This window comes from Ursus arctos, unplaced genomic scaffold (genome assembly GCF_023065955.2).
Source record: "Ursus arctos isolate Adak ecotype North America unplaced genomic scaffold, UrsArc2.0 scaffold_11, whole genome shotgun sequence".
Lineage (NCBI taxonomy): Eukaryota > Metazoa > Chordata > Mammalia > Carnivora > Ursidae > Ursus > Ursus arctos.
In genome coordinates this window covers 2,915,058-2,987,146 of record NW_026622775.1, presented here as the reverse complement: position 1 = coordinate 2,987,146, position 72,089 = coordinate 2,915,058, and the positions used below count along the sequence as shown (strand labels likewise).

At 36.1% G+C, this 72,089-nt stretch overlaps 1 long non-coding RNA gene across 1 annotated transcript; it reads right to left on the bottom strand.

Moving 5' to 3' along the window:
- Positions 1-16,050: 16,050 nt before the first annotated feature.
- LOC123001073 (uncharacterized) lies at positions 16,051-49,713 on the bottom strand. Its single transcript, XR_007188006.2, has 5 exons — positions 44,235-49,713; positions 30,118-30,536; positions 27,644-27,717; positions 25,767-25,937; positions 16,051-21,276 (listed from the first exon to the last, which is right to left on the bottom strand). It is a non-coding gene; the product is annotated as an uncharacterized LOC123001073 (long non-coding RNA).
- Between the last annotated feature and the right edge of the window lie 22,376 nt (positions 49,714-72,089).

Below are 72,089 nucleotides of genomic sequence, written 5' to 3'. Positions count from 1 at the left end.
GATGACATCACTACCTGATGACCAGATTTTGAAACTCAGACACCAGATACTTTGTTCTTCACTTTTTATAGTATTTTCGGCTATGCCAGAGAAAATCCAAAGCATGCATTGAAATTAACACCAAAGAGTAATCTTTAAATGTACATATTTCCTTAGGTTTTACAAATATTTTTCAGATAAATGTAATTGAAGATAAAAGTCATCAACTTGCTTTAGGGAAGAAAAATGGATTTGAATGGATATGCTCATTTATACTAATCAGCATGCAATATTCTAATATTAATATGAAACATAGGTAAACTTGACACGTACTTTGGATTTGAAACAATTTTCATTTCTCTATTTATTATTGCTCATTTTTTTCAACCTACAGGGTAATAATTTTTACATGTACTCTTTAATTCTAGTTCTTTCTTTTGAATACATATATATTGTATGATACAGTCATGTAATTTTCCAAATTGAACAATAATGCTAACTTTCCACAATGAAGACTATCAAAATGATTAGCACAAAGCCAAAAAATTTCTGAGCCTATTGTATCTCTTATATTCTTTATCTTTAATGCAAATGGTTAGTGATGACCTATTAGCGATATTCCAGTTGTACTCTAGTCTTTTAAATATCACTTGATGGCTTGAAAAAAATCATCTAATGCCTTGTGTGAAATAAGAAAAAAGAAAACTCAAAATATTTGAATGCTTGCTGCTGAACATGCTAAATGAGCTAAATAATGGGAAACACATTTACAATATACTTTAATAGTAAGCCTATCCAATTTGTGATTTAAGAGGTCAAACTATTGGTTATTTTTGCATTCTTCATAATTGAAAGAGAAGCAGACTGGGAAATATGCACTCACAGGCCTTATAAAACTGCCGCAGTTATTTTGACTAATAGACATTTATGGCCAATGTTCTGCTGGTAGAAAAACACCCTTGTAGGGTTGTAAACTGGTAGGAGAGCTTATAGAACCTTGAAGTGTCCGTAGCCACAAATGTGCAGGCAAGGCCATGCAAGGGATGAAGCAATCTTCCATGCTAGTGAATTTACAGAAATGTGGATAACCCACTAAAAAGTAAAGGCTGAACGGGGTATGTGTTTCCAATCTTGGTCACCCATGTCAACAGCTGAAATTCAGTCAGTAATGTTCTATCCCCTGACTCTCCCTTTATTCCACATCGTTCTTGCTTGATTGCTAGAACTCCCCTTTCTCCCACTTGCATCCTGTGCTCCAGTTTGGGAAAAGCCTGTGATTCATAAATGCAAAAACTACCATTATTTTTGCTATACTAAATGATTTCTTCAAATAGCATGAGCCAATAAAAGAAATTTCTGTTTTGGTAACATTCCCAGAGAAAATTGCATACCAGAAATTACAACTGAAAATAAATAGATTCTTAGGTACAGACACATTCATGTTTGCCCAAAGGCTTTCATTTGAAGAGTGAGAAAGAGACAAAAAGCAGAACATTAACTTTTCAACAATTGACAAAAAGTCGTAATTTCCATCCATACTATTCCCATTCTTAGTCTTTCTGTGGGAAATATGATTTGTTAAAACCATATGAACATTTTCAACTAATGCAAATGTTATAATTGCTTCCATTGCTTCCTTTATTAGGATTTTTTCTACATAACATATTATATACTCTTATTTATGAATAAAGCACTCTTTTCCAACATTTTTTACATAAAGAAACGCAATAAAATAATTTTCATGCCTGCCCATACTTTAGGCTATAGGAATAACTGCAAAGAATGCCTCACAAAAAAAAAATCTTTTGTATTTCTCTCTTCCAGAATTTGCCAGTTTTATTTTGATAAAGTATCTATGTGATTGTGAAACAATGCTGTTGATATATAAATCTTTGTTCATAATTTATTGGAGAATATAAGGACCAAATGTTTAAAAAAGAAATAGAATGAGGATGAATAGGGATGAAAGACATCATGCATAGAATTTTGAAGTCTATACAGATCATACAAACAGCTATATACAGTTAAACTTGGCATGATATATTGTCCTCATGAATAACAGTAGTTAAAATTTGATAAGCAGTTATGACATGCTCACCTTTACAAGTATTCACGTTTTAGTGTTTTAGTGTTACCCAATGGATAGGTACTACTGTTACTCCCTGTTGTAGATGTGGAAACTGAAGCACTGAGAGGTTAAGTAGGGTTTCCAAGGTCATAAAGGGTGAAGGGGTCGGTGGTGGATCTCCAGATCGATCCCTCCCTCCCTTCTAGCACTGCTTCTAAAGATACACTTCCACCAAAATCCTTAGACACATACTATGAATAGAGTTTTCAATATGTGTTTATATTTTGAAGTTTTTGGGCATAAAACACATTATCAATGAATTTGAAGAACGTCCCATTAACACATTTAGTCACAAGATACTTATGAGTAAAATTTCTTTGCTATACTTTTTTTTTTTTTTTTTTGAGAGAGTTGAGTATGGGGGGGAGGGCCAGAGAGAGGAGGAGAGAGAATCTTATTAAGCAGGCTTCACTCCACGCCCAGCACGGAGCCCAATTCTGAGATCATGACCTGGGTCAAAATCAAGACTCAGATGCTTAACTGACTGAGCCACACTGGTGCCCCTCCTTGCTATATACTTCTACGCAGATAGATTTCAAAGGTATTTTTTATCCACTAAATTTTTACTCTCTCCTCTCAATTCTGCTAACATTGTACTTTAATGGAAAAAAAAAAAAGCTTTTTCAACAAGTTGGAGTTTTGGATACATATCCAGAGCTTTATCAAAATTGTCTCATTTCTTTCGCTCTTAAGGGAGTTTATCAATAAGATAAATGCCCATGTGTTTATTGGCCCCAATGGCCTGGGCTCTATAAAAATACTATAGATTATTGGCAATGATAGCCTTGTATTAACAATGAATAGAACTAATTTATTAATGAAAATTTAAATGAGTCAATACCTATAAATTCACACAAAAAGCATATCTGAGGGGTGCCAGTAAGAGGCGTGTGAGTTCTGAGGTTGTGAGTTCAAGCCCCACATTGGGTGTAGAAATTACTAAATAAATAAATAAATAAATAAATAAACAAACTTAAAAAAAATTTCAAATACTCTGGTATTCAATATAATTCAGCAATAAAAAGACAAATAACCCAATTTAAAAATAGGCAAAGCATTTGAATAGACATATTTCCCTAAAGAATATTTTTGAATTATCAATAAGCATATAAAAAGATGCCCAATATCATTAGCAACCAGGGAAATGAAACTCAAAACCACAATTAGAAGCCACTTCACACCTGTTAGGACGACTAGTATTAAGGAGATGGATGGCAGTGAGTTTCTTTCCTTTTCTTCTCTCTCTTTCTCTCTTTTTTTTTTTTTTTTTTTTGAGGATGTGGAACAATTAGAATCCTCATACATTGCTGATGGAAATGTAAAATACTGCAGCCACTGCAGAAAACATGGGAATTCCTCAAAAAGTTAAACATAGAATTATCACCTTTCCCAGCAATTCTAAGTTTATACCCAGAAGTAATGAAAGCATATTTCTACACAAAATATACATCAATGTTTATAGCAATCTAACACTACATATAATGACCTAAAAACAGAAACATCTAAAATGTCCATCAATTGATGAATGGACAAGAAAAACATGGCATATTCATAAAAATGGAATATTGTTTAGCCATAAAAGGAACTGAAGTAGTTATACAAACTATACAACATGATGAACCCTGAAAACATCATGCCCAGTGAAAGGGCTCAGACACGAAAGGCCACACCTATCGTATGATTCCATTTATGTGACATGTACTGGGTAGGCAATCCATAAGGACAGAAAGTAGATTAGTGATTTTCAGGGGCTATTGTCAAGGAGGAGGGGGGGTGTCAGCTAATGGGTACAGAACTGCTGCTTGTAGTGAGGAAAATATTCTGGAATTTGATAGTGGTGATGGTTGCACACATTATGAATATACTGAAAAACATTTAGCTGAACACTTTAAAAAGGTGAATTTTGTGGAGTGTGAATTACAGCTCGATACATTAAAAAAAAATAAAGTTGTATTATGTTGAAAAAAATTAACCGTTTAGTGAAGAATGACCCACATTCTAAAATGTAACTAACTTGGTGCTATGTTTTCTTAATTATTAGGAATTCAAAATGCTCTACATCATCCATTATTTTTTAAAAGATTTTATTTATTTGAGCGAGAGTGAGCGAGCATGCATGCGCCTGAGCAGGGGGAGGGGCAGAGAGAGAAACAGACTCCCCGCTGAGTGCAGAGCCCAACCAACCTACCGAGGGCTTGATTCCACCCGAGATCATGACCTGAGCAGAAATCAAGAGTCTAACACTTAACCAACTGAGCCACCCCAGTGCCCCAATAGTTCTGTGTCACTCATTATTTTATCAATTTCCTCAGTCTTGATCATTCATAGTTAATGTATTATTCAATATAATGATTATATTTTAAAGTATTTATATTTTTCTGACTTAGCCAATCATAACAGCAAGTATAGGCCACTTGATTTCTATACTAAATCATCAAATATCACTCCTGAGCCAGGATTAGTAATCAGACTGCTGAAACCTGAACAGCTCAGTGGAATTGTGAAATAACATTTGAGCAACTGATGCTTTTTGGCTAATTTTCCCTCTTCCAGGAATTTTGCCCTTCCTAGCAATATTATAATAATTGTTTGTATTTTTGAACACTCCTTTTGTGCCAAGCACTGTTCCAAATACTGCATGCATTAACCTATTTAATCTTCACAATGACTCAATGAAATAGGAATTTTTGCTACTCTCTTTTAACAGATGAAAATGATATACTAATAGGTTAGGTCACTGCCCACCGTTGCTTACTTAATAAATGACGGAGCTGACACTTAAACATAAGCATGTTCTCCCATGTTCTTAACCACTGAACCAGGTTTGCTCTCTGGCATTATATTTACATTTTGTTCTTAAGATATTGATCCTAAAAACTAGTGTTGTGGTTATTTTGAATGAATATTTTAGGATAATTAAAGGACATATTTTAAAAATTACTGTTATTATTTCAAAGTTATTATTTTTGGAAAATAATCCTTTATTATTAAAAAAAATAAACCATGGGGGGTGAGTAATCAAAGGGACAAAGAAGCCAAATCAAAAAAGCTCCCAAAGTCAGAGTGAGGACAATTTGAGCTATAAAGTAAATAGAGTAATATTGGATTATAACTTAAAGCATAAAATACATATCCGGGAGTCCATACCGTTATAAAAATGATTAAATAAAGAAATAAAAGGGGGGAGAAGAGGCAAATCTCCCATGCAGAATTCCAAATACTTTTAGGTACTTTTTGTCCCGCAAGCGGTTGAAGCATAACCCTCCCTACGTGTGGCCTGTGCATAATAATTTCCTAACAAAAGTATGGTATGAAAAGGGTGGGGGAAGAGTAACTTTTCAGTAAAGGAACCTAATAAACACTGCCTCAGTCAGGTGACCAAGGTTAACCTCATCAGTGATAAGTCATGTTGGGGCACGTACCCCAGTATAACATGGTGGGGAATGTCACTTCACCTACGTGTTTTTCCTCCGCCAAACTTATAACCCCCGTCTAACTGACCTTGAGGAAAAGTTCAGGGAAACTCTAATTGAGAGACATTCTACAAAATACTGGATCTGAACTCGAAAGCATCAAGTTCATCAAAAACAAGGAAAATTGATGAAACTACCACAGACTAGAGGAGGCTAAGGAGACATGACAACTAAATGTAAAGATCCTGTAATAGAAAAAGACATTAGGGAAGAGCTAGTGAAATTCTAAGAACCTGCAAAATTTAATTGGGTTACTTAGTTGTAATGAATATATCCTAAAAATGCAAAATATTAACAAAGGGGGAAAGTGGGTGCAAGGTATATAGGAACTTCACACTACTATCTTTGTAACTTTTCTGTAAATCTGAAACTATTTTTTAAAATATATTTACTTATTTTACTCATTTGAAAATTGTATAGCTTAAAATGTAGCAATGATTTGTACCAACTCTGGAAAACACTGTAGCTTATCTTGGCCCAGATCCATTTCCTATCAATTTCTCTCCTATATGCTTGTAGCTGTTCACCTAGACGCCTTAGTACTCATGGGTGGCCATGTGTTAACACGTGTTAACATTCTATTCAAGGAGATTACAAGTCTGCTGCTGTGCTTTCCCCCTTACCTTTTTTCCTGCCTGAAATTTAGAAATTTGACCGGCGCTGCAATAGGCATGTGTTGACCCTGAGAAAAATGTCCTAATGTCATCAAAGCCTCTTACCCATTAAAACTTGGCCCAAAATGAAGAAAATAACACTATCGTGTTTAAGTCACTGCTGTCAGGTCATAGTTGCTTGCCGCCAAACGAATTCCTGATTCACTTCTCCTGCTACTATCTCTTAGTAGTCTCTATTAACTTGAATACCCTAGCGTGGTTTCTTTTTTTAATTTGTTCATGTTCAAACTACCAAAGTCATGTAATAAATTCTATTTTCTCTAATCAAGGGCCTAGTTTTGGATACCCTAAACGTAGTAGGTGGTAGACAGATGGGAGAGGACAAATACTATGGCAGCCTTAGCGTGTTATTCACTACCAACAGATAATAGATGCATTTTACTGTGTGCTAACACTCAGCTACGACTCCAGACTCTACTGGGACTACCAAATTAACTATGTTTAGCATGAAAAAGGGCCCACCCATGAAACTACGATTTTCCTAAGTAAACATTAGCCATTTTTATGCATACTATGTTTTAATTAACTTCAGATGAATATATCTAAAATTGGCACACTAAGAAATATATCATAGTCATGGATATTTTTAACTGCAAGAACTTCTTACCAGTCATGATCAATTATGGCCCAGCTCCATAGGGAAGGTCTTAATTAAGAACTTGGAAAGTGTGTAATAATTTGGGTTTCGCATTTGATGTAATGACTAATGACTTTTAAATTCAATTTGTGATTCTAGAACATCCAAACCAATTTATAAAGGGCTGCATGACGGTGAAATAAATAAACCAAAGTGAAAGACTTTCATTAAAAATGAAATACCTATATACTAATGTGGTAGCCCTGGGGGTATTTGTATATTTTATGGCCTACATACAATTATATAATAGTAAGAGTGTATTTCTGAATATAAAATAATTATATTCTTTTTTAGGAGGTTGATAAATATTGACAATTACAAAATATAAAGTGTGTATGTGCATTTGTTTGTGTGAATTGTGTGTTTATACACACACACACGCACACACACACACACGAAAATTGAGCATGTCCATTTTCCTGAGGACCACAGGTGACCTTAATAAACATTTTCATGTTTACTTTTTTCTTTTTATTTGCTCCTTTCTTGTCTTATTTTTTCAGATTTATTTTTCTTCTTTTGGTTTACTTTCAGTATATTCATAGTAAATATTGCAATAAATCATGAATGACTGGTTTATAATCCTTGAAATAAACTCATTAAACCTTTTTTCATCTGAAAATCTTGAAGTGAATTCTCATCCTGGCACAAAAGGAACAAAAGCAAACAGTGAAAACAGAACAAATTATTCTGAAAATATCATGTATGATAATTATTTCATTGTGATAGAATAGAAATTAGACATTTGACAGCTTCTTGGATGAATTCCAGTGGCCAATAACAAACTGCGGAACAGTAAACACTTAGGCAATCTCTCTGATGCCCTTAGCTTGTTAAACCAAAAAGAAAGTTAATATATAGAAGGAACCAGTCTTTAATCTCATTCCTCCAATCCAACACAAAGACATATTTTAATAGCCACAAGAAAGCACATGCTTAGTCAGGGAAAATGTTTTCTGTTTGTTTCTTTTAATTTATTTTTCTTTGTCAACTTCTTTATTTTGACTTCACCTTGGCATTGTGGAATATGCTTTTGAAATTTCTCAATGAAAACTTACAGTTAAGATTTGAAAGGCAAAACAATAAAGCTTCTAGAAGAACATCTTCGTGGGACTGTGGAGTCGTTAAAAATTTAATAGGACATAAAAATGGAATGACCATAAAAATTTTTCAAAAATATGAGCACATGAAAGTGAACAATTTTTTATTTGTTAAAAGATGCCATTAAGAGAGAAAACTGGTCCCCCACAGATTGGAAGAAGCATATTTCTCATGCATTTTACCAGCCAAAGTTTTGTGTCAAGAATAAAAATAAAGCAATTTAAAAAGTGGAAAACAAAACACAAAGCAAAAGCAAACAAACAATAGAAAAAATGGAAACTAATCTTGAAAGGGCATTCCACCCAAATAAAAAGTTTATCAAAAAAAAGTTTATCAAATGATTAATGAACATCTAAAAAGCAGCTCAGTTTCTTTATTTGAGAAATTCATAGTAACCACTATGAAATACTATTACACCCCCACACACTTTTACTCAAACATACACACACAGTATAATGGTTAAAATTAAAAGGAGGTAAAATACTAAGTTCTGGCAAGGATACGGGAAAAAAGGATATTATATACTCAATTAATACAATCACTTTGAAAAAATTGTTGGTGCTATCAATTAAAATTGAACCAAAATATACCCTGTGACTCAAACTTCCACTTCCAAGTATGAATATGGATGGGCTTTGACAGCAAGTATTCCTTCAAATTAACTTTTTCAAAGTGATTTTTATAGCCTAGGATTTGTATATGCTGACTTACCTAATGACAAGGATGTAGCTGTATACTTCTATTGTGTGTCCCAAAATGAAGCCTATAATAAAATATTAAAACAATCACGACAGAATCTTAACGTACTACCACATAAAACACCAGAAATGTGTATTAAGTGTAGCCAAGACATGTACAAATTGTTCATAGTTTCACTATTTATAATAACTTAAAACTGGAAATAACACATACGTCCATCAGTGGAACAGATAAATAAATTGTGGTACATAGGATATCATAGGATATCATAGGATATTGTATGGCTATGAAAATGAACAAATTAACGTCATTCACAAGTGCTACATGTATTAACATAGATAACTCTTTTAATGAAAGATTCCAGATACACAAGAATACATAATCTATGTTAATTTCATTTTTGTAGCGCTCCAAACCAAGTAAAACTAATCTTTGGCATTAGAAATCAGAATATTGGTTAACTTTGGGATGAAGAATGAGGGTAATTATGGGGATAAATATGAAGGGAGCTTCTTAGTTCCTGATGTTCTATTTTTTTAACCTAAGTGCTAATTATTTATCTTTTTTCACTTTGCGGTAATTCTTGAGCTGTTCACTCATGAAACTGTACGTTTCTGTATAAATATCATACTTAAATAAAAAATTATTAAAAATGAAGTTATGATGCCTGCCCTAATTGGTTTTCCAGTTTCAAAGCACTGACACATTTATTTTACCTAATTTTTACAATATTTCATACAACTATGCAAGTTATATACATACTCCTAAAATTGAGATTTGGAGCTATTTTATAATTTCTTTATTATTAAATGTTTAGTACAAATTTTAAAAAGAAAAAAAGAGTTCAGATTTTTATTATTTTTGTGTGTGCCTGTGTGTGAGAGAGAAAGAGACAGAGAGACAGACAGGAAGAGAGAGAGAGAGTTCTTTTTCCAATTGTGCGGTAATATGTTGTGAAATTATTTCCAGGGTCAGACTTTTCAAAGCCTTTGCTTCAGTTATCAGAGCCAAAGTTAGTTTTTGGACACAAATGGCTTAATTACAATAATTGTTGGAGAAACACAGAATTTAATGCCGCTTGTAAATTTTTTTTAGAATGAAATTTTGTGACGAGATTAAATTTGGTCACCAATAACTCACTTTAAAACAATTAATATGGAATGTATATATCTTAAGGAAACAAAAGATCTTATAACAACTTAATTTGAAAAATCAGAAATTATATAAAACAAAACAAAACACGTAGGAGAATCATAGAACTTGATCTCACTTAGTCCAAACTTTCCATTAGACAAACGAGGCAACAGACCTAGACAGTATAAATTAATAACCAAGATCAGCTTGTTAATTGTGGATTAGGGATACCAATGCTCCTGCCATCTAGAGCACTGTTCTTTCCTGTTTCTCACTGGTCCTTTCAACATGCATGTACTGCAATGTATCCGTGGTTACAACAAACATTTAGACGTTAATTCCAATGACTTCTACTTTGCATGGTTCCCATAGAGTTTCAACCCCTGTGAAGAAAACAACAGCAACAACAAAAACATGCAAAGCACTGTGGTATTGTGAACCTAATCCAAGATTATATTTCTCTATATAACAAATCACCACATTGGCTATGGGCTCTTCATAACAGAATGAGTGAATGAATGAATGATTAATAGTGACAACTCATTCTAAAGTAAGATTCAAAGGCATCTCGTTATGGTGACTGGGAATAAATGTCCCTGACACACAGCTGCAGCGAGGACATCTATCCAATTACCAAAACCAATTTGCTTCTTTAAAAAAGAGAAATCAAGAATAATGTTTATATCTCTAAATTTTGTTTTAAAAAGATCAAATGGCGAGATACATTGCATTTGCCAGAGATTACTGAACATTTTTTTCCAAATATAAATTTACTGTTTCTTTAGTTTTAAAGATTTCTCTCTATGGCAAAAGTAAATTTTATTGTAGGCTTAGACAAAGTTTCAATCAAGTCATCATTACTGTCATGTCAGGTAGATGGTCCACACTTCCCTAAGTCTTTAAAAATAATCTTTTTCAAGCGCTGAATCCTTTCATTTAACAACTATTATTGGGTCATTATGATGTAGAAATCAGTATGCCACTTTTTTAAAGGACACAGCGGTCACTCTTTCAAAAGAGTTCTCAGCCACTATACAAGATGCACCACTCCTCTAGCTGGCAGTATATGATGTCTTACAACACGACCAGTCATGGGACACCTGGGTGGCTCAGCTGGGTAATCTTCTGCCTTCAGTTCAGGTCATGTCCTAGGGTCCAGGGATCTAGTTCCATATCGGGCTCCTTGCTCAGCAGGGAGCCTTATTCTCTCCCTGCTTGTGCTCTCTCTCTTGCTGACAAAAAAAAAATAAGTAAAATCTTAAAAACAACAATAACAAAAACCCAAGACCTGTCAACCACTATCAGGGAGCTAAGATTCTTCACAATCGTGATGAAATTTTCTAATACTTTGGCTTATTCACCTTTTCATAGCACTTCTCCAGGTAGATAGCAGCAGTGTGAAAATACACCTGTCCTATTAGAAAACTTCAAATTTAATTTCAAGCAACTTTCCTATCAAATGAGTACCGTGTCCAAGTAAATGTCAGGTATTCACACTGGCAAGTACGTTTTCCCAGTACATTCTATTCTATTATTCAGCATCCATGGGCCTTATGATAATTTTGTATTTAAAATCCATGTTAAATATTTTTTGAAAGTGTTGCGAGGTCATACTAGTTTTCATTCTGTTTTTAACTCTGCAGAAATATGAAGAATGTGAAGTTAGTTTTTTTAAGGTATTTGAAACATATTTCTTTTATAACAGCAGTAAGTTCTGGCTCTTGAAAGTGTTCTGTTGACATTTTCCATATCTGAAATGAAATTGTTGAACTCAAAGTTCATCGAAACTGTATTGCAGCTAAACACACTATAGGTAACATATTAAATCCATGGAATCCATTATACCCCAGGTGACCCAATATTAATGGTACTGAAACAGAAACCAAGCTGTTCCCAACTGTAGAGTAGAACAACTTTCAATGGTATTTCTTCAGTTGAATACTTATCTTGTAAGTTGATAAAAGGTTCATTCCTAAATTTCAGTCCTATGCTGTACATATATACTGCCTTGGAAAATCAAGGAAGTCCTGCTTTCATCCCTGATTTTTTAAAATACATCATTTTATTATTCCAAATTCGATGTCAAAATACAGAATTGTAAACAACAGCACCTGAAAATTACTTCTTATGTGGTCAGAAACTTTGTGGTGTGAGGATTCTGTTTACTGTATTTATCTTTGTGAGCATACACAGACATGCGTCAGCATCACGACGCTGGTTTCCACAGAGCACAGCAAGTTTCCCAACTTTCGGACTTATATACATTTTTCTAGATATAACAGGTATCCAAATTTGAAAATGTGACCCATAACTTGTTTAACATTGACAAATGTTTAATGTTTGTTGTCTGTCCTGTTTAATGTCTATTTATGTTTCATAACACATTTTAAACTACTGAAGAAAATGCCAAGTAAAAAAAAGTTTCCTTTATTGAAAACAGCTATAGCAGACTCAAAATTAAATATTTCAAAAATTCGTGGAAAGTTCTGGAAGACAGGCTAACAATTGAAATAGTGCATTTATAGCATTCTGATGTCAGAGTTTCAGGATAGATCTATATTTTCACTTTCTACATTTGATTTGCATGAGGATAGTCCAGAACCCTATTTCTTTGATCATTCTAATGCATGCATTATAAAGTTGTTGCAAAGATATTGCATATATTTTTTAATAGAATAATTATAAAAATAAAGAAGATGATCATGGGTAATATAACAGAAAGAATATGGAAGGGAGAATAAAATACACAGAACTAACAAATCAATAAAACTTTTCAAGCCTCAGTTTCCTAATTTTATAAAATTAGGAATACTAATATCTGTCATGGTCTCCCCATAGGGTTAGGTTATTACTGTGAAGGCAAATGTATCCAGATAATAAGAAGGCGCTTGGCAAACTGTAAAGTGCATTAAGCCTAAGACTTGAAGGCATCTGTTCAATTACATGAGAAAGCCTTTAGCCCATAAAGAAATAAATAGCTAGTGTGACATCTTCCTTGGCAATGAAATTTCTCCCCTAGGACTCTCCCTACTGGCTCAATTCCAGAAGACTGAGCAGAACTCTATGGGAAAATGCAGAACCAAATCTGACCTATTTCAAGGGCGGTGAGAGGCTGCATGGCACAGCAGGCTTTTAGAGGAAAACCTGCACTGGTGTCCTGGGGAGAGCAACGCTACAGTCCAAGGAAGAATCAAGACTCCCACATGCTCAGACAAACTGGGTCTGGGGAAGAAATGTTCATGACCAGATTAGCACTGGGTTATTGGGAAGAGTACACACCTCACTTCTCGGTCTGCTTTCTCTCATAAACTCTTGTGCCTATTAGTGCTAATATTTTCTTTCGCTCAGCTCTTTCTTCCTTTTTCTTTCTCATTTACTCCAAATGCAGACAGTTTAGCAAACTGCCAAAAAAGTTACTTCATTTTGGACCTAGGGTTATGGTTTTTAAATTAATATTTACTTTGGCCCACATTTCACTTTTGTTTATATTTTTCCCTGACAATCTAAGTTGTACTTGAAAAGAGTCATTTACAACACAGCATCTGAGGCTGGCCTCCAGGAAAAACAGGAATGAATCCTGACATCAGCAATAATCAGAAATGCCATGTAAAGGACTTTAGGGGAGCCTTTCGGAATTGATTCTAAGAGCCTCCTTATAAAATGTCTGATAGAAGAACAGTGAAACCTGAAGAGTTTTTCTTCTTATCCACTCCCCAACTTTTTTGTTGTTAAATAGTCTTTTTGATAAATAGACCTATAAGGGAAACTTCACAAGAAATTTGTGAAGAAGGTTGGAATCTCCAAGATGTTTACCTGCAGAGCTTGATGCCTGAGATCATTAATAAAAAATATGAATATCTTATGAATATTCAGGAGAATGTGAATGTGACAGAGTCCTGGGTGTTTCAGATCAATGGCTTTTTGCATGGTACTCACTGATGACTTTAGAAGTAAAAGAGCACTTTCTGGAGATTCTTCACAATAAATATTCTAATCTTCAAAGCACTCTCAAGCCTGTCTATCAAACAAATGTGTAAAAAGAGATCGTCAAATCAACAGAACTGTAGCATTAAATTTAATGGATTGCTTTTTGCTTAACGTTTCTGTAAAAGAGAAAAAAAAGTGCTTTCTTGCTGTAATCAGGGCCTATTTAACTTATTTGCTCAGAGAAACAGTTCAGTTGGACCCCAGAGGTACAAAACCCACACATGAAGTGTTCTGACCGCTCTGTTAAGCCTTTGGATTGTATTTCATCAGGCGGTTCTAGGCACTCTTGTTTCCACTTCTCAGCTCCTTTCTGACCACAGCTTCCTTTGGTCAACCCAGCTTCTCTCCCAATTTTCAATGACTGCTTATCAGCCAATCAGCTGAAGTCTCCAGGTTCACCCTCAGAGTCAGACTCTCCCACCTGGATGCATGAGGCCCTCCTCATCATCTCACCAACTCCTCCACCGAGGTCTGGATCATTCCCATGGGCAGTTTTCTCTTCATCTCTCCATATAAATTTGTAAGAGAAAACACAGACCTTCCACCCCCCACACACAAATTTACCAGGAGAAATCTGAATGAAGTCTGTATTTAATTTAACAATATTGTACCAATATTAACGACAATTTTGTGTAAGTATACCAAGGTTCTGTAAAATGGAACATTAGGAGAAGCTGAGGCAAGAGCACATAAGAATAATTTGTACTGTTTTTGCAACTCTTTTTCAAGTGTACCATTACTTCTAATTAGAAGATTTTTTAAAAAAATGTACCAGATGTTGCCATTTAACAAATATCTACCATCTATTTTTCCAAATTTTATATACTTTTTTCTGTTAATTCCTTAATTGTTCACCACTTCTATGTCAATCTTTGCTCAGAAGGTTTATTCTTTCTTCATAGAATACTTTGCTCAAAGTCCATACTAATCCTTAAGCATATGTTCCTTTAAAGATCCTGCTTTTATTTTTTTCTCATAGGGTCTACTGCCCCCAACGTACAGCATAGGAGCTATCCTATCAGGAATGAAAATTATTTTTTTCTTTCTTTACCCTAACTCCTGCTTATATTCCCTTACAAGGAAACCTTTAGTCTCATTCTACTTAGAGACCGTATTCTTGTATTCTGAGAATTTACATTTCATTACCCCTTCCTCTTCTAATTAATTTTCCAAAAGCAAGTTCTTTAATTGATCTGGAACTTTATACAGAATTATATATTTCTTAGAACTGTCTTCCTAACTCTCCCCATCAAGTTTAATAATTCTGTATTTCCTAGTCTAGATCTGCACTGTCTCACAGGGGAGGTCTCAGCTGCATAGAGCGATTCAGCACTTGAAATATGGCTAGTCCAGTAGTGAGGTGCTATACACGTAAAACATCAGCTTTCAAACACTTAGCATGAAAAACAGTATAAAACATCTTATTAAAATTTTGTATGGATTACATTTTGAAATGATAATAGGGACATATTAGATAAAATAAAATATGTTATTAAGCTTAATTTCACCTGTTTCTTTTCACATTTTTAAGGTGGCTTCTATAATGTTTAAAATGACAAATACTGCTTGCATTATATTTTTGTGGGACAATACTTCTGCAGATACGTATTTTCCTCCTTTACTTCCTAACCGTATTAAACGTGATTAACCATCTTCTTTCCATCCTTACTGTTCTTGGTATGGCTGCTCTACAATCCCCTGATCCCTATGCTACTTCTTTTCTTCTTCTCCTTCATCAACCCCTGACTCTCTTATCTCAACATCCAGCAGTTGGGATCAAATGCCTTGAACTTTCTATGCTGTAATTTATACATCAGCTTCCTTAAAGAGGACCTTTTTCCTAAGCTGTTGTGTTTTATTTTGCTTTTATCCTCAGTTATTCATAGGTAAAGATGCCCAAATCTCTGCTGGAATGTCACTTTATATCTCAGAGCATAACCTCATCTCTGGGGAAATTCCTTAGGCCATCTCCATTAGTGCATTCTGTATGGAACCCCAAATTTCAAGTACGTAATTCTGAATGTGGTAACTTTCCTGACAGGTACTGACTGATGTCACCATTTGCTGTTATCACGGCCATTTCCTATCGGGCATCTTCCAAATTATTTTTCCTGCCTTCCATCAGAATCTAGTCTTGAGTTCCTAGCACCTACCAGAGCTGACAGCCCATTCTATGGAGAGGAGAGTGGTCACTAGATGCTTTTTAAGTGGATAGAATTGATTCAAAAGGATGGAGGCTTTTCTTGGTATAGGTGGTGGGGTAGAGATGCTTTTGTTTAAGGAAAACAATTAACATTATCTTCTTAAAGGCTTATGTACCCAGGTTCTTTCTAATCTAATTCTTTAACACATTATCAAAAAATGAATTTACACACTCACTTTTTTGACTGGACAACACCTGTCTTCACAGCTGTCTAGTAGTTATTTTGTATCCTAGATATCTGTGGATAGAACTTATGATTCTATCGTATATTTCACATGTATGCTATTTAATTTTCATTGTATTATTTTTCACTTCATCTTTATCTAGCAATAGCTATAAACTGTTTCTAACATTAGTTCTTCTTTTTCCCTGTTTGCTTCCCCTCACTACCTGACATACCAAGAATTGTACAGGGTATGAGATTTTACCCTTTTCATTACTGTTTCATAGATAGTGGAAGAAAATTCCAGATTGCTATGTCAGAAACAAAGGACTTCACCACTTAAACTTCATTTTCATTTGTGTTTGGTTCTCCATGTCTTACAAGTTCCATGGGGAAGGACAATGCTGGTGGCCCTAAATGATGCATGCATACTCAGTGATTTGCATTAGAGAAGAACCCTGAACTTGGAGGATTAATGCTTTTTTCCCCCCAATTCCATTGAGAAATAATTGAGGTACATTACCGTATAAGTTTAAGTCATACAGAAGATGGTTGATTTATATACGCAGTTGACCCTTAATGCAGGGGTTATGGGTGCCAATTCACCACACGGTCAAAATCCACATAACTATTCATAGCCTACTGTTGAACAGAAGCCTTAATGATAAACTAAATTGACACATTTTATATATGTATTATACAACATATTTTTACAATAAAGTAAGCTAGAGAAAAGTAAATGCTAAAAAGAAAATCATAAAAAAGAGAAAATACATTTATAGTACTAACCTGTAAAAATCTACATATAAGTGGACCCTTGCAGTCTAAACCCATGTTGTTCAAGGGTCAACTGTATTGTGAAATTAATGATTACAATAGGTTCAGTTAACGTCCATCTTCTTATATAGATATAATAAAAAGAAAAATCTGATCTCTTCTATGAGTTTGGTGGTTTTGTTTGTTTTAGGTTCCACACATAAGCGAGATTGTATAGTATCTGTCCTTTGACTTATTTCACTGCACATAATGACTTCAAGGTCCATCCATGTTGTCACAAATGGCAAGATTTCATTCTTTTTTACAGCTCAGTAATATTCCATCATGCGTATATACATCACATCTTTATTCATTCATCTATCAATGGACATTCAGGTGTTTCCATGTCTTGGCTGTTGTAAATAATATTGCTATAAACATAAGAGTTCAGATATCTTTTCAAATTAGTGTTTTTGTTTTCTTCAGTGAGATTTCTGAATCATATGGTTGATCTATTTTTAACTTTCTAAGGAACTTCCGTACTGTTTTCCATAGTGGCTGTATCAGTTTATGTTCCCAACAGTGTACCAGGGCTCCCTTTTCTCCACATCCTCACCAACACTTGTTTCTTGTCTTTTTGATAATAGACATTCTGACAGGTGTGAAATAATATGGCATTTTGGTTTTGCTTTTGAGTTCCCTGATGGTTAGTAATATTGAGTATCTTTTTATGTATCTGTTAAATATCTGTATGTCTTCTTTGAAAATATATCTATTCAGGTTCTCTGTTTTTAATCAGATTAGGGTAATGTTTCTTCCTTCATCTTCTACCAACTCCTCCCTCCCTTAGGAAACCTCGGTAGTAGAAGTCACCTTCTATCAAATAGTTCTTTCTTTTGATTTTATTATTTATTTATCTATTTATCTATTTATTTGTTTGAGAGAGAGAGAGAGCAGGGGGAGAGGGACAAGCAGACTCCCTGCTGAACAAGGAGTCTGACTTGGGGCTCAATCCCAAGAGCCTGAGATAATGAAATCAAGAGTTGGATGCAAAAAGCTCTTTCTATTTAACAATTATGTGTGTTGCACTTTTCTGCTTGTTGAACAGCAAGCTCGTTTTCCTCCTCTTTGTTCTTCTCTGTCTGCCTATAGGGCAATTTCCATCTCTCCGTTTTGCAGGGTCAAAAGCTCAAAAACAGTACTATGGTGATTACACCCACTCCAGGGGCGACAAAAATAATGAGGAAGATGGTGGAGTTGATTCCTTCATCTAGTCCTTGAAAAATGACAGCAGCGTCTGCTGACAAGAGTTAAGTTGGCTAGAGGCCATGCAGCAGTAAGTTCCAGTGTGGTTCTGAGTTGCCTTCTGTGGCACTTCAACGTCAAAGGTCATGCCATTCCAGGTACGACAAGGCTGGAGTTGCGTGTACCTTCGCAGGCAAGCATCTGCTCCATCCCTTTCACTCATGTCTGCTTGCCAGGGCAACCAGATTCATCTTGGCTTATATAAGACATGGAGTTAGAGCACAGTGAATGTTTTCTCCCACCATGATGAATAAAGTCAGTTTCATAGCTAAAAGCCAATTTTGAGTTATATAAACTTCAATCTTAAAAATAGTTTTTTATATTCATTAAGCAACGAGTTGACTTAGCACCTACCTTGTTCAATATCTGATCCAGGTCCTAGTAAATTAAGAAAATGAGTAAAATAAAGTATATGGTCTCAGTAGGACTTAAAATCTTCTGGGCTCATTTAGAAGGCTCAACATATAGTTTTCTTATATAATTCATTATTTCCACCTTAGTAACAATGTCCTTCCACCTACTCCATCTCAAAATTATTCCATGGTTCTTCTTTTATACTGGTTAATGGAGGTAATGGAACTAACCTTTATAGAGTGTAAATGCTTTCTGTGTTTTATCACTGTTGATCTTTATTTGTATTAAGATTTTTATCCTTATTATATAACCAAGTCTATTGATATTAAAAAAAACCAGATGTCACACAAAATATTTAAATGGAAAAAATATTATGTATACCTAGGTCCAGCTGACTCCAATGCCCACATTTTCCTGTTACTAAGCTTTTTCTCTGTATGACATCTGTCTTGGGTAAATGTAACTACAATCTCTTAAAAAGCACATGGCCCCCGAGAAATTATGTAAACCAGAAAAGATACTTTATTATTTAATTTTTGATGTTCACTTTGTACCTAATATTTATTAGATTTTATGCCTGCTTCCTATTTGGTCCTCTACTATTTCATCCAGTCTCTAGCCAAATTAGTCTCTATTTCTTCTCTATGATTTTTAAATGTATATGTTGCAGTATTAATGAATAACCATAAAATATTTCCTTATTTCACCATACTCGTGAACCATGAATGCCTTGAGAGTAGAAAATGAACTCACATTAAACATGAAGCCTGGGGCAAACGAGCCCTCAAAAAATAATCAGTGATGGAGACTAATTATATGATGCTTATCTTCTTACAAGTGAAAAATTATTTCTATATTATTCTTTTGCCATGTAAGCAAGACCATTGCAATTTGTATGAATGTGCAGAGGCTTTGGGTGAGTAGTTCCCCTGATGATTTCTTTCTGGTATCTCAGATGCACTTTCTGGACTTTTTTAGACGCAAACAGGTGGATAAAATTATTTCTCCAGACTCTTCGAACTTCCTGAGGAATCTATGTCGAATGTCTCTCACATTAGCACCTATAACAGAGCTCCTGGTTAAGAGAGAGTTAACACACATCCCTCACACCTGGTTTCCGTCTGGGCTGTGACAGTAATTACAGGTCTCTAGCCAAAGATAACATCTAAAGTTGGACAGATGCTTAGTTCCTCCAATGTTGAAATGAAATATTACTTTTCAACCATGATAGTCCCTGATACCATCCCAATCCTCTTTTCGCTGAAATGTCATAGCCAGCAGGAGAGTATTAGGAAAAATGGATGTACTGTCTGACTCGATACTGCGTCTACCACATGACGTTGTCAGTATTCTCAGAAACACTCACACTCTTAGGAAAATAGTAACGTGTGGCCTGTTTACAAACGAAACTCAAAGTGTCTCTTGTGTTTCTATAAACCTGGAACATGAATCATCTTATGTGTTACATATATTTAAGAAAGAGACAGTACGAGCTCTATTTCCTATAGACAAAGACATGGTGCCTTACGGAGTTACTGTAGAATTGTCAGGCGTGATATTGGTATTATTATATTTGGAAACAGTCATAATCTATTAGATACATATAATGAAGCATTTCTACTTGAGTAACGTGAATCCAGGATTTTCTGTAAAATAATTGAAAACAAATACAGCACATGATGGGGGCAACAAGCAAAACAAAAAACGGCAGAAAACGTATCATTGTTGAAGCTACGAGAAGATAAATGGTTGTCCATTGTGCCCCTTTCTCTACTTTTCTGTAGATTTTAAATATTCCAAAATTAAAAGTTAAAAAACGTTTTCTCCTCCCATAGAGAAAAAGTTAGTTTCACAGCTAAAAGTCAGTGCGAGATATATAAACCTCAAATGCAACTGAAGCGTTTGTTTCATAATTCTTTCCTATTCGCTTGCTTATTTTTTTTATTAACTTGACTAATTGTTAGATCAAAGCATAAAACACAGTCTCTAAGAATTCTTTAAAGTCTAACAGCTAGATGAAAAGAATGGAAGGGATGTAAAATAGTTTCTTCTGCAACATTATACTGCGTGAAAGAGCCCCTCCCACCCCCATGGCGTTTCTTTCCACAGACTTTTGTCATTGAAAGATTCCTCCAAAACACTGCTAGTCCCCATGCGTTGTCTCAGCCTTTGTCTTTAATCTTTGTTTCCTGTCAAGTCAGGATCCATCTTAGCAACCAATCCCTCTTTCACAAATTTAACCTCTCAGGAGTGTTTATTGGAACCAGTTCCTCAAGGAGAAATGCAAAAGGAGCTTGCTTCTCCCGAATAGATATTTCTTGCTGCAGGATTTCTGTCTGCTACTTTGTGCTGACCGCCCTGTTTGACTGACCTTTAATTTCCTGTATTGCTCTCCTCTCTGCCAGCAATAATCTACCGATTCCTCTAGGCTAGGTTTTGATTTCGGCCTTCTGCTCATGCTTCAACTTCAGATAAACTGTCTGGTTCAAGACTCCTTTCTAGCTCAGATGTCCAGTTTCCCGGCATTTAGCTCTACCAGGCCGTTCTGACACTTACTTGTTCTTACCTACATGTTGCCGGTTTGCTCCTCGTCCCTGCTCACATCCGTGACTGCACGGCTCTCCTGAGGTGACATATTCAGACGGAGGTGTTGGTGTTTTGGGGAAATGGAATCCACCAATTTCTGTGGAGAACATTGCTTCATGTGGCTTTTTATATGAAACAATCACATACACCACATTCATGCAAACACATACATAATTTCCTATTATATGCCATTCGATAACAGTGAAATTGTAATACACATGAATACTACAGACACCTTCACAGTATGTTGACTCTTCTGCGTCTGAAATGTGTATCACCACCCCTTCAGTTAAGATAAATTCTTAACATTTTCAGGTTTTCCTGAAATGAGTCTAAGGAACAACTCATTTCATATCATTTCATATCTAAGACTGTAGTCAATGTGGAGAAAAAAAGATAAAAAATGCAGTATTTCTTGAAAAAAAGAACAAAAAACTTATTCAGTAGACGATTTCTCCAGGAGGTATTTGCAGGTCTTAATAAATTATTTAAAATACAGTATATAGTACATAATGATGTTTGTTAAAAATAAAGACTATTTATATACTGTGAATATATCCCTTTTTTGAGTTTATATTTTATATAAACTTTTAGTTATTTATTTAATTTACTTTTTTTAAGAGAGGGAGAGGGGAGGGGCAGGTGGAGAGGGAGAGAGAGAATCTTAAGCAGGCTCCACACCCAGCTCAAAGCCCTATGTGGGGCTGGATCTCACAACCCTGAGATCATGACCTGAGCTGAAACCAAGAGTAGGAGGCTTAACTAACTGAGTCACCCAGACGCCCCTAGACTTTTAAAATTAAAAACTTTTCAGTGAAGGAAGTACATGGAAAAAACATCAGAGAGCATAAAATAATGTAACAAAAGTAAAACAGATATATTAAATTATGACAATCTTAAATTGGATAAAGCTCATCTATTAAAATATTTCAAAATAGATCAAAACACAAAAACACAATATTATATCTATTTTCAAAAGTGATATTGGCTCATAATTTGTCCACGTGTAGGACATGCTTGCCAGTTTGGGTCATTCAGCATCCATTTCCCCTTTCAAATTGAGCCACAAATTCCTTCCTTACTCCCCAGTAAATGATCTATACTTGTACAAATGATACTACCTTCTAGGATTTAAGTACTGAAATCATTATGCAAGGATAGACGGAAAATCTGTAGTTCATACAATTCGGTGCAGCACCCAGTCTGTACTGTTACAAAGCTCTTCCTGGAGTTCGTGCTTCTTCCATCTCCCAGAATTCCATGGTTTCAATCCATTTTTTGACTTTGTTCTCTCACCTTTCTTACAATTCTATAAACTCTCAGTGTTTCGTTCTATAAACTCCCTTATGGTTTCAACAAATTTGCTTCTTGCTTAAGTTTGTCAAAATCAGTTTTGTGTGTTTGCAAAGAAAGACTCCAATTAATATAGATAATGATACAAGAAAAAGAACTAATCACAGACACTTGGAGAGTTATAGGGTATTTGGGACTGTGCTGTTGAGATGGGCTAGAAGAGAAATAATGTCACACAAATGTATACACGTAAACATGCATACATACACAGATAGAGAGGGAGGTATACCTTTGGCTATAGATACAGACATACACATATATATTGTGTCCTAGGATGGAAAATTGGGAGGCCTATGAGAAAATAGCCAATTCAAGTATTAACTTAATATCACCTCGAACACAGTCTCCCTGAGAGCAAGTCACTGGTGCCATAAAACATTTCGGAGGGCATGGGGATTTGGGCACCTTGTGGTAGGGTGACTCATCTCCATGGCAATGCAAAAGAATGCCACGCTTAAAACTCCAAATTAAAGAATAAACTGATGCTCATAAAAGACTAAGAATTCAACTGATTCTGTAGTTTAGTAACATACAACTTAATTGTTCGTTTGCTTTTCATTTACGGCCGTAAGACAATGATCATGAAGATGGAAAGGAAGGAGTGACTCACCCGTTCTTCTCCTATGAAGCACTCTGCACTGACTGCCACTGCCTAAGGGGGCTCTTTCTCACTGGCTTAAAAAAAAAGCTGTTATTTCCTTGCCTGAGGAAGCTCTTTTAGAAGAGGTAGTTAATAATTCCTCTCATGCCTTAGCCCACCATTATTACACAAGTAACTAGAACCAGACTCCAGAATACCTCAGGGTATCATATGTAGGATCAAATTTGTGTAGAGAAGACTAACAAACCAGAAAAATGGCAAGAATTTGCCGATTTATATGTCAAAATTTGTTATTTTGAACTTTGAGGGTATATGACTAAGGAAGGCACAGCTGAATTTAGATTGGTCTAAATTTGTTAAAATCGAAGTACTTACCAGAAAATATATTTATAACTTGTCATCTGAAACACCTAATATGTTCCTCAACTTTATTAGTATGTTTAATAAACCTGGACCTAACATTGACACTCTAAAGGAATTTGACATGTCAGAAATCCTTGGGCAAATAAGAAAAATGGAGTTTTGCTGCTACCATTCACAAATATCTCATTTTTTCCCTTAACATTGTCCTTAAAGGACGTTTTTGTTAAAAACGTTTGTTAAAAAACAAAAACAAAAACCTCCCTTTTTAAAAATGTTGTGACAGACATTCGTATGGGTAGTATCAGTAACCATAAAAGTCAAATTTGTTGACTGTCTCCCCAAGCTTAGAGTCTTCGTGAAAGACATTAGAGTTAAAACAGGCTCCATAATCTCAGTAGAAATAAAAAAAACCCTGTAGAGGAAGAGTCTAGGGCATGACACCAGAAGGAAGGTGTCGGAGATGACTGTAACGCCTGCCAGTGAGTAGAATAGTTTGATTTGCATAAATCTCTGGTGGTGGTTAATTAATCATGAAGTCCTTGAAAATGAATCACAGATGTAAAATATTAAGGTTTTATTTAGTTTATATGACAAAAAATTCAATTTTAAAATTTTAATTTAAAAAAGAGAAAAGAAAAATTTAATCTGGGAACAGAGGACTGATGTTAACTACCCCAAAAGGGAAGGTAAAAACAAAAACAAAAGTGAGAAGTTGGCACTGATTCTTTTTTGCCATGGGAAAATTTGTAAAGATTTGACAAAGAACTTAGGTTTTAATGATTTTAAGACACAATTCAGAAAAAAAGAAACTCTGAATGCCCAATAAATACATGCCTTGATAACCAATCCCACTTGTAATTATGAAAGTGCAAGGTAAAACAGAACTGAGATAGTTTGGTACATATCAGAAAAGTCTGACAATACTAAGGCTTATATACTGTTTTTGTGTTGTAAATGTATACAAACATATTGAAGAACTATTAATATTACTTAATAAAGCTAGAGCTAGATTTTCCCTAAAATCTAGAAATTCTACTTCTAGGTATGCAGAGAACTATGTATACAAAAGACATATACAAGAATGTTCATGATAATATTGACTGTATAGACACAAAATTGGAAATGACCTAAATGTCCATCAAAAGTGGAAGACGAATTATGGTAAATTCATACAATCATTGAAATGAATTAAATAGAGCTATCTCTACCCATATAGATAAATACAAAAAATGTGACATTGGGCTGAAGAAACATGTTACTTAAGGATACAGAAGGTATGATCCCTTTTAGATGAGGTTTAAAACATAAAAACTAGTATTTATTGATGCTATACTGATAGAAAAACTTGTGGACTTAATCTCTTAGATACTAAAAGTTCTAAGCTATTTGATCAAGAGTATCAGAAATAGTTTAAAAAGTTTTTATAAATATATCAAGGGGCTTAACAGTGAGAAGAAACTCTCCCACTTTGACATCTTTGGTTTCTAAATCCACGACTAGGAGAAAAATACCACTGTATACATTGGTCACTAATTATACACATGTACTGCATTTTGTGCCCCAGTCATGGAACTGAGTGCTACGCCATTTCCTGATGCTATAAAATGCTATAAATGCTTTTAGACCTAAAAGCATCTAATCAAATCGGAACATCCCATGTTATATTACTACAGTATATCAGCTATTTTGCAAGTCTACATCAGCTAATACTTGCAGACATATAGTAATTAGGGACAACAAACCCAAGTCTAGAACAATTACTTCTGGGGCACCTGGGTGGCTCAGTCGTTAAGGGTCTGCCTTTGGCTCAGGGCGTGATCCTGGTGTTCTGGGATCGAGCCCTGCATCGGGCTCCTCTGCTGGGAGCCTGCTTCTTCTTCTCCCACTCCCCCTGCTTGTAAGTTCCCTCTCTCGCTGGCTGTCTCTCTCTCTCTCTCTCTCAAATAAATAAATAAAATAAAATAAAAAAAGAACAATTACTTCCAACAAGAACAAATCTTTGTTTTCCTTTCAAGATAAAAATGGAGAATAATTAACTTGAAACAGGTAATTGACAACTGCCCTCAAGATATGATCTCACCAAATATCACCACCAAAACTGATGCTTCCACAAAGCCTTCCTTATCTCTTATCTTAGGTTAGTACCCCAAAATGTGTTCCTATAGCCACTGATAGCTTCCATATTGTAGCATTTGTCATGTCTTATTATAACTATGGTTAGTGTCTATTGTTACCATGAGACTAAGCTCCACTGAGGATAAGAATTTTACCTTGTTTAGGGGCGCCTGGGTGGCTTGGTCGTTAAGCTTCCGCCTGCGGCTCAGGGTGTGATCCTGGAGTCCTGGGATCGAGCCCCGCATCAGGCTCCTCCGCTGGGAGCCTGCTTCTTCCTCTCCCACTCCCCCTGCTTGTGTTCCTTCTCTCGCTGGCTGTCTCTCTCTCTGTCAAATAAATAAATAAATAAATAAATAAATAAATAAATAAGAATTTTACCTTGTTTACCACTGAAGCCTCAATTCCTTGGACAATGTCTGGCATGTGGTAGCTGCTCAGAAATACTGTTGAAGGAATGAATAGTCACCCAAGAACTGATGGATACTAATGAAATATTTGTGTGAAAATGTGATGCACGTGAAGTTTATATTTCCAATGAACAAAGGAAGGATTCTTACGCAATAATAATAGTTGACATAATAGAGTTTACTCTTTTCCAGGCACTGTTTTAAGTCTCATTTAAGAGTCACTCAAGGATCTCATATTATTTTTGTCCTCAGAAAGTTTAAGTACCTCCTCTTTTGAAGCACATTTGTTCCACAGACATATTTCGGGGGTCTCCTTAACACAATTTAAAAATTTTTGGATACAATTAGACAAGATGTAAGAAGTTCAGGATACATCCAACTGCAACCACCCATTGAGTTTCACTTGCCAGCTTGAGTGTGTGTGTGTGTGTGAGTGTGTGTGTGTGTGTGTGCATGTTTTTTTTTTTTGTCATCTGCATGGTCCCTGAAAGCATTTAAATTAGTCACCCATGCCATAACAAGTAAATGCAATTATTACTTCTTTCTACTCACATGGTAATAATTTTCCAGCTTTGTGCAAGTAGGTGAGTGACTACATGTAGTGTTCCCTGGTGGATTAGAAGCAGAAGAACTATCTGATTTTCTGTGTCCCTGAGGGAGCCAATTAAGTAGGGTTTTTTTGAGTATAGTTTAAATTACTAAATATGGGGGTAGGGGGTTCTAGAGGTCAGCCTGAATTGAGTGCGATAAAATTTCAATCATTCGGAAGCATGTCAAATAGATTAGTAGGGTAAGACAGCTGAGGGTTTTGCTTGGAAACTGCTAAACCTTACAGAAATTAGATATTCCTAAAGAAAGATAAACACTCACCAAATTGGTCTAAGAACAATAGTTTGTCATAAACTCAGTGGAATGATTTTGAGTTTAGTAATTTTTCTCCAGCAAGCTCCTGGTGGCTGAGTGCAGAAAAAGAAACTATGGCAAATATTATACCACAGTGCAAGGCAAAGTCTTAGGAGATTTTATTAATACCTGGTATTGCTCATACTGTGGGAAGTCAAGCAACGATCCGTTCAAATCCTTATTTGAAAGAGAAAGCTTAACAGCACCAATAATTATATAATTTCCCAAGTTCCCTCTCAGTGCTTCTACTTTGCCCCAAACCTAATAAATTTACCTATCCACATCATACTCAGATGAGAGTGGTGGAGAGGCAGAGGGAAACACAACTAGGAAAATAACTGTTTTCTCCTGTGAACTCATGTCACCTGTGTGTTGGCACACCAAAGAGTCTCAGCGATACTAGACCTCTGGTACTTAGGTTTCTGAGTATGCGCAGCATCATCAGGTGAGTCAGCCAAACCTAGGATTACCTAGACCACAGATCAGGGGTGACTCCATTAACTAGATAAAATGTAGTCTTAGGAACCACACATCACCCAACTCTGAAGCAACCCAGACTCTGGACACTAGAATATTCCCCCAATACTTTTGAAGGCATCCTAACACCCATATCTGCCTGAAAAGTCCTAGGCACACTTCAGGTCACAATTCAAATGCCCTTTTCTCATAAGACCTTCGCAATGCAGTTCATTATAATTTGCCTTTCAAGACTTCAGTTTTACCTCTAGTATAGCATTCATTGCCATCTTTTCTGTACACGTTGTTTGTATCTGGGTCCTCAACCAGGCTGTAGCTTCTGAAAGAGAAAGATCAGTTTTGAATACAGTTTCTCATTGAATAAAATGGAGTTCATAGAGTCATGAGGCTCTTCAGTTTGGACAACTATAGCATTTCATACTCTTTCACTCTGTTCTAGTTAAAAGTTCCTCATTATACTCTGGGCCTGAACCAACCTCAATGTTAGGATCTGATAGCTGGCCAATGAAGAAGAAGAAAAAGATCTAAGTGTTCAGTTTTGCTCCTTGCCTGTATCTTGAAGTGGGTCTCATTATTATCATCCCTTCCCTTTAATAATAGAGGTGGTTAATAAAGTGCACTGAGATAAACTGTTCACATGGGAGAGGGCTTCAAATTGGGGAGGGTAATCTCCAAACAGGATACAAGAGAAACTGCATTATACAAAATATCATCACACTCAAGAAGTATATATCAGGAAGAAAGTTATTAAAGAGCATAGGTGAGCTCAGTTAACATCTACATTTATTTTTGGACCTGCTCAAGAAAAGTAAATAAACAGAAATGAGATTCCCCTAAATTGGAAGATTCCAATATTCTAATGACTTAGAAAAAAACACTAACTAAAAACTCTGGAATCTTTTTCATTTCTAAATAGATACTCAGATTTCCCCTTGTTTGTAAGTCTTCAAAGATAGAGCAGATTTACATAATGAATGTGTTTTCCAAAAGAACATTTTATGGGATGAATCCATTTCTTGTTTCTAAATTTAAAACTGTCTATGGGGAGGAAAGCATGAATTCTAATACTATAAAATTATAAAGTGTTATATAAAAATGATAAGGATACATAATTAACAAAAAAGGGCTAATTCTGAAATAACAAGCTTTCTACTCTAACAAGAAACTCAAATACCTAAAGCTTTAACTCAGATATCCTGTCAAAATTCAATTCATGATTGTACTAGAAAGATGGGAATCTGGATAATGAGCATGGTAATAAGCTTATTATTGGTGTTGAAATATTATATTTTTAATTATGAGATTTAATTAAGAGATCTCCTTGTTAATTTAAGTTAAATTTTTCCACCATACATTTATGGGTAGTAATCAAAAACCGATATGGATTTAAGATGTTTAAAATCCTGAAACATAAGGCAGCATATTTCACTAGAGGAAAGTCGTCTTCCACTTCACTCCCCACCCCACCCCCCCCACAAAAAAACCTCTCTTCCAGAAATGAACCTACTAACACCTGCTAGTTTAATTTTGGTTTATCATCACAACTAAAATGTTAAACTAAAAAGTTAAACCTAAGTACCCATCCCTTCCAAAATCATTACGGTGTCAACTGTCCTCTAAATAAATCATACAACTATTTTATAGGTTTTAATGACCAGACGTACTTTGCTTCCTCAATCATCTGATAGCGTAAGACACATCTATTACCTTTTCCAGAGAAAAATTAATTGTTTTTCTCCTTTTCATTCTTTCTGAAGCTCATGGGAGCCTGTTCACACTAAGCAGCTGGAACAGAACTTTTCTGTGTTTATTTGAATCAATCAACTGGAGGTCAATTATACAGCAGTAAAATTGACCAAGACCCAGGAGCATAGGTTGAAATTCAGCTAATAAGTTCAACCTACATCATCACCGCTATTGTCTTATGATCATCTCGGTGCTAAATTGTAGATTCAAACACATGTTGCTATGCAAAGCTATCTCTTCTCAAAATTCAAAGACTCCCGTCAGAGTTTTATCCTGTATGCTACTTCCTCTCATCTCCTCCAATTTATTATTTTCAATTTTATTGTGGTAAGAACACAACATGAGATCTACTTTGAACAGATTTTTTTAAGTGTACCATATATTATCGATACCTCTACACACAGCAGGTACTGTACAGCAGGTGTCTGGAATTTGCTCATCGTTGTAACTGAAATTTCATACTTATTGTTAGCAACTCTCCCTTGCCCCCTCCCTCCATCCTCTGGCATCCACAGTTCTATTCTTTGCTTCCTTGAATTTGACTCTTTCAGACACCATATATACATAGAATCATGCAGTATTTGTCCTTCTGTGAGTGGCTTATTTTTCTTAGTATAATGCCTCCAAGTTTCATTCATGTTGTCACATATTGCAGGATTTCCTTCTTTTTAAGAATGAATAGGATCCCATTGTATATATACCACATTTTTTATTCATTCATCTGTTGATGGACATTTAGGTTGTTGCCACATTTTGGCTATTGTGAATAGTGCTGCAGTGAATGTGGGAGTACTAATACCTCTTTAAGATCCTGATTTCAGTTCTTTTCAATGAATACCCAGAAGTGGGATTGCTGGGTCATGGTAGTTCTATTTTTAAATTTTTGAGGAAACTCCATATCATTTCCTGCAGCAGTTGCACCATTTTGCATTTCCAAAAGTGTACAAGGGTTTCAATCTCTCCACAACCTTACCTATTTGTCTTTTTTTCTTTCTTTCTTTCTTTCTTTCTTCTTCTTCTTCTTTTTTTTTTTAGATAATGGCCATCCTATCTGGTGTGAGGTGACATCTCATTGTGGTTTTGAATTCATTTCCCTGAGGATTAGTGACATTGAGCATTTTTTGAGATACCTGTTGGCCATTTGTATGTCTTCTTTGGAGAAATGTCTATCCACATCTTTAGCCCATTTTTAAATTTGATTATTAGTGTTTTGTTGTTGAGTTGTAGCAGTTCCTTGAATATTTTGGAAATTAACCTCTTAACAGATATATAGATTGCAAATATTTTTTCCCATTCTGTATGTTGCCTTTTCATTCTATTGTTTCCTTTGCTGTGTAGATGCTTTGTAGTTTGGCATAGTCCCATTTGTCTACTTTTGTCATCTCTTCCATTCTGAAAACAAAATAAAGATGCACTATAGCTTCTGACTAACCATTCAGGTAAAGAATATGGGATAACCAGGTCATCACCTCTTTATTTCATTCATTGTTTATTTATTGAGTACCCATAGGGTGCCAGGCACTGCTCTAGACGCCAGGGCTAATGGTATAAAGGACAGACTCTGCCCACAGGGAGCTTACCTTCATGGGGGATAGAGTCAGTAAAGAAGTAAAAAAGTAAAATATATATATATATATATATATATATATATATATGCGCATGTATACTACATATATATTAAATTGCCAAATAATAATTGTTGAAAAAATGAAACAGGATGAAGAAATAGAGACTAAATCTTATATATATATATATTTTTGTATTCTAACCCATTTGATTGAACTTCATTGTTTTACAAGGTAAATAACGAAGCAAATTAACTGGAAGCATGGGGATTCAAAGAGCTTAATCAATAGTAATCAAACACTTTAATATGATGTATTTTTAATTAATCTACCTCCTATGTGAAATTGGCTACTACTGAACCAGAAAACTGAAAGGTATGTATAAACAGTTATATTTGTAAGGCAACTTTAATAGTATTAAAGTCTAAAAATAGAATATAACTGTCCATAGGCTTACTTACATAAATATGTAAATATCTAGACTTTTCAAAAGTGTTGAAACTATTTTCAAAATCATGTATAGTGACAGATATTTAATAACACTTCTAACTTTATTTTTACCTAATAATTGTCTAAGAGTTAAATATGAACTCAAAAATTCTAAGAATATGGACTGTAGAATTAAGATAGATAACAATAAATAACACAAGTGAATGGATCAAGAACTCTTACTATTTTTAATATCTTGCTGCATGTATTAGATGACAGCTGGCAACTAGAAAAACAATTATTCAGATGTGGTAACTGTCAATTTTGAGAAATGACCATGCATTCTGACCACCTGGGTCCTTGGTTCCTCTTTTAGTATTAAGCATTTTGGATCATTCACCATCACATACTGAAAACATCATACAACTATGACTCATTGAGAAGATGATTTTGGTTCTCCTTTGGAAAATCACTGAACCTGTGTTTTAAAAAAAATTTTTTTTTATAAATAGAAATAAGTTTCATTTAGTTAATTTTGGTGAATGCTAAAGTATTTCACTGTTCTTGGTGCACAAGCCCATTACAAGAGTTATTATTCAGGGGGAAGTCTTTAGCATGATTAAAGGGAATCTTCAACAGTCATCCTTGTAAAGAGCCCTTTGGGCAGGCCCCAGACAAAGGAACCAGTAGGCCTACTCTTCATTTTCCTTTTTTTCCCTACTAATTCTAATGTTTTATTTATTTATTTATTTGTTTATTTATTTATTTATTTATTTATTTATTTATTTAAAGATGAGAGACAGAGATAGAGCACAAGCCAGGAGGAGAGGGAGAAGCAGACTCCCCACTGAACAGAGAGCCCCATGCAGACCTTGATCCCAGGATGCTGAGATCATGACCTGAGCCAAAGGCAGATGCTTAACTGACTGAGCCACCCAGATGCCCCTCCAAAGTTCTATTTAAAGAGATATTCTCAATATGAGAAGAAAATCATGAATGAACTCAAAGGGATCTTCAAAATGATTTAATCTGCACATTTTGCAGGGGAAGACACCAATGGTCATTGGGCAATCTATTGTAGAAGTAATTATTCACAGAACCTCAATCTGAAGGAAATCTTCAAATATGTCTCTAAAATATGCTAACAGTTCATAGGTGCAGAAGATCTTTCAATGTCACATAAATGCTAGCATTACCATGGCAGAATATTGTTTAGTTTTTTTTTTTTTCTCTGCTAAAAACTAGTCATAGATTTGTTCGGGGAAAACTAAATTGTTGCAATTTAGGTCTTTGCAATATTTTTATCAAGGCTAATATTAATGTCACCCTTCAAGATCTGGACAAATATTCCCCAATTACTCTACTAATTCTATGATATGTACTTTTTCTTTCTTTTTTTTTTTTTTTAAGATTTTATTTATTTATTTATTTGACAGAGAGAGAGAGACAGCCAGTGAGGGAGGGAACACAAGCAGGGGGAGTGGGAGAAGAAGAAGCAGGCTCCCAGTGGAGAAGGGAGCCCGATGCGGGGCTCGATCCCAGGACCCTGGGATCACGCCCTGAGCCAAAGGCAGACACTTAACCACTGAGCCACCCAGGTGCCCCTGATATGTACTTTTTCTTCAGTGTGGCTTGATTAAGTAAAATCTCTGATAATAGTAGCTATCCTGTTTTAATAAAATATAACTCACATACATCATCTCATTTAATGTTTACATAAACAAAGCTACTGAGAGAGATTATAAACCCCAGTTATAGACGAGGAAGTTGAGGTTTATAGAAGTTAAATGTTTTGTCCCAAATCACACAACCAGTAAGAGTTATAAGGGAGCTTTAAACCAGATCTTTGATCCCCATGTCTTGCCATAATATTGCTGTATTATAACAGTATTATGTACATATTATTATAATATGTTAAATGACATATTATATACTATGTATTATAATATTATGTTACATTTCCTCAAAGAAGAGCTGGTCTTAAAAAGTAAAAGATACATGTGCTCACTTGGCAGCACATAACCAAAAAGGTAAAAGATATGGAATTCATTACTTTCATCATTCAGTGGATCTGGTATTCAAAAAATATTCAAATAAAAACTTGAAAGAACAAAAAAAAAAGCATATGGGAAGAGCCATATGCTGAATCATTGAAAAAAAATCCCAAGTTAAATTCTTGTAAACAGTACCTAGAAACACATATAAGAGTAAAAATATATCCCATTAAGTATATCTTGGTGTAGTGTATATTTCAATATTAAAAATAATGACAATAATTAATAATAACTTTTGGATGGGGGAATTGTACCTGGAAGCAGGTATATTACAGTGCTTCACTGTATTTCAGCCAAAAACAATCAATGACGTAGGGAGAGTTTGTGAACTACTGAAAACAATTTATCCTAAGAGTCAGAGAGGTCCAGTATTTGGTTGCGAACATTTCCTCCCATTGTTCTAACTACACCATCTTTGTATTGGACGTTACCTAAGTGCAGCTGGTGTTCTTCTGAAACAGTACAAAGACCACGTTTTTTTCTGCCTCTTTATCATTACATATTTGAAAGCTGATATGTGAAGATTTGATTACAGGTCATTCTGCAAATTTGCTGGGAATCAAAAGGACTATAAGTCTCTAACAGATAAGCCTGGGGAAGTTATTTTTTGGCCACCCCTTCTTATTTATTAACTTTCCCTTATCATTGCACCCCACTGTCAAACACAAACAAAACAAAACACTACAATATTAAAATCCACACCTACAATACAGATGATTATTTAGAAAATGATATGTATTGCATAAGTGTTTACCACCTCAAGGAAGTATTAATCTACCATGGTTACCCTAGTATAGGGAAATGTATTCTTAAGGCATGGATCAACCGAGATATGAGAATTTGAAAAGCAAAGCTTACATTTCCATTGTAAAGTGAAGCTAGATAATTAGAGGGTGAGGCACATTTAGAATTATGTGAATTAATAGGTAAATGTGATTCAGTTTGCTAAAATTCCTAGGGAAAGGGAGGTGATGGGTATCAGCAATGGACAATTTCATTTACTGTTACAACACGAAAAGCAGGTGTACAAAGAGCAAGCCCGTGAAACTTATCAAAAGGTAAAATGGATTTCTGCCCAGAATTTGCAACCTGATATGAACAAGCCACGAGGAAACGCATCTGGAAACAGCAGTAATAAAAGTCTGCTTTACACAGGGTTCCCCAGAACCAGCATAGCTGACTAGACTTGCCCTTGGTCAGGGGTTAACTACATAGCATCCTGTCTTATTCAGCTCATTTTCTGGGCTGAGCTTTGAAATGTTCATCAGTCAGTGAACTTTTTATCATTTTATAGTAGTTAACTTTTCATATTCCAAGATGTATTTTCTCTATTCAGTTATTCTCTATAGTTATTTCAACTATCTCCTATTAATTCTTTAAGAATTATACTGTTCTATTCATTTTAAACCCTTGACCAGCATTCATGGAATTATTGAATTATATTATAACTTTATGTTTTTAAATTTATTGTCCTTTTCAACACTATTTAGAGTTAAGATGTTTTACCACTAAATATAAGTTATGGGTCCCTAAGTATTACTTTACATAACTTTGTTCCAGTGCTAAGAGCATTTTAAACTGCTTTTAGTGTAGACCCCAAGCCTCTGACCTATCTTCCCCACTGAGCTACAGAACCATATATTAACTGTGTTCTGGAGACATCTAGTTAGACATCCCATAGATACTTGAAACTCAAGATATACAAAACAGAATTCCTTGAATCAGTATAAGCTCTGATACTCCTACTTTCTCTTCCTGGAAACCCGGTATCCCAAAATAAGAAATGTGTTGATCATCCTTGACTTCTAATTTTCCTGCAATTTCTGTAGCCAATTAGTCATTAGGTTTTGCCAATTCTACTTCATGAATCCATCTCAAATTTATTCTTTTATCTAATTGGTACTATTATTATCCTATTATCTTATCGATAATCCTGTAGTTTGGTTTCTCATTCTTTGTCTTCTGGACATGAATTCAAAACATACCTTCACCATATTAGCTGTGACCTTGACTGACCCTGGCTAACCTTAATCTACCTGAACCTCAGTTTCCTTATCTATTAAATAAGAGATATTAGATCTTGCTTACTGCTCCATTTTGACTATGAAATGTAATATGCTCAGTTGGTTAAATGTCTGCCTTCAGCTCAGGTCATGATCTCAGGGTCCTACACTGGGGATCAGCCCTGCATAGGGCTCCCTGCTCAGTGGGGAGTCTGCTTCTCCCTCTGCCCCTCGCCCACCTCCCCATTGTCTCTTTCTCTCTCAAATAAATAAATAAAATCTTTAAAAAAATAAAATAAAAGAGAGGAAAGAACTTGAAAGAAATAGAAATGAAAGAGAAAGAGATTTCACTGAAAGGCAAAGAAATGTACTTGTGGATCTTCAAATTTAGAACAGTTGAAGCCCAAGAGTCATAAGAAGTAGCAAAACTATTACTGCTGATATGACCATATACCTGGAAAATCCAGAAGAATGCACGAAGAACCTTAGAGTGTATGAGTATAAAATAAGATATATTCTTTAAAAATACATGCATATGCATGTGCATGCTCACACCAACACACGGTTTCCCTGCATTCTCCAAATAATTAGTTCATACAGCTAGTAAAAATCCCATGTATAGGGGCGCCTGGGTGGTGCAGTCCTTAAGCATCTGCCTTCGGCTCAGGGCGTGATCCCAGCGTTCTGGGATCGAGCCCCACATCAGGCTCCTCCTCTGGGAGCCTGCTTCTTCCTCTCCCACTGTCCCTGCTTGTGTTCCCTCTCTCACTGGCTGTCTCTCTCTCTGTCAAATAAATAAATAAAATCTTTAAAAAAAAAATCCCATGTATAAGAACAAAAAGTTAACATAAAATATGTAGCATTATAAAAAGAATATAAATGACTATATGAAAAAAATGAATTCATAATTCTAAATTGAGATATTTAAGAAATCTTGGAAGAACAAATGAGATTTTATGATAATGAAAGAGAAAACAGCATTGTGAACACACTGTCTAAATTCAGCTTTAAACTTAAGTGTAATAATCAAAACCCAATGAGAATTTTGCATGTATATTTTAATACTGAAAAAATATTTCTAGAATTCTTTTGAAGATATAACTTTGGATGAGAATAGCCAGGGAATTTCTGAAAAAGAAAGTTAAAAAGAATGGTTAAAGTTTAAAAAGTTAAAGAGTTAATAATAAATTAAAAAGTTGTGCAGCCAACTATGATAACCACTTCAAAGACAGAGCAATATATAGAAGAGAAGAAATATTCAAAACCCAAACATAGAGCATTTCTATATTACATTGCATACACATAATTTTTGTTTACAGTAAATTTGACTGTAAAATCAGTAAGAAATAGATTACTCAGTAAATAATGTGGATACTTCTATTTATTTTGCAAAAATTAAAATAAAATAAAAATAAATCTATATGCTACCTCACATCTTAAACAACAATAAATCCAGGAGCAAGAAAACATAGATGTGTTTTTTAAAATAATATTTGTGTGAAATAGGTACTTCTAAGCATAGCACCAAAGACAGAAAGCATAAAAACGATGTTTGATTACATAAAACCTCTTTTAAAAAATGAAAGGCAAACAACAAACTGAGGCTCTGCTATTTGTTACCAGTTCTGAAATTACACGGTGTTGTATATTTGCAGCTACTTTTGCACAGCACAGAGTCCTTGGCAAGGATATCTGGCACACTTTAACATTAAAGAAAATCATGTCCTTCAGTTCTAGAAAATTTTATTGAATTATGCCTTTGACTATATTTCCCTCTTCCATTTTATTCTGTCTTTCCTTCTCAAATTCCTATGATTTTAATGTTGGATTTTCTGTACTAGTCACCTAATTTACTTTTCTTTCCTATTTTCTATCTAGCTACCATTTTGCTCTGCTTTCTTGGGAGGTACCTCAATTTTATCTTCCATTTCTTCTAATGAATTTTTCAATTCTGCTATCATATTTATAATTTTCATGAAACTTTCTTTGTTTTCTAACTATTTTTGTTGGTTATTTTTTAGCGTCTTGTTATTATTTAGCAGATGGAGTATATACATTTTCTATCTTCATTGTGCATTTCCTCCAAATTACTTTTGCTTTGGCCTCTGTTTCCTTAAATATCTAATGTTCTTTTGTTGTTTATTCATATTTATGTATGAAACCTGAAAAAGCTATATGCATGAGTGACTGTAAGTCACTTACAGTTGACTGTAAGACAACCTATTGGGTCATTTTAATTAGGGAAAAAAAAACTGACATCATCCTTAGATCTTTTCTGTTGTGCTGTTCAGAATCCCAGAAGTTGCACCATGCATCTGCTTCCCAGAAAGAATATCCCTGCTACCGAGCATTCTGTGAAAGGAATATGGAAGAGGCCTCGGGAATCTCAATATTTACAACATAAACTTTCACTTAAACCACGTTTTCACTACAGGGCCCCCTCCCAGCTGGAATTAGTTTTCCTAATAAAAAGAATAAAGCTCCAGTTGTCTCTGGGGAAAGATAGTCTCCTAATTGCACAAAGTAGAAGAGGAAATCAGAGGGTCCACTCATTCTTAATCTGATTTTCAAAAAATTCACCATACTTACCCTTATACTTAAAGGTAACTGGTATTGTCAATTTCTGAGACTTTGGGGTTCTCTAGTGTGAGTTGGCATGCTTTGGACTCTTTCCAGCAATCTCAGGTTTTAACTTTCTCAAGTCTAAGTTAGTTACCACTGATCAATCTGCTTTCAAACTTCCAAAAATGTTTTCCTGATCATCCTAATTTTTGCCATTTTTTATCATTTAATATCATTTTAGGCTTCAGAAAGAAGTAGAGCCAAATGATAATATAACAATTAGTTCAACATACCATATTCAACAAGGCAGACTTAATGTTGAACACCAGAAAGGCTGAATTCCATATGTGATCAGTGATCTGGTTCAGGCAAAAATGAACCAACCAATAGAGATAAATTTTTCAACTGCAAAGGGCAAAAAAACCTTAGGGTCAGGAATACAAATAGATATTCCTTCATTATGCAAGAATGAAAGGATTATATTATTGTTAAGTAGATGCCTAACTACATACAGAAATCATATCACTAGAGACAAAAAAAAAAAAAAGCTAATTCCATTAAATGACCCTTCTTAGAGACTGTGTTAATAACACTGATAAATTACATTTATTATGAAAGATTAGAAGAATGGCAAAAAAATTTACATTGCTAAAACTATTCAAATAGTATGGTGATTATCAGCAAAGGCTCTACATCAGTGCTAAAAACTATTCAAATAATATGGTAAGTGCTCATTAGCAAACGTTCTAAATCATTCCTTTCTAAATTTTAATATGTGTATGAATCACATGAGGATCTTATTCAAATGGCAATTCTGATTAAGTAGATCTGGGGGGCCTGAGAACCATTTCTTCACAAGTCCTCAGATAACTCTGAGGCTGCTAGTCTATAGGCCGTACTTCGAGTAGCTACCTGGACATAGGGGTTTTTAAAATCTCCTTAGATGATTCTAATGTACAAAAAAAGTTGGAAAGTTGTTAATCTAATTTATTTCCTTCAAATCAACAGTACTAATAAAGCAGGGTATAATTTCATCAAACTGATTTTGTTATAGGTAAGCTGAGTCATTTAAAAAAGCCAAATTTCTCTACAATTATTCTTTCTCCTGTTTGATTTCCACTCTTAAAGAAAAAAACATTCATTCACTCAGACAGAAAACATTTATTGAGCTCCCAACTCAATGTAGGTTACTGCTGTAAGAGAAACAAACAAACGAACAAAAAATATTACTTATTAATTGAAAAGATAAGCAAGCAAATAAATTGCCATAAAAGTACTAAGCAAAGGTTTTCACAAAGTGCTATGAGATTGCAGAGGCACCAGTGATTAGGTGAGGCAAGAAAGGCTATTCCTAAAAAATAATACCCTAAGGAATTACATAGAAATTTGCACTGACCCCTTATCTCATTTAATCCTGATTTTCATTCTTTCCGCCCAGGGTGCAATCCTCCTGACATGTTATCTCTCCCTATGGGGTTGAGTTGAGTAATATATCCTTCTGCTACATACCCTATGCACCATTCTCTGAATAAGAACTTGCGTGGTCCCTAAAAAAGCGGTACAGATCCGAAAAAGTAATTGTTATCAAACAATACATTTGAATTATGCTTTGAGCCAAGCAGAGGTGAAACTAGTCACATTACCTACATGTCTTTAAACAACTCTCTAAATCTATTTAAAGAAAACTTACAAGAAGAAATGTATAGGTACCTAGCAGGGGTGTGGTGCATTCCGGGATACCTGTTCACCAGGTATTACCTTGATACCTATATCAAGGACGAAGGCAGAAAAATTATAGGACCAGTGCATGTTGGGAATATATACTTCTTTATATATTACCTCATTTAGAGAATAGCTTTGATTTCCTTCTGATTTTAGAGTAGTCAAAATAGAGGAAAATCCAGAATCAGCTCTGAAGACTCCATTACATAAAAGCTTACTAAAAACATAGCTGTGGGATATGCACGTTAATCCTCCTTGTCCAGATCAAAGGGTATGAGTGGGCTGAAGACAGGCTTGTGATCCCACTCCATTTAAGAGAAAAAAAATCATGTAACTACTGAGAATCATGTTGAAATCCAAAGGGAAAACAAACATTTCTTTGACAATGTTTTCCTATAAGAAATTCAAGAATATTTCAGAGAATGCCCTGAAATATATAAAAAAAAAAGTCATCACTTGAAAAAGAGTATGTGTCTTTCACATGTATATACTGTAGGGTACAGAGTAGGCTAGGATTTTACACTGTTATTAATTATATTATCGAGATATACCACATTCTTTCTCCATCACACTTTGCCATCCTGTTACGTTTTCTGTCTTTAATTCCTTTTTGCTGTTTTTGTTTTCTACTTTATGCAATATGGGAACTATTATTTTTATTTTTTTACTTTTAGTATCAGCAGCCTTTTTGAACTAATGTATTATTGTTTTTCCTCTGAAAATTTTTTTACCATTTTTTATTGTGGTAAAGTACATATAACCAAATTTGTCACTTTAACCATTTTTAAATGTACAATTCTGTGGCATTAAGTACATTTACATTGTTGTGCAATCATCCCCACCACTCATCTCCAGCGCTTTCTCATCATCCCCACTGAAATTCTGTACCCATTAAATACCACCTCCCCACATCCCCTTCTTTCTAGCCCCTGGCAACCATCATTCCACTTTCCGTCTCTTATGAATTTGACTACTCTAGGAGCCCCATACAGTATTTGTCTTTTTGTGACTGGTTTATTTTACTTAGCATAATGTCCTCAAGGTTCATACATATTGCAACATGTGTGAGACCTTCCTTCCTTTCTAAGGCTGAGTAATTCCACTATATGTACGTACCACACTTTATTTATCCACTGACAGACATTTGGGCTGCTTCTACCTATTGGCTCTTGTGAATAATGCTGCTACGAACATGTAAATACCTGTTTGAGTCTCTGTTTTCATTTCTCTTAGCGCATACCCAGAAGTGGAACTTCAGGGTCGTATAGCAATTCTACGTTAAAGTTTTTGAGGAACTGTCATACAGTCTTACGTAGTGGACGTACCATTTTACAGTCCCACCAGCAATGTGCAAGTGTTCTAATTTCTCCACATCCTCATCCAACACTTACTTTCTGTTTTTTTTTTTTTAGCCATTCTAATGGGTATGAAGTAGTATGTCATTGTGATTTTGACTCTAATTAAAAATTAGCTATTATTATGGTAATGCCCAAACATAACAAGATATTTAAAAAAACTAACATGAGCCAATCTCTGATGGATATAAGTGCTAAATTCTAAATAACATTTTACCAAATTGAATCCAGCAGTCTCGCAAGTAATATAACACATAGCCAATTTTATTTCAGAAATACAAGATGTACTGTAACCCTCATTCTCAGTGGTTGCTCTTGCCTCTTCTCTCAGAAGACAGAGCTCCTGCAGTGTAAATACTCTGAACTTTTCTCTTTTAATAGTGTCTCTGCACTGCTAACCCTCCAGCTGGCCTTTAATTCTGTTGGTACTTTTCCCATCATTTTATTCCCACTTCTATTTCCCATATCTTCAATGAGTCCTCTCTATCGACTCATTCCTTTACACCTGCAACACTAAGCTATGAGTGATTCTTCTTTTCACAGAATTAGTTTTCTACTCTACTTCCCTTACTATATACTTATTCCTTAGCCATCTGTAACTTATATTCTGTCCCACCATTGTCCCATTTCCCTCAACATCTCCAACTTCTTACTAGTCCAAACAAGCAGATTTTTCTCAGACTCGGCGCTCATTGACTAAGCTACAAAATTAATGCTGTCGAGCACCCTTCTTTGCCTGTAGTGACTCTACTCTTTCTTGAGTCTCCTTCTATGCAGAATGGTTTCCTCATGTTTCTTTGCAGGTTCCTCTTCTCTAGTCATCTATTTAATGTGTTTGTCATTGGTCCTCTTCTCACCTACTTCTCTCTTCCTGATGAATCAACTCACTCTTCTGACTTTGGAAAACACCACCATGTGAATCTCTATTGCTATATAATTAAATAAGTTATGGAAAGTACCAAGAAAAGGGCCTGAAGATAAAATTTCCACATCCATCTGCTCTATTCCTCCCACCCTTAAAATTCTTCCCTCTCCTTTTACTTTCATTTTTCAAGTCCTTTTCTATTTTGACTTCTAGATCCAAATTTCAGTTCTCTTCCAGACACATTGATAGCATGTCTGCCTTCCAAACGCAAGATACACAATACATAAAAATGCATCTCACTGTTTTATTTTCTCAGTCCTCCTAATATTCCAATACATCCTTCACACCACAACTAAAGTTATTTTCCTAAATCATAAATAAGACCAGGAAATCTCTCTGCTCAAAAACCTTCAATAGTCACAATAACTAGCATGTTGTTTCACTTATACCTTACTTAGTCTTCTTTTTAGTTAATCTGAATGGGTTTATTTTCTTCAGCTGTCCTGTAAACTCTTTGAAAACAAGTGCTATGTTTTGCTCACATATATCTCCATGAAATTTCTGGACATTTATGTAATAGAGACTCAGTAGACGTTTGTGGATGGATGGATGGATGGATGAATGGGTGGATGGATAGATGAACGAAAGCAGGACAAACAGGTAACATTTTCCCTTACAGATGACTTGGCAAACTCTAATCAAGTTAACAACAGGCACATTATCTTTACTGAGTCTATTTGTTACACCAGAAAACAGAAGAAAAAACTAAAAGTGACAAAAGTAATGTCCGATTTTTGTTAAAGATTTATTTATTTATTTTAGAGAGAGCGAAAGAGAGAGCGTGCATGTGGGTGGGAGGGGCAGAGAGAGAGAGATACTCAAGTGGACTCCCTGCTGAGTATGGAGCCCATTGCAGAGCTCGATCTCACAACCCTGAGACCATTACCTGAGCAGAAACAAGACTCCGTCACTTAACTGATTGAGCCACCCAGGTGCCGCAGTAATGTCTGATTTTAGGAAGAAAATCACAGTCTGTTTAATCCCAAATCAGGGTCCAACATCTGACCTAGTCTGATAAAGTAACTTTATCAGAAGCTGAGTAAACATAAAGAAATATTTAGCTAATAAGAAATTTTTCTTAGTTGTTTCGGTGAATTATCAGAGGAGAAGCTGATTAATCATCCAAGGCTCTTGCTACAACTACGTTAGTAGCTGCTAAGGACTCTACATTTACTCATTACCTTCCCTTGAATTTTCCAAATCAAATCCCATCTGATCCACTGAAGTTTACTTCTATACTATTGCATATCCTGCCTCCTTCCTGTGGAAAATTAATGATAAAAAAGAGAAAACAACTACCAAATAATCTCTTACATTAGAATAATGGTGAATTAAGCAATCTGAAAACTAAGAGGTAAGTTGTATAATTTTGACGGAATTCACAGGTCATATTCTAGAATTTGGATGAAATATAACTACCAAATAAAGATATGAAATTATATACAAGATCCTGAATAAGATTATGTATTTATTTATTTGGGAGAGAGAGAGACTGAGCATGAGCTGGGGGGAGAAGGAGAAGCAGACTCCCCATTGAGCAGAAGCCCGACATGGGGCTCAATCTTGGATCCTGGGATCATGACACGAGCCAAAGGCAGACGCTTAATCAACTGAGTCACCCAGATGCCCAAGATTATATATTTAAATTGAAAATTAGAGTTCCTTTTCCTAGAATCTTATGCATTGGTAAAGAGATTTTAGTATGATAATTTTTTCTTTCTTGCCAAAACAAACAAACAAACCCTGATACTCTTTATTTATGAGAAGTTATATACTTACTGGTTAACATATATTTATTGAACACTTTGAAAACCTTACAATCGTGGGAAAACAGCTTTCCTTCCTTTTAAGTTTATCACTGATATAATACTGGACAAAGTTAAACATGATTCTATAAGAACTTAAGTTTACGTCATCGGACTCTTTAAGTTGAGAATATAAGAGAAGTTGTCTTTGAATCCATTGCCTAGAGGTCAGAATTCGAACCCTGTCCCTGTCCCACCGCAGGCTATGATTCTGCTGCATGTACATCTAGATTGCGAGTTGACATCCCCAGAACTTGGAAAACTGTAGGCCCAACAGATGTGTAGTACATTTTACCCACTAATCTGGCAGACCTAGAAAAACTGTTTCCCATAACACATTTTGTATACTGTGGAGATTACAGTGCCAGAATTGGTGTTGGCTCATTAAAACCTGTGGAAAAATCTAAAAAGTATGTATTAGCCCAGCAGGCCTTTCTCTGGAATGAATATCTCAGGATAAGCACATAAATTTGGTGTGTGGTTGCTCAAATTCCTATCCTCATACCAAATACAGTCTCCATAGAACCAGATAAAATAACCCCTGTGGAATTTAAATGCTTCAAACAAGTCGAGGTGCCAGTACTAAGCACAACACGAAACTTCTCCGCATTCACAAATGTTATTAATAACATTATAATTAACAAAGGGGCTAAAACCAACATTTACTTACCAGTTTTGACACTTGGCATCCCTGATTGTCATTCCCACTGTCCTCCACTTATTTTGGAAGTCGTTAAATGCTTGCCAATGGAAACTTTAAAACAGTATATCCATTTTATTAAGTTAAGATACACTAGAAATAGAGGAGATTCAGAAACAGCCACTTTCCTAGACCCTCATATCTGATTGATCTCGAAGGCCTGACAAATGTATCCTCCACGATTGTTTCTTGTTTCACTTTGCTCTGCTACCTTCTAAAAAAGACCCTTATTGCCTCCTCTGCAGATATTGTAAGATTGCAACAATCCTGTTTATTCTTCTCCTTCTTTCTCTCACAAGTTTCTAAGTCAATCAATCCTGTCACTGTAGTCATTTTACTGTGTGTTTTTTTGGTAACAATCACTTCTTTGCAAAACACCTTTAGTGGCTCTCTGCTGCCCAAGAATAAAGTTTAAATTCTTTAATCTAAACTTCAGTCCTCCAAAGTCAAATAAATCTCTAAAATTCTATAATTTCCATTGACTCATTTACTCATTTAAAAAATCAGGCTTTTAGGTACCCAAATTATTCCCTTTTTTCTTTTGCCCTTTCCTTTTCTTTAACTTAAAGGTTTTCCTTTTCTTCTCTACCTAGCTAAGGCCTGCATTTTACGAATCAGCTTAAATCCATTTACCTAAATAAAACTCCTCTAAATTATAATAATGTCCTTCTTAACTGAAATACAGAAATTATAAGCTGTATAATTTATTAAGATTTTTCATGGTGTCTAAATCTCTTATTATTCTCACAAAATGTTGTTTAAATTTTGTATTAATATTTCACTTCCAAGATTTTTTGTTTGTTTGGTGTTTCTCCCAGCTAGAATGTAAAGACTTTGGGGTCAAGGTTTTATGCTTTTTGTTTCCCTAGCAATGAATATATATAATTTCTCTACACCCCACAAACTGCTTAGTTGAAAATAAAATTTACCATCTGTGTGGTTCAAAAGTTCACAGTTAAAAGCTAAAGATGGACACACACACACACACACACACCTCTAAACACACAAATCTAAAAGCATATGCATTATTGCTTTTTATTATAGAAAATTTCAAGCATATACAAATATATAGGATGGCTGATGAATCCTCATTGACTCATCCTCCAGCTTTAGCAATTAGCACCACATAGGTAGTCTTGTTCCATCATTAATCCACACATCTCTTTCCTTCCTGCATTGTTTAAAACCAAAGTCCAGGTATGATATCAACATCCCAAATATTTATAAATCACATGACCAATAATATATGTAATCAAGTACTAGGTGGGTTATTGGACTGGCTGTTATTAGAGCCAAGTAGGAAGGTCACATGAAGGTAAAGGAAATTCCAATTTGATAGGCCAAGATAGTGGCACACACAGCTGCATAAAAGGCTTGCTATTTCTCAAAGAAGGTAGACACTCTAGCTGTCTCCTCTATAGGATAAACATCTATATGTTCATTTCTATGAATTAATGGACAACTGATTTCCCTTGTAATACAGTTCATTTACTTAAATGTGTCTTTGTATAGGAAGTTAAAAGATCATTATTTTGAAAAATCATTGTTTTTAAAGCCATTCATCTTTCTTCATTCTCATTTCTTTGTTCTGCAAAATTCATTATGGAGTCTTTCTAAAGAGCAATGATTCATACTCGTCATGCTAGTGGGGAGGATCTAAGCTCAGGAGCTGGTCAAATGCAATCAGCTTGAGAACTGCAGCACTCAGATATGCTGAAGTATTGTATGTACAACAAAGAAAGCTGCACAGAGATTCACAGTAATGCAGTCCACAGATTTCCTTCACAGCTATAGGAATAATCTGAAATAACTTATTGACATGATTGCATTTATTGTGCTGTTTGGGGATGTCTGTACTAAGAAGTGTACTTTATTAAGTATACATTTAAGACAGAAATCAGAATATAGGGACTCCAGATATGAAAACAGATTTCAAAAAAGAATTTTAGGGCAAGACAGTGAACTTTGAGATCTTGTAGAAAAGATGGATGAATTGAGGAGGAAAGAAATTTAAATTATATATCAAATCGAAGCAGGTGGCCAGTATTTTTGAGGTTTGAATACTTTTTTATTTTTTCTGTCAAGTCTCAGAATACTTTTCAATGAATGGTTTTCATAAATTACCTTATTTGCCATTAATTTCTTACTTTCAGCTAGTTAAATTTTATAAACTTTACTTGCATTTCTGTGTAGAGTCTTTTACTATCAAAATAATATCATTGAAAGGAAACTATTCTAAGATCTAACAGACTGACAAAGTGATAGCCTTTTTTTTATGTGTTTAAATATCTTTGTGGTAAGAAGTGTGCACAGGGGTTCAGGCAACCACATTCAAATCCCAGCTCTGCAATGACTAGTATGACCTTGGACATGCCATTTAAACTTTCTGCATCTCATTTTTCATTTCTATTAAATGATCCTTAAACTTGTTTGCATGGGAGGGCTCTTGGTAGTTGTAGGATTCTTGCATAATATCAATTATATAGTATTATATGGTATGTATACATAGTATACTATATATTATATTTATTTCCATTATATAAACTTAGAACAATTTTACTTCTAGGAAAAAAAGACGTAGCTATATAAATGCAGGTCTTGACATCATAAAAATATTTTAAAAAGAAATTACGTTTCTAAATTTTCCTCTGCTCCTTTAGAATTGGACATCCATCTTGTTACAGCTCGAAGACAAGAGCATTAAGTGACATACAACTTAATGATTTCCCCTGTATCACAAAGCTATTAAGTGCCGGTGTCAAGAGTCAAACCCAGGTCGTGGGGTTCTAGAGAGCACGTTCTTGACAATTACATTGTTTTTTGAGAGTCTCTGAGTCAGATGGTCCCTTTTAACATTAAAATTTCAAGATCACATTATTAGCAATTTTGACGAATATTTACTGTTAACGTGCCAAGCACCGTACTGGGCGGGGTAGGAATACCAAGATGGATCTGATGTCTTATCCACCCCTGTAGGAGGTGATAGTGTGGGAAAGGGAAAGCAGTGTATAAAGTGAGAGGAAAAGGGAAAGTTCCACACAGAAGGGGTGCACTCTTATGGGGCGCTCAAGAAGGCATGATTATTGAAGGGGTGCTTACTAGAAAGATAAATCTTGAAAGACTGCAAGCATTTCCTAGCCTCTAAAGTAATATTAGAGAATAAGTAGCAGGTGGGGCATAGTTGGGGGATAATGATGAGTTCAGTTTGGGAAATGTTTCTGGAGGCAATCCAACTGAAAATGTAGGACTGGGGATCAGAAGCCCAAGCTTTACTGAGATACAGATTAAGTGGTCAATATATTTTAGATTGTAGTTGAAATCAAGAGAGATCATTCATTCAGCTTCTGTGAACATGTACCAAAGAGAAGAGGCCTAAGGCATAACACACAGAATACCAGCATTTAAAGAAGAGGAATAAGAAAATAAAGCCACAAGGAGACCAAGACAGAGAGAAGACAGAAGAGGTGCTGCAGGAGAGAGCCACAAGTGCCAAGGGAGAAGACTGTCCTGGGGAAGGTAGTAGCAAAGGTTAGAGGCCAATAAGAAGTCACATAAGTTGACAGATAAAAAAGATTTATTTGGTTTTGGAAGTAGAAGATCTGGGATTTTGCTAGAGAAGTCATCACCCAGCTTCAACAATTATCAACACACAGCCAACCTCATTTCTCCTGTATTTACATCCACCTCTCCACTTCCTAGATTACCAATTAAGAAGCAAATCCTAGATATCATATAACATCAGAAATGTTTTTAATATATATTACCAATGAGATATTTACTTTGTGAGAGTCTGTTCAGAAGACCTGTGTGAGGCATCCTGATAGAAGGAGGTTACAGCACACGCAGGATCAAGGAACTGGATTCCGTGAAAGCAGACTTTCCTTGTGAGGGAAGGCAAGAAGCCAGAGAGAGAAGGCAGAAGCAAGGGGAGGACATGGAGTCAGAACAATGGGAAGCAGGTGTTGGTTTTGCCCTCTTGAAAATATTGTTACCCAAGAAAGACAAGAGGTGCTTACTGATAAAGCACCGGAAATGGGGAAAAGAGGGAGAGAGACTGAAACTACAGAGAAGAGAAGGACAATGCTGATGCTAAAGGAGATGAAAGGGGTCCCTCAAAGCAGTGGTGGGACGGGCTAAGAGCAGAAAAAAGAAACTCCGTTCTTCTGAGACTGGAGAAAAGGAAGTGACAGTAGTGGCTAATGGCACTTCCTCTGTACTGTGCGAGACCAAAATGAAGAAGTTCATCATGGATAGCCCTGATTTTCAGCAGGAGGAAAACAAATCCACAATTTAAGGGACATGAGAATAGGGGAACGGGCCGCTGTGGGGAAATGGAATAAGACCCTGCACAGAACAAGTGAAGGCTTGGCTCAGTGTGACTGAGCGTCCCGCGGAGGATGGCCGCAGTCCACGGCAGGCACCGAAGCACAACTGACGTGCTCCCTGGCTTATCTCTGGAACATGCTGTTCCGTGTGACTACTCTGCCATGGCAGCCTGGATGGCCGTCAAAGGCAGGAAACATTTTTCTAACTGGACAAATTGCTGTTCTCAAAAGTATTTCTTTCCTGCTCATATACAACTACCAGTCTGAGGAGGTCAAGATTCTCCTCAATCTCTCAGAAGGATTGGCATGAGCTATGGAGTGATGGTGACCAAGAGGGGTCCACTGGCCAGATGTGCCCTGCAAATGTTTTGTTGGAGTGTTTTAAAACTTGGGAAATTAAACACAAAAATCTGTATTTTCCTCTTTTGTTATAAAAGTCCAGAGATTGCTTGGTTTGTGCAAAGGATGAGCTGCAGGAGAACTGGGACTGGTTCACATTCTCTTGTTCACCACAAGCCCCACTACACCTCTCCTTGTCGTATTAGTTCATATATTTCACATTTCCTTCTGCTAGAGGAGAGTGATATTTACTAAGAAGATGATTCATCCAAATTACACTTTCACCTATAACACAAAATACACATAGTACCATAGACATAATCTTTATAAGAAGAATTCAAGGCAACAGATGAGCAGATGTTCTGGAGCTGAAAGTCCTTTCAGAGTGCTCCCTCTACTTGCTGACAAAACCATCCACCCTATTCAATAGGCAAGTGCAAGTACGTCATAAAATTGTGAACTGTGAGGCGCCAGGGTGGCTCAGTCAGTTAAGAATCTGCCTTCAGCTCAGGTCATGATCTCAGGGTCCTGGGATCAAGCCCCACATAGGGCTCCCTGTTCAGCGGGGAGTCTGCTTCTCCCTCTGCCCCTCCCCCCTGATTGTGCTCTCTGTCAAATAAATAAAATCTTTTTTAAAAAATTGTGAATTATGCTTGATGTGTGAAATCTCACCTGGACTGCTACAGTAGCCTCTCAATAGAGCTCTTTATTGAAGCCCTCCTTCTCTTACAATCTTTCATCCACACACAGCAATATTGTTCACATATCCTTTGACAAGGTCAAATCACTTACCTACTGATACAGCTGTTGGGTCTGACACCAGAATGTAGGTTTTCCTATTTCTTCCACTACTCCTCATGTTCTGTCTTGTTTTTAAAAATGCTGCTCATTTCCTGAAAACAGAAAACATAATTTCTTACTAAACTTGTTTACAAATATTAAATGCTCCTTGACTATCACTGCATAGGAATTTTACCCTTGCTGCTAGTGTCCCTCATACCCAAACATAAACAAACACACACCATCTCATCAGGTGATGAACACCAGTCATAGTGTCTCTCAAATGTGACATATTGCACATGAATAGGGGGTTTGGTCTTTAAATATATTTCTATCTCATGCCCAGGAGAGCTAAATTTAGCACAAATTGGAAAATGTTGAGACATAATAATCTTTCACCAACATTTCTTATATTTTTTGGGTGCTGTTGTCCTCAGGTTACTTAGCAAATCTGTATCTTATTTGGAAAACAGTATTTTAGACTACTGTGTTAATCTGGCTAAACCCAGTTCTAAAGATCTCTCCTCTTCTAGACTCTAATACATTTCACGATGGCCATTATAACTTGGTGTGTATTCTAACTATAAAATGTAATGAAACTTGCAAAACAAAAGCTTCATATTAGACAACTATTTAATAATAGCTATACTCTACTTTTTGGACTACTAGGGAATTAACTGCATGATACCCCACTTGTAAATAAATTCTGAGTGACATTTATGAAAGCATAAGAATGCAATATTTAAAATAAATGAGTAATAAGATTTTAATTTAGATTTTGTGTTAAAACCTTGGTGTAATTTCCTGAAATTTTTGATGATAATTATAGCAGTCAAATCTAAGGTATTATAATCTAGGAAGTAGTAGATACATTCAACTCCTGATTGATTGTGACAGTGGAGGATGGGGATGTGTTAGTAATTTAAAACACTCTGTTCACTTACTAGGTACCAGGCAATATATTTATTTTTTAAAGATTCTATTTATTTGTTTGAGAGAGCTAGAGGTAGTGAGAGCACGAGCAGGGAGGAGAAGGAGACAGGGAGCCCGATTCAGGCCTCGATCCCAGGACTCTGGGATCATGATCTAAGCCAAAGGCAGATGTTTAACCGTTTGAGCCACCCAGGCGCCCTGCACCAGGCAATGTTTTAAAAGCTTTACAAGTAGTCAATAATTGAATCCTCATAACAAACCTATGAAGTGTGTGAACTATTATATTATCCCCATTTTACAGATGAGGAAGCAGAGCTATAGAGAGATTAAATAATTTGTCCAGATCATACATCTAACAAATATCTTTCTCAGTTCAGCAAATAATATTGTATTTGACTGTTGGAACACATTCAGGTGACATAAGGAAAAAACCAATTTTTGAATGAGAAGATAAGGCAAAGAGAAGAGAAGCAGAGTTGTAAGTAAGAGAGACCCAAAAGAAGTTAGGAACAAAACGCACGGCTGTGAAGAACAGGATGACATGCTGAATAAAGTCCTGAAGCTGGAAGTGAACTTGGAGTTCTATTTTAGCTTCTTGGTTTTCAGATCAAATATCGTGGCCAAGCAAGATCAAGGGTTGTGTTCAAACTTCCACAGCTGATTAACATCAGGGATTAGAGCAGGCCTCAGATGTACATTCTCACTGGGTACTATCTCTGAGTCTCTGAGCCAGGCCTGCACTGAGCACTTGGGATAAAATCGAAATTAAACAGGAACCTGACCCAACAGGAGATCATCACTGAAAGGAAAAGACAATCAATACACGAATAACACACACACTGTAGTATGAGGTAAGTGCTAATGGGCCTCTGGACAAAGAGAAAGGATTGATTAACAGTCTTTGGGAAAGACAGACAATGTTCTACTCATCATTCACTTTTAAGTATCAATATAAGAACAAGAAAAATTTTGCCAGACAGAGGAGAGGACAGGACATTATGGGTAAAAGACTGCCCACGAGACAGACTCAAGTTCTGAGGCAGCATAGCATGTCCAGTGAACACCATGCACTTAAGTCTATTCATTAATTTTTTTTTTACTCAACTAACATTTGTCGAGAGCCTACTATGTGCCAGGCAATGGCATTTCAAAGATGAATGATAAAAATGTTGATGTCTTCAAGTCTGAGGGAGTTCACAGTCTAATTAGGAAAGCCAATAAGACTTAAGTGTAAGCAAATTAGACTGAGTGTTAAGAGAAAAGTCTTAGTCTATTTTGGGGCTCAAAGTCAAAAGAAGCCATTTGTATCTGGAGAGAACATGTTGGTAAGGAAAGGCTTGAGATAAGCAACACTTGGTTTGAATCTTGAAAAATGGATAGGTGTTTAGAAGAAGTATAAGGGAATGAAAATCCAACATAAACAATATCTCGCTGCTTTATGTCAAAGGCTGTCTAACTTGATAAAAAGGCAATGTTCATAACTGGCTCCTCATGGCATCTGGTTGCATATCAGTTAGATAGACCTTGAAGGGAAATAAATAACTCTAAATCTATAAACCTCAAGCATAGCGCCTCGTCTCAAATGGTTGTACATGACACCAGACCATAAGAGGTGGCAAAGTTAAAGCACTTTCTAGGTGTATGAATCACAAAATAAAATGACCACGGGTCTTGGGGCGCCTGGGGGGCGCAGTTGTTAAGCGTCTGCCTTCGGCTCAGGGTGTGATCCCAGCTTTCTGGGATAGAGCCCCACATCAGGCTCCTCTGCTAGGAGCCTGCTTCTTCCTCTCCCACTCCCCCTGCTTGTGTTCCCTCTCTCGCTGGCTGTCCCTGTCAAATAAGTAAAATCTTTAAAATGACCACGGGTCTGGAAAATAAATAGAAATCCTTGTCTATTTTATTCCTCTACTTTACAGTATTGGAAAAGCTCAAACAAGCAGTATAGTTTTCTAAACCACATAGGCCTCACCACAGACCCAGGCAGCTTTGTGTTGGTGTCCAAACACTTGGAGCTGGGGTTTTGCCTTCATCTCTTTGGGTGGCAACTGAGAAATGGTCCATGGAAAATAAGAGGAACAGATGTGGAAGGGAACCGAACTGTGACCCTTAATTTTGCAGGTTGAAGAAACCAGATCATTCCCATACCCTTGCCATGCACGGGGAAGAGGTTAGTGATGGGATCGAGCAGGGACAGTATTGTGGTTTGCATAGATTAATATGTTGGCTCAAAAGCAAGCAGGTTGATGACTGGATCTGTAGTCAGGGATCAGTCAGCGTTTGATGGGAATTAATTGAGTGCAGCAAAAGACACTTCTCAGCAATGTGCTTACCACCTGTTAATAGGGTCTAACCAATCCTAGACATCTCCAAGTTTGCCTTAAAAACCCAAATGATTTGTCAAACTCCACGCATGTCTGAGAACATAATGAGTCAGGCTGCACCAATACATGCCCTGGGATCTCAAACATTTTTGAACTGAACATCACAGGGAAAGAAAGAGAATACCAAGAATACATAAGCCTTAAAAAATGAAAATGAACAGAAGGAACAAACATTTTGAAACTCACTTCATCAAGCTAATCAACCAGTGTCTAAAACCAGCAATTCCTCTGAAGCCTGTTTAAGAAGGCCACAAATCATCTCTGTTGACACAGAACAGCTGGCATGCCTTTGCTGGATGGGATCCTGAAGACTGGACATCAGTTGTTCAAAGGAACTTTTTGAAAGGGGCAAGTCCAGTGTACAACAAATTAGACTCAACATCTTTTATAGCAGATTTGCATTTTAAAGGGAAAAAATGAGACTGACATGGTCTCATATAAATACAACTCCAGTCTTTTTGTTGACCCCATGGGATTTTCATAAGTGGTCCATATTTTCAGTAGAGTATAACATCACCAAAGTGACTGTTTTATTGACTTGTATTAGATAGAGTTACATACAGTGACTGACAGATCCTATCCGTAAGGCACATGAAATCAGAAATAAACAACCTCATCATTTTATCCTAAAGTTGGCTGCAATATTCTATGGACCTTAACTAATTAAATTTGCTTAAACTAAACAGATTATTTTAAGTTCTTGAGGATCTTTGCTTCAGATAATGTTTTTAGGACAGCGGATTTAAAGTAGTTAAAGATTTTCCCCCAAACACTGTAGCAGAAATCTATTTGAGATATAATCGCAGAGAGAGAGAGAGAGAGAGAGAGAGAGAGATGATTTTGAGAAGAAGCAAAGTGCTACTTTTATTAACTGGGAATGGTTCGCATCTATATATACCTCATTAGCTGTTATTGAATAACAGATGATTGGCTTTCATTTACTCAGGGATAAAAGAAGATTTCCAGTTCCCAGAATCGAAACCCACATGAGATGTTTTATCTTCTCATGTGAATAATTGTTCAGTGGTCAAGAAAGAACAGAAGCTTTGTCCACAAGTGGCTACCAGCCTAAATCAGAATCAAGAGCTCCAATAGACTCTGGTGTGACTTCCAACAGAACACATGTCTATCCTTCATTCATTCTTTTCTTCATGCTTTATAACAGGATCTTTCAAGAAGACTGCTAGCCAGGCCATGGATGGTTACAACGGTTAGTTCCAAAAATATTTGCATTTTAAAAATCTTCATCTAAACTGAACTAAATCTTGATCTAAATTGAACTCCAAATTCCTCTTTTTTCAGTGATGAAATTAAAGTCCAGTCATGGTGAGTGGCTTTCCCAGGGTTATGCCAGGAGTTGGTGGTTGAGCCAAAATTTTTCAATCTGGAGTAGACTTGAAACAGAGGTGAAGAGTTCTGTTATTCAAAACAAGGAAATACACTGATTTATTTTGGAAGAGTCCATATGTAGAGGACTAACTGACCAGATCTAATCACAATTTGTTTCTACTGGATTTGGTAATTTTATGGAGTCATAGCTTAAATCTTTATTCATTTTTAGTAATCCCAGTGAGAATGATGTCTTTTGGGTGTTGCCATGTTCTAGATATTCATCACTTTCAGTGAAACTGGGAACTGAGGTAAAGGTTTGCCATGGAGTAGAAAGGACTAATTTGATCATACACTAGATAAGGAGACATGACTCTAGGATTGATAAAAATCACATTGGCTAAATAGAAAAGGCTTTAGCAGGACTAAGAGCTCATTTTAGACAGCTGTTTCACTGAGTAACATTTGAGTGTATAGGCCATGACCACCTTCAAGTTATTCATATGGTCATGCACCTGAATATAACCTTATGGTTTTTTAAGTTACACCATCTAAAGCAAATAGAGTTTCCTTATGGAACGTGTTCCTTTTTATCTAGCCCAAAGTATGGGGTGCCTTTGAGGCATGGTTTGGTTGACTTCTAGTGCAAGAAACTACATGTTCTTCAAATGCCATCCTTCTCTTCATAGAGGGGGTTGTTATCTTCCTGCAGCCTGAGTTTTGCGCACATAGATGAAAACTCAATTTGAACAAATTCTTATCCACGGAGAATCTGAGTACCTTTCATTGTGCTAAAGCAATGTACAGTTTTAAAACTTAAGGCACTCAAGGAGCAAGTATCACTAAAAATAAGCCCAAGAAAAATTTAAAAGCCCAAACAAATTCTGAGTTAAAGAAGCACTGCCAAAACCCCAGGGATATGTCAGTCTTTTGAACGTTGCCACCAAAACCACATCAAGGCATGCAGTAAAGGCTTGAAATGAATCAGAGTATGAAATAGATAATTAAGTATCCACACAGTCTTTTGTCTTCCAGTTTAAAAAGAAGAGAGAGAAAAGTGGTTAGTATTCCCAAACAGGTCTTATCAATAAAACTAAATTGTCAAAATTTAGAGGTAGGACTGCTGCAATTCAATTAGTGGAAAATATGATTAAGGATTGCAGGATGGATTATAGGAAGAAAATACTAGAGAAAGGAGGACCCCATGGAAGCTACTGTCATCGAGACACAATGCCACAAGGATGTTGTGAGGGGTTGATTCCAAAGTCAACATAACTACAACAGAAAAATTGGTCTCTGTAGGGATTTCAAATGGAAAACTGATAAAACTGGTGGTTAGTTAGATCAATACAGTACCTTAAATCTAGACCGTTAGAGTAGAACCACTGACAGATGTAGGCAGTTAAAAAAAGGAATTTGGATTGAGGAAAAAAGAATAAAAATAAAAGCTCTCATTTATTGACTACTTCCCAGTTCTAAGCCCTGTGCATTCATTATTTCATTTAATCCTCTCAACAACCCCATTTATTTGTTGCGTGATTCATATACTTATTCATTCACATTTATGAAGTGTTTATTGTAAAGCACACATTGGCCTATATAAACATTATTGTTTTTTTAAATTTTTAATATTTTTTATTATGTTACACTAATCACCATACAGTACATCATTAGTTTCTGATGTAGTGTTCCATGCTTCACTGTTTGTGTATAACACCCAGTGCTCCTTGCAATATGTGCCCTCCTTAATACCCACCACCAGGCTAACCCAACCCCCACCCCCCTCCCCTCTGAAACCTTCAGTTTGTTTCCCAGAGTCCATAGTCTCTCACGGCTCACTCCCCTTCTGATTGCCCCCCCTTCATTTTTCCCTTCCTTCTGCTGATGTCCTCCATGGTATTCCTTATGTTCCACATTTAAGTGAAACCATATGATAATTGTCCTTCTCTGCTTGACTTACTTCACTTAGCATAAACCCCTCCAGTTCCATCCATGTCGATGCAAATGGTAGGTATTCATCCTTTCTGATGGCTGAGTAATAGTCCATTGTATATATGGACCATATCTTCTTTATCCATTTGTCTGTTGAAGGGCATCTCGGCTCCTTCCCCAGTTTGGCAATTGTGGACTTTGCTGCTATGAACGTTGGGATGCAGGTGCCCCTTCTTTTCACTACATCTGTATCTTTGGGATAAATACCCAGTAGTGTAATTGCTGGTCATAGGGTAGCTCTATTTTTAACTTTTTGAGGAACCTCCATACTGTTTTCCAGAGTGGCTGTACCAACTTGCATTCCCACCAACAGTGTAAGAGGGTTCCCCTTTCTCCACATCCTCTCCGAAATTTGTTGTTTCCTGCCTTATTAATTTTTGCCATTCTAACTGGTGTAAGGTGGTATCTCAATGTGGTTTTGATTTGAATTCCCCTGATGGCTAGTGATGTTGAACATTTTTTCATGTGTCTGTTAGCCATTCGTATGTCTTCTTTGGAGAAGTGTCTGTTCATGTCTTCTGCCCATTATTTTACTTGATTATTATTATTTATTTATTTGTTGGTGTTGAGTTTGAGAAGTTCTTTATAGATCTTGGATACCAGCCCTTTATCTGTAATGCCATTTGCAAATACCTTCTCCCATTCCGTGGGTTGCCCTTTGTTTTGTTGACTGTTTCCTTTGCTGTGCAGAAAAGCTTTTTATCTTGATGAAGTCTCAAAAGTTCATTTTTGCTTAAGCAACCTGGAAGAAATGGATGCCTTCCTGGAAACCTATAAACTACCAAGACTGAAACAGGAAGAAATTGACAATCTGAATAGACCAATAACTAGTAATAAAATTGAAGCAGTGATCAAAAACCTCCCAAAAAACAAGAGTCCTGGGCCTGATGGATTCCCAGGGGAATTCTACCAAACATTTAAAGAATAATTAATATCTATTCTCCTGAAGCTGTTTCAAAAAATAGAAACAGAAGGAAAACTTCCAAACTCGTTCTATGAGGCCAGCATTACCTTGATCCCCAAACCAGGAAAGACCCCATCAAAAAGGAGAATTACAGACCAATATCCCTGTTGTTTCTATTTTTATACATAAGGAATCTGAAATTCAGACAGTTAAAGTAACTTGATCAAGGTGCCATAGCCAGTAAATGGCAGAGCTGGAATGCAAACCCAGGTCTGAAGGATTCCAATTTCACCATAATTACACTATTAAACTGCTGTGAGTTTTAGTTTGGGATTTGTTGAGTTCAAATGGTGGCAACTAACCAAAAAAAAAAAAAAAATACTGGAAAGCCAAAAGCCTAGTGGAAATAGCTGAATGAGGAAGGGACCAAGACAGTAGGAGTCACATGTGTGTGTCTGTGTGGTGGAAGGTGGGTGGGTGCATATTATAAAAGGGAGAAACAGCCTTATAACCTGAGTACCTCATTAAGGGCACTGACCTTGGTTAAAAGTATGGAAGATCTAAGGTTAATTAAATCAGGTAAAACTGCCACTGGATTTTCTGGTCTCCAGGACAAAAAAAAAAAAAAAAGATGTTGCAGGTATGAGGTGGCCCATCCCACCTCTGAAATTCAAAACAGAAACTCACAGGTCTCATAATAATAAAGATATTAATGATATATTAAGTTTTTCAATTCACACAGACTAGATAAGTCCATTATTTATATTTTAAATAAATACCATTCTGGGTTGAATTGTGTCCCCCCAAAAAGATTTGTTGATATCCTAATCCCCAGCACCTCTGAATGTGACCTTATTTAAAAATAGGATCATTGCAGATGTAATCAGTTAAAACGAGGTCATATTGGAGAAGGGTGGGCCCTTCTTTCTTATAAGAAGAAGAGATGCAGAACCTCACCAGGAGATGCCATGCGATTATAGAAGCAGAGGCTGGAGTGATGCATCCTTAAGCCAGAAAACACCAAGGCTTGCCAGCAACACCGAAAGTTAAGAAGAAAGGCATGGAACAGATCCTCTCCCAGAGCACTCAGAAGGAACCAACCCTACTGACACTTCGGTTGAGACTTCTAGCCTCTAGAACTGTGACAGCATGAATTTCTGTTGTTTTAAGACACCCAGTTTTATATTTTGTTATAGGAGCCCTAGGTAACTAATACAAGTACTTATACAATCAAACATTAAATCATGCTCATGATGTCCCAAGATGTGTTCTAAATGCTATACACGATGCAAACTCATTTAATCACCATAACAGCCTAATTATGCCAAGTACTATTATCTCTGTTTTACTGATGAGGAAACTGAGGCATAGTGAGTTTAGGCAACTTGCCAAAGGGTCACCTGGGATTGGAACATGCCCAGTTTGACTCCAGAGTCTATGTACCCATCTGCCATGCTCTGCTATGTGCATTATCCCAAGCCGTCCTACTACCCCTGCTTTTCAGCATGCCATCATGGGTCCTCAGTCTTGTTCCCAAAGCACTGGTAGTCTTGATTCATAATTTCCAAAAGATGACAAGAAGGCTCACTTATGCATTGGTATAGCATTTTAGCAAATGTTTTTCATAGACAGTATCACATTTAGTCCTTGAAATACTCCATGATTGGCCTAAGTATTGTCTTTTTTTTTGTTACTGAGGAAACTTGGCTCCAACAGGTTTAGACCTTAGTCCTAGCCCCACAACTGGACCTGACATCGCACTCAGGTCCTGCGACCACATAATACCCACTCTTCCTTCTACACAACCCTCACTCTGTAAACCCTTCTGACTCCATCCTCATCCCCAGTTATACCCTTCAACCCCAATGAAATGACAGCTCTTTTCTATATATTCTCGTCATACTCTGCAAAGCCAAATTTATACTACCTTCCCTGCCACCTGAGAAAACAAACAAGGAGAGCCTTGTTTGTTTATTAATTTTTGTGTGCCTGATGCCTAGCACAGAGCAAAAAGTAAGCATAAAATAGGGATCTGCTGAATGAGGGAATGAATAAACAGTCAATGGTACTGAAATACAAAGTATTCCTTCATTTGTCAATAACAATATGAGGTGCTTGAGAGCAATTACCTGAATATAACTTTCTTCAGGACTTTCACAACAAACAGTAAAGAAAGCTTTGAAAAAAATGTGTTCACTATACCTAGTATGGAAAAATACATTACTGTGATTTATACAAAAAACAAACACCATCAGTAGACGTGTATTAATTTTTATCTATTTAGCCTCTCCTCCTAGCTAATCTAGTTTCGGTCTCTAGAGGTCCAGATCCCTGGGAAAACTATATAGTTGCTGATCATAGAATCTTTGGTTTATGAAGCTTCTTGATAAGATGGGACACAATGATTTGAAAGGCAATTATATGGTGTTGGTAAATGTATGTATATGGTACACTCCAGTTCTGAAGGATTAATACAACTTACGCTAACCTTTTACCTTTGGTTAACTGCTCACGATATTGCTATAAAATAAAACAGAGTAAAGCAAAACATGTGATTAACCATATGGAAGACTGATGAGAGATTTCACAAATCTGCCCAGGAGGAGGTGTATGTACTGGAGGAGAACTGGACAGCATCCCCTTTGGTGGCTGCCAGTTCTTTTTTGGAGTCATCTTTTTGCCTCATTATTAAGAAAGACAGGATACTCCCTTCCTCAAGGGGCCAAAATAGACCCACTCCACAAGAAGCCAGGACCAATGTGCCTTAACAAGGAAGCTGGACTAGATTTGCTTTGGGGCAGCACACTCCCGCTAGTCCCATAAACTTTCCAGGAATCCACCAGATTAGCCAAAAGAAACAATACTGTGAAATTGAAGGAACGGGAAGAAGAAAAAATAAAAAGAAAAGAATCCACGTGCAACTAAACTATCTGTCCGTGTAGTCCCCAGCTGCCTCAAATGGGCGGTTCTGAGACAGCAAGAGTTAAGAGCAAAACAGCTATCAGAAACTTCTTTTCCTGATGTGGGAACCTTACATATAAAGGTCCAAACCAAGTCATAGATCAATATGGAAAACACCTATAGATGTTGTTGATTGACTACGAGGACACTGTCAAACTCTGGTCAGCTTTGTCAACTGCCTATAGAACGGCTGATTGACTTTCAATTCCTACTTGCTTTCTCACTCCTTTGTCAACTTATTCCATATGCAGACTCCAGGCAAGGAAGGAAATTTGAAGTCTATGCTGCAGGGGAGCATTCGTTGTAGTAAATGAAACTATTTCTATTTCCTAAGAGTTACTACAGAAAACCATTTAAAATGCACATGCACACACATACACATATACACACTGTATTATAGTGGCCTGAAATACAATGGGTTCAAGTTGATAAGAGTCATTCTGTTAAATAATGATTTACTGATACTAAAATGGAGATCAAGGAGTTCAGCTAAGGAACAAAATGGAACAAAGAATCCACAGGAAGAGCCATGTGGCTTCACTGTTTTCTTTGAAAAACGTGGGTTCTCAAATGACAAATAAAAATACTAAACCTACATTTTAAAATGTTCTTTGCCCTTCAGTGTTTTTATAAATATCCAAATGGATAGACAATTGTAAGTTAATCAATATATATGTATATACACATCTTTTCATTTCTGTTAATTAATCAGACATGTTTGGCGAGAAAGAAAAAAAAAATAACTGAAATAGCAGAGGCTACTGTACCCTTCACTCCATTCAATAATTCAGTGAGTTCATACCCTGCACTAACACATGAACCTCTATGCTTTCTGCTGTGCTGAGATCTTGCCATAACAGGCCAAAGCAGGGCCCAGAACACAAGCTAACCACTGTATCTGGTGCTCAAATGGAGAAAAAAAATCATCTGCTCCAGCACTGCTGGAAGACTTGCCTGTGTTGGACTTAATGAAAAACTATATATCAGAATAAATTTGTATACATAAAATCATACATGTGGAATAAACTAAAAATTCCAAAAGATTTATTCATGTAACTTTGGCAGCAGGTATTTTTTTTTAAAGATTTTATTTATTTGACAGAGATAGAGACAGCCAGCAAGAGAGGGAACACAGGCAGGGGGAGTGGGAGAGGAAGAAGCAGGCTCATAGCGGAGGAGCCTGATGTGGGGCTCGATCCCATAATGCCGGGATCACGCCCTGAGCTGAAGGCAGGCGCTTAACCGCTGTGCCACCCAGGCGCCCCTGGCAGTAGGTAATTTTTAATTTCAACACTTTTTATCTAATTCAGTATAAGATGTAACGTCATTATATCACTTTGTCAATATCTATGTATTATTTTGGACTGTCCATACCATTCCTCTCCTGTATACATAAAATTGAGGACTAGTCTCAATTAATGGTTAATAATAGATATTTCTAGAAGTCAACAATACTCTATTACTTCTTCCTCCTAAATCATGTAAACTATCAAATAACGTACTTTTTAGATGAGTCCATATCAATGATGATTATTTGACGGAGAAGGTTATAATGTATATGTGTTAAAATATTTGACTTTTAAATATATCAATGAATGTCATTTTCCAGAGATGATGTCACAGAAGAATACACAGAGCCCAAAATGGAATGGAAACTCAGTGGAGCAGCTGATGATACAACTGGGAAACCGCTTTGAATTTAAGGGATGACAACACAAAAAAATGTGCTATTTTTCAAATGATGAAATGAAGGGCAGCAGCCCTCATATAATTATGATAAACTGCTTACTTTTAGTGTATATGTGTGTATGCACACACACGTAATTTAAACCTTCCTCTCATAGTTTCATCATAGGCATGAAAAAGATTGTCATAGACAAAAGGAAGCTAAATGAAACCATGATCAGGACAGCATGATATTGGCACAAAAACGGACACATCAATCAATGGAACAGAATAGAGAGCCAAGAAATGGACCCTCAACTCTATGGTCAACGAATCTTCAACAAAGCAGAAAAGAATATCCGATGGAAAAAAGACAGTCTCTTCAATAAATGGTGCTGGGAAAACTGGACAGCTACCTGCAGAAGAATGAAACTGGACCATTCTCTTACACAATACACAAAGATAATCTCAAAATGGATGAAAGACCTCAATGTGAGACAGGAATCCATCAAAATCCTAGAGGAGAACATGGGCAATAACCTCTTCAACCTCAGCCACAGCAAGTTCTTGCAAGACACGTCTCTAAAGGCAAGAGAAACAAAAGCAAAAATGAACAATTGGGACTTCATCAAAATAAAAAGCTTCTGCACAGCAAAGGAAACAGTCAACAAAACTAAAAGGCAACCTATGGGATGGGAGAAGATATGTGCAAATGATGTTACAGATAAAGGGCTGGTATCCAAGATCTATAAAGAACTTCTCAAACTCAACACACACACACACAAAAATCTAGTCAAGGAATGGATAGAAGACATGAACAGACACTTCTCCAAAGAAGACATATGAATGGCCAATGACACATGAAAAAACGCTCCACATCACTTGTCATCAAGGAAATACAAATCAAAACCACAATGAGATACCACCTTACACCAGTTAGAAGAGCTTAAATTAATAAGGCAGGGAACAACAAATGTTTGCAAGGATATGGAGAAAGAGGAACCCTCTTAAACTGTTGGTGGGAATGCAAGCAGGTACAGCCATGTTGGAAAAGAGTATGGAGGTTCCTCAAGAAGTTAAAAGTAGAGCTACCCTATGACCCAGCAATTGCACTACTGGGTATTTACCCCAAAGATACAGAAGTAGGGAAAAAAAGGGGCACCTGCAACCCAATGTGCATAGCAGCAATGTCCACAATAGCCAAACTGTGGAAAGAGCTGAGACATCCTTCAACAAATGAATGGATAATGAAGATATGGTTCATATATACAATGGAATATTACTCAGCCATCAGAAAGGATGAATACTTACCATTTACTTTGACATGGACAGAACTGGAGGATATCATGCTAAGTGAAATAAGTCAATCAGAGAAAGATAATTATCATATGATTTCACTCATATGTAGAATATAAGAAATAGCACAGAGGATGTTGGGGGAAGGGAGGGAAAACTGAATGGGAAGAAATCAGAGAGGGAGACAAACCATGAGAGACTCTTGACTCTGGGAAACAAGCTTGAGGGTTGTGAAAGGGAGGTGGGTAGGAGGAAGGGGTAACTGGGTGAGGGACATTAAGGAGGGTGTGTGATGTGATGAATACTGGGTGTTACACGCAACTAATGAATCATTGAACACTATATCAAAAACTAATGATGTACTATATGTTGGCTAATTGAATTTAAATTTAAAAAATTAAAATAAAAAAAGAAAGTAAATGATAGCAGAAGATAAGCCTTTAACTTGCCATAGGATAACGATTGTGTGTACTTAGGGACCAATACTTCTCTGTTCTTTCCCTCCGTATCTTTAGTCCAGCTCAGTTCAGCCAAACCTGAGGATAAGGAAAAGACTACGGAAGCAAAGGAGGGTTCTCTCCTTATGCAGATTTGTGGCCGTAACTCAACATAGAAGAGTAGCAGCCACCATTTTGATGGCAGCGCTAACATGGGGGGATGGTGAGTGGTGTACAAAACATGTTGTCTTTCCTTAGCTACAATAAGAATCCAATTTAATGGATTCCAATTATATATATTAAATGCTTGACAACTGCAGTACTAGTCCTATCTCTTTAAAAGAAGGAAAAAAACTTCATATATTAACACAAAAGGAAAGAATCATAAGCAAACAAGGCATGACTATGACTGAGTTTCACTCCAGCAAAAGGATAAAAATGCATTGAAGGCAAGCATGGGAAATGCGCGGAGATAGCTACAGGGGGGTCATTTGCCTATATTTAAGGGTGCCTACTGTACTTCAGGACTTGTGACCTGGAATGGAAAGCAGCCAAGTTATGCCAAAGAATCTTCCTCGTTCAACAGCCTGCTTGAGTCCCTCACTGAGATTACACACACAAATGCAGCTGTAGCTGAGAAAAAACAGAGAGCAGTGTAGGTTCTTCCCATGGAGTGGTAGTTTTTAGACCTTAATTTGTTACGTTTAGTCATAGTGTGCACAAGAGAGAGGAAGGAATAGGGAAGAGTGACATCCACGCAGCCCATAATTCTAGCAATGTACTCTCCTATGTAAAATAGAGGAATATATCTTCCAGCATTGTTTTATCTTGTATGTAAAGGAGAAAGATTATGTTATTCAGGATAAGTGAGAGCACGTGAATTATCAAAAGAACCAGAGACAGCATCTTACCAAAGTCCTATAGGTACAAATAAAATTGCAGCCAAAAACCTTAAATTAAATTAAAGATTCAGGGATGCCTGGGTGGCTCAGTCAGTTAAGTGTCTGCCTCCAGCTCAGGTCATGATCCTAGAGTCCTGCGATCAAGTCCTGCATCAGGCTCCTTGCCCAGTGGGGAACCTACTTCTCCTTCTGCCTGCAACTGTCCCTGCTTGTGCTCTCTCTCTCTCTCTGACAAATAAATAAATAAAATCTGAAAGAAAAAATAAAGATTCAACCAACAGCTCAGCCATATTGTTTTTAAACTTTCTGATGCTGAAATTGACATTGTGACCCATGACACTGGCATCAATAACAGTATTATTTTTGTTACAGTTATTATGAATAATTTTAACATGTTTGAACTAATTGAAGGCAATGAGCTAAATATTTAATAGAAAATCTGCATTATTTTTTTTCTGTCTTCTCATGTACCTTATCACCATTCTTATGAACTTCTCCAAGATAGTTTTGCTTCTCAGTATGCCTTGATATTTCCACTATACTGGCAAAAATGCTGTAAGAATCGGACTACACGGTCAGTTTGTGCTATAAGATTGAGAGCTATAGTAAAACATTTTAGTGTTGTAATTTGTTTTGTTTTGTTTTTTCCTGTTTAGAGTTTTCCTTTCAGGAACTAGCCCCCTCTCATCTGGTACAGATGTCAATCACATGCCCCTACATCCCCCGGACCAGTCAAAATATCCCATCTTATTAGACAGTTATTAGGCCACAAGTGAGCACAAGACCCAAAAGGGTCAATCAAAATCCTTTTGAAGTTTTTATATGAGCAGGAATTTAAAAAAAAAAATCCCTTTGTTATCTTCAGAGACCTTAAGCATGAAGGACCATGTCAGCTTAAAGTTTTTGAGGCCCTGTTTGTTGCAACATGTTGGCGGACAGAATAGCGTTTCTTTTGAAAGCTCCAGGTACAACCCGTTTTGATGGGCAAAATGGGTGAAAGGGAATGGAAGATACAGGCTTCCAGTTTCAGAATAAATAAGTCATGGGGGGCTCCTGGATGGCTCAGTTGGTTACTTGTCTGCCTTCATCTCAGGTCATGATCCTAGGGTCCTGGGATCAAGCCCCACATTGGGCTCCCTGCACAGCAGGGTGCCTGCTTCTCCCTCTGTCTGCTGCTCCCCCTACTTGTGCTCTTTTGCTCTCTCTCCCTCTCTCTCTCTGTCAAATAAATAAATAAAATCTTTTTTAAAAAACGTTAAATGAATAAATAAATAAATCCTGGGAATAAAAGGGCACAGCGTAAAGAATACAGTCAGTGATACTGTAATGGCATTATATGGTGACAGCACAAATGGACAGAGCTACACTTGTGATGAGCATAGCATAATGTTTAAAGTTGGTGAATCACTGTGTTATACACCTGACACTAATATAACATTGTGTGTCAACTACACCCAAATGGAAAAATTAAAAAAAAAAAATCCTCTCTCTCCACTGCTTCTGTCATCACATCTCATTCTCTGACTCTTACTCTCTTGCCTCTCCCTTATAAGGACATCTACAATTATGTTGAGTCCACCTAAATATTCTACGATAATCCCCTTACCTCAAGATCCAAGATCACTTTGCAAGGTTACTTTTGCCACATAAGGGAACTATTTACTAGTTCCAGGACTAAGACATGGATGTGACCTGGGTTGGGGTGGGAACATTATTCAGCCTACCACAGTGCTGTAGATCAAATAATATAAAGGATGGCAATTGACCATTGGATTAACAATGTGGAGGTCATTAGTGTCACTGACCAGAGCAATTTTAGCTGAGTGATAGGATGAAAAACTAATTAGACTATGTGAAAAGAGAAAGCGTTGCACTTAGAGTCCACAGCCAATCAAGCTGGAGACCAGAAAGAGCTGACGTTGCCCCCGAAGTTTTAAAGCAGCCTGTTGGCAGAACTCTCTCTTGCTCAGTGGAGGTTGCCCTTGTTCTGATCTGGCCTCTGTTTGATTGGAGGAGGCCCATCCACATTATGGAGGACAATTTGCTTTACTCAAAGTCTATATACTTAAATGTAAATCTCATCTCAAAATACTTTAAAGAAAAATGTAGAATAATGTTTAGCCAAATATCTGTTTAAACTACTGCCCATGCAAGTTGACATATAAAATTAACCTTCACAAATGGGAAGGAGAAAAATGATATATTACCTTTCATAAGAACTGAGAACAAGAAAAAAAAAGTTTTTGGGATGGCAGAAATCAAAGCATAATTATATACTGAAAGGACAGATCAAGTATAAGGAAAAAAATAGTGTAGAAGAAAGAGAAATGAATACCCAATATTCTTCAATAGATAGAAGGGATGGAATTTGATGCACAGAGAGAGGGACTGACCTTAACAAGGAGCACAGAGAATTCTTTACAGCAATAGGAGGAAAAGTAGGGACATGGAGGGCACAGATGCATGTAAATTTTAATGGTGATGGAAGTTAGTGGAAATTTCTTTTGATTACTCCAATTTTCTAAGTGAAACAGGAACTAGCAGCAAATAAAAATTCATACTTTGAATGTCAGCCTAAATGTTCAGAGTAAGGGTATCCCCTGCAGGTCAGCCTTTGACAAGAGTTACAATAGTGCCCAGGCAATGACAAAGATCTTTCTATGCAGAACTCTAGGCCTCTGTCACCACAATTCAAGTAAGAGCCCAGAACATGAGTTTTTTCCAGCCTACCTGTGTTTCCCTTAACACCACAACTTTACCACTATTATCTGCCATAGAACAAGGTCATCCCTGATATGGTTCTGTATATCCCTTTTCCTAACCCTACTTCTATTTTCTGAAAACTTTTCATTGTGTATATAACCTCATTTTCTTTCATGAATATTTCCTTTATATTCTGCTATATATACTATATGCTATAGTATATATATATATGGTTATATATACTATATATACTATATACTTTGGTGTAGTCCCAATAGCTTAATTTTGCTTTGATTTCCCTTGTTAAGGAGACATATTTAGAAAAATATTTCTATAACCATGATCAAAGAAATTACTGCCTATGTTTTCTTCTAGGAGTTTTATAGTTTCATATCTCACATTTAGTTCCTTAATCCATTTCAAGTTTATTTTTGCGTATGGTATAAGAAAGTGATTCAGTTTCATTCTTTTGCACGTAGCTGTCCAGTTTTCCTAGCACCATTTATTGAAAAGTATTTATCCCACTGTATATTCTTGCCTCCTTTGTTATAGATGAATTGACCATAAAAGGATGGGTTTATTTCTGGGCTCCCCACTCTGTTCCATTGGTCTATGGTTTTATTTTTGTGTCAGTACTACACTGTCTTGTTTACTACAGCTCTGTTTTGTTTTGTTTTGTTTTGTTTTGTTTTGTTTTGTTTTGTTTTAAGGTAATCTCTACACCCAATGTGGGGCTCCAACTCTTGACCCTAAGATCAAAAGTTACATACTCTACTGATTGAGCCATTCAGGTGCCCCTGTAATATATCTTGAAATCTGGGATTGTGATACCTCCAGTTTTGTTCTTTTTCAAGATTTGCTTTGGCTCTTCAGGGTTTTTTTGTGGTTCTGTGAATTTTAGGATTATTTATTCTATTTCTGTAAAAACATTCTATTGGTATTTTGGTAGGGATGCATTAAATTTATAGATTGCATTGGGTGGTATGGAAATTTTAACAATATTAGTTCTCCCAGTTCATGAGCATGGAATATTTCTCCATTTGTTTGTGTCATTTTCAATTTTTTTCATCATTGTTTTATAGTTTTTGGACGACAGGTCTTTCCCTTCCTTGGTTATATCCCTAGATATGTTATTATTTTTGGTTCAATTGGAACTGGGATTATTTTCTTAATTTCTCTTTCTGCTACTTCATTAACAGTGTATAGAGATACAATAGACTTATATATATTAATTTTGTATCTTCTGACTTTACTGAATTCATTTATCAGTTCTAGTAGTCTTGAAAGTTTTTATCATGAATGCATGTACTTTGTCAAATGCTTTCTCCACATCTATTGAAATGATCACATGGTTTTAATCATTTCTTTCTCTCACATTGACTTATTTACAAATATTGAATCACCCTTGCATTCCTGGAATAAATCCCACTTGATTATGATGAATGATTTTTTTTTAAATGTATCATTGGAAATGGGTTTGGTAATGTTTTCTTGAGAATTTTTGCATCTGTGTTCATCAGAGATATTGGCCTGGAGTTCTCTTTTTTGGTTTTGCCTTTATCTGGTTTTGGTATCAGGGTAATGCTGGCCTCATAGAATGAATTTGGAAGCTTTCCTTCATCTTGTATTTTTTGGAGTAGTTTGAGGAAAAATAGGTATTAACTCTTCTTTAAGTGTTTGGTAGAATTCACCTGTGAAGCCATCTGGTCCTAGACTTTTGTTTGTTGGGAATTTTGATTACTGATTCAATTTCATTGCTAGTAATTGGTTTGTTCAAATTTTCTATTTCTTCCTGATTCAGTTTTGGGAGGTTATATGTTTCTAGGAATTTGTCCATTTCTTCTAGCTTGTCCAATTTGTTGGCATATAACTTTTCATAACACTCTTTTAGAAAAGTTTGTATTTCTGCAGTATTGATCGTTATTCCTCCTATTTTCAATTTTATTTGAGTCCTCTCTCATTGCCTTTATCTCTTTATTATTATTTTTTTTATAAGTCTGGTTAGAGTTTTATCAATTGCTCAACTTTTGAATCCATTCCGTGTGTTCTTAGTCCTTTTCATGTATTTCTGCTCTAATCTTTATTATTTATTTTCTTCTGCTGGCTTCACACTTTGCTTGTTCTTCTTTTTCCAGCTCCTTTAGGAGTAAAGTTATATTGTTTATTTGAGATTTTCCCTGGTTCTTGAGGTAGGCCTATATTGCTATAATCTTCCCTCTTAGAACAAATTTTGCTGCATCACAAAATTTTGGACCAAATAGGTTTCCATTTTCATTTGTTTCCATGTATTTTTTAATTTCCTCTTTGATTTTTATGGTTGACCCATTCATTGTTTAGTAGCATGTTATTTAATTTCATGAGTTTGTGGTCTTTCTAGATTTTTTCTTGTGCTTGATTTCTAGTTTCATACCATTGTGGCTGGAAAAGTTGCATGCTATGATTTCAATCTTTTTGAAACTGTTGAGATTTGTTTTGTGGCCTAACATGTGATCTATTCCGGAGAATGTTCCATGTGCACTTGAAAAGAATGTGTATTCCACTGTTTTAGGATGGAATGTTCTGAATATATCTGTTAGATCCATCAGGTCCAATGCGCCACTCAAAAATCACTGTTTCCTTATTGATTTTCTGTTTGGATGATTCATTGGTGTAAGGGAGGGGGTTGTTAAAGTCTCCTATTACTGTATTATTATTGATTTCTTCCTTTATGTCTGTTAATATTTGCTTTATGTATTTTGGTGTTCCCACGTTGGCTGCAGATATATTTACAATTGTTACATCTTCTTGTTTGACTGTTCTTCTTATCATTAGGTAATATCCTTCTTTGTCTCTTGTTATAGTTTTTGTTTTAAAGTCTATTTTGTCTGATATACATATTGCTACCCCAGCTTTCTTTCCTTTCTATTTGTAGGATAGATGTTTTTCTATCCCTTCACTTTCAATCTGCATGTATCTTTAGGTCTGAAATGATTCTATTATAGGCAGCAGATAGATGGGTCTTGCTTTTTTATCCATTCAGTCATCCCGTATCTTTTGATTGACTGGAGCATTTAGTCTATTTACATTCAAAGTAATTATTGACAGGTATGTACTTATTGGTTTTTTGTTACTTATTTTATGGTTATTTTGTGGTTCTTCTTGCTACTTTCTTCTCTTGCTCTTTTCCTTTATGGTTTGATGGCTTTCTTTAGAATCCAATCTATGCTTGGATTCATTTTCTTTATTTTTTGCATATTTATTACAGGCTTTTGATTTGTGGTTACCATTAGATTTATATATAACATTCTATGCATATAGCAGTCTATATAAGAATGGTGGTCATTTAAGTTTGAACCCATTCTAAAACCATGAAATTTTCATTCTCACCCCCCCCAAGTTTTATGTATATGATGTCATACTTTATATCCTTTTATTTTGTGACTTCTTTGATTGGTTTTATAGATATAATTTATTTTGCTATGTTTGTGCTTTGCTATGATTTTATAAATGTTTAATCTACTACTTTTATTATATTTATATATACTTGTGAATTTTTTCCTTCTAATTTTCTTACTCCTTATTATGGCCTTTTCTTTCCACTCAAGGGACTCCCTTTAACATTTCTTGTAAGGCTGGTTAAATGGTGATGAATTCTTTCAACTTTTGTTTGTCTGGGAAACTCTATCTCTCCTTCTATTCTGAATGACAGCCTTGATGGATAGAATATTTTTGTTCACAGGTTTTCTTCCTTTCAGCACTTTGAATGTATCATGCCACTTTCTTCTGGACTGCAAAGTTTCTGTTGAAAAATCAGCTGATAGCCTTATGAGGTTTCCCTTGTATGTAACTGTTTTCTTTCTCTTGCTGCTTTTAAAATTCTCTCTTTGTCATTTTACTTACCATGTGTCATGGTATGCACCTCCTTGGGTTGATTTTGTTGGGGGCTCTCTGTGTCTCCTATTTCTAGATGTCTGTTTTCTTCACCAAATATGGGAAGTTTTCAGCTATTATTTCCTCAAATACATTTTCTCCTCCCTTTTCTCTCTCTTCTCCTTCTGGGATCCCTATTATGTGAATGTTATTATGCTTGATGATGATACTGAGTTCCCTTAGTTTTGTCTCATTTTTTTATTATTCTTTTTTCTTCTGTTGTTCAGTTTGGTTTCTTTCCACTGTTCTATCTTGCAGCTTGCTGATCTGTTCTACTTCTAGTCTACTATTTATTCCCTCTAGTATGTTTTTTTTTATTTCAGTTATTGAGTTCTTCATCTCTAATTGGTTCTTTTTTATGTTTTCTATCTCTTTCTTGAAGTTCTCACTGAGATAGATCCTCCACTCTTCTCAAGTCCACTAACTTTATGATTATTACTTTGAATTCTTTATCAGACATTTTGCTTAGCTCTGTTTCCATAAGCTTCTTGCTGTCCCCTGAGAGGCTTTTGTTGGTGGGTGGGCCTACAGTCAGACCAGATATCTGTCTGTTGGGGTCACAGTGACCTTGAACTACAGGGCTCTCTTTATGCTGCCCCCTGTGAGGTTTCTGTTGGTGGGCGGGGCCGGCAGTCAGATCATATGTCTGTCCCCAGGGTACTAATGCGGTTACAGCAGAACCGGTATGTGTGTGTATCATGTCCTCTCTCTAGAGTGAGAGTCACCTCAGCATGGTGGTTTTTGTTTTTCTTTGTTTTGTTTTGCTTTGGTTTTTTGTTTTTTGTTTTAACATGGGAGAAACTGTTTATAGAATCAGAGTGTGAAGGCCTTTCTTTTTTTTTTAAAGATTTTATTTATTTATTTGACAGAGAGAGAAAGAGAGAGAGAGAGCACAAGCAGGGGCAGTGACAGGCAGAGGGAGAGGGAGAAGCAAGCTCCCTTTTGAGCAGAGAGCCTGATATGGGGCTT